The sequence below is a fragment of the Fukomys damarensis genome, unplaced genomic scaffold, assembly GCF_012274545.1.
Source record: "Fukomys damarensis isolate Sample0158 unplaced genomic scaffold, DMR_v1.0_HiC HiC_scaffold_35, whole genome shotgun sequence".
In the NCBI taxonomy this organism is placed as follows: domain Eukaryota; kingdom Metazoa; phylum Chordata; class Mammalia; order Rodentia; family Bathyergidae; genus Fukomys; species Fukomys damarensis.
In genome coordinates, this window is record NW_022900947.1 from 29,419,980 (window position 1) to 29,492,068 (window position 72,089).

The 72,089-nt window shown below is 40.4% G+C and overlaps 1 long non-coding RNA gene across 1 annotated transcript; it reads right to left on the bottom strand.

The window, feature by feature from the left end:
* Positions 1–13,299: 13,299 nt before the first annotated feature.
* LOC104862873 lies at positions 13,300–29,259 on the bottom strand. The gene is made up of 4 exons (XR_780439.1): positions 29,056–29,259; positions 17,586–17,716; positions 16,197–16,272; positions 13,300–13,718 (listed from the first exon to the last, which is right to left on the bottom strand). It is a non-coding gene; the product is annotated as an uncharacterized LOC104862873 (long non-coding RNA).
* Positions 29,260–72,089: the final 42,830 nt, after the last annotated feature.

Here is a 72,089-nt window from a genome sequence, read left to right on the forward strand (position 1 = left end):
AAAATGCCCACCATATCAACACTGGCGATGAAGAATTTTTTCTTCGATTTCATCCATCTATGTAATTTTCCACTGATTCTAACCAGACACATGCACGGTGTGGCAGAAAGAAAATAATCTTGGGAAATACATGAAAATGTTTTAAAAATTAGTGTTTCAAGGGGTGGAATGGGAGGTGGGGGAAATGGTAAAAGTTACAGTTTTGTCCCTGGAGGGTTTTAAATACCTCAGTGTGTCAGTGGCCTCTGAAAGGCTCCTGCTTCTGCTCTTTAGCCTGGAGGAACCCACTACCAAGTCAGTCTCCCTCAGTACAAATACTACTGACAATGTAAGAATATAAAACCTTCAAATGTTAAAACAGTATTTTCATATTATCAAATAAACAGACCACATTTTCTAAGTACCTTTTCTAAGCAAGGCATTGTGGAAAGCTGACAGACACGGAGAGGGAAGAGACATAAAAAGAAGCTCTTCCCCAAGGAGTTTACACTCTGAAGTGTGGACTGAGCCATGGAGGAGCCACCCAGACAATTTGGGAACCTGAATATCTTAATGCCTGGAAAAACAAGACAGATCATAGACAAATGACTCATCATAGGAAATAGTGTCGTGACAAATTAAAATTGACCCCTCCTACTTTGTTATATTCTATTCACAGAATAATTTACTCTGTTAATGTAAAACAAAATATTGAATATAAGTTGCTTGAAAGGAAGTCACTGAGTAATAGCATACTAGAACAAGGGCATAACTAAAATAGCACCTCGCACAGCAATCTTGTAAAAGTCTATGGCTCTCCCTAGGTCCCTCTGAGTGGATGAAGAGAGCTGCGGGGTCCAGCCAGCCCCACGCTGTGACTGCTGTCCAAATTCCATCCTAATAGTATGCCTGTGGCTTATTTGTAGATTGTGGTCTCATGTAAGCTCAGCTAAAGCAAAATATTTGTTCTGTTGAGGAAAAAAAGAATAAGGAAGGAAGGAAAGGAGGAAGAAAGGAAGGAAAGGTGTGCCCATTAATGTAACTTCTTATTTGGGAAACAAATGATTATGCTGCATTTGCACATAAAGGAAGGAAAAAAGGAAAGAGGGAATGCCGTGAATCTAAATCAACTCTCCTGTTAAGTATGAGAAGTTAAGCAGTTAAGCCAAGGCTACATCTTTTGCACATCTCCTGACCAGTACATTTACAGGTGTGTCATGCTGATGCATTAACACCACCGGCACACACTGTGGTTTTCCCATCCAATAACCACCCCTGCTCCTTCTATCCCTTTCTTTCATCAGAGCCTGTATTAATTATATATGGACCATCCATGTGCAACAGAGAAAACCAGGTCCTCTTCAGACCCAGCAGTGAATCTTAATCCACTAAAATTATGATGTAGTGGATAGTGAATATCTATCATGGGTATGACTGCCCATCATCTTTTTTTGTGGGGGGGCACTGGGGATTGAACTTGGGTCCTCGTGCTTATGAAGCAGGGAGCAGAACCACTGAGCTAAATTCCTGGCCCGCCCATCATCTTTCGAGTAGCCTTTTTAAACTGAGGGAAGATTAGGATATGCTGAAGTTTGGTATTATAAATTCTGCCCTGCTAAAGGATAAGCCAGAATGTCAATTTATAGACTTTTTTTGACTACTTTTTTCCCCTATAGTATTTTAAAACAAATAATATGCATCTTGCCATTTTATCAATAAATACCTCACCATGCCATTTTAAAACACAATAATATCCAATGTAACATATGAATCCATATATGAATTTTCCTGATTGTCTCAACATATACATCTTTTTATAGTTGGCTGGGTTGACCCACAAAGGTTCAGCTTTTTGCATCTGATTGTTATATTTCTTGAGTCTCTGTTAGTCTAATGAATCTTCTCCTTTCTTTTTTCTTGCCACTGTCTTGTCAGAAATACCAGATTATTTGCTCAATAAAGTGTAACATATCTTGGATTTAGAGGGATTTCCCTTTTGTTTGACCAGTTCTTCTACCCTTGATATTTTCTTAAACTGGCAGTTGGGTCTGGGGACATGGTGAGTTTCATTTCCATATCACAGATCTGCAGGAATGCTTTCTGAGAGACAGTAGGTTGTTACGTTTCATCACATCTTGAGATACCCGTGGCAGGTTCTCTTTTTGGTGAGGCTGAGACTCATTCGTGGGTCATAGCCTCTCTCTTTTAAAGAAACTCCTTTCCTGTTTTATCAGCAGGAATTGGCTTCTGAGGACATCACCGAAGCAAGCTGATTGGTGTATATGGTGATGCTCTTGAGACAGGATGGACAGTTTGCTAGGAAACTTTTGTGAAGTCTTTTCTCACCCTTACAGTGGGAAATGGAGGGCTCTCTTTCCTCTGCATTTCAGATTTTGCTGCATGATGATATAACACTTGAGTCGCTACAGCCATCCTGCAACCAAGAGGGACACTACAAAGATAGGAGCCAAAGTAGGCGAGGGCAGAGGCAAAGACAGAAAGAACCACGGGCACTCATGATATCACTGAGCATCCCACTTAGTCGGTCAGGACCCGCTCTTACGCTACACCTCTTCTCTCCCATAATCCATAGCTACATTTCATTGGCTTTGATTTGTTTTCCATGGCATGGCACTCATAGATGAAGCTATATAATAAGGTTTACAGGTCACTCTGCCATAGGACTTTGGTGGGAGCTCATATTGTATAATGAAGATAAAGAAAGGAAAATGCAAAATATGAGGCAATATACAGAACACAGAATTTGTGTAGCATCCTAAATAAAAAAAATTGATGAGGAACTTGGTCTTGCTTTTGTGAACCTAAGATTTTTTTAAGCCAGAGAGTTATGCTTGAAATGGCTCTGTGAAGTAGCTAATCAAAATCTGCAACATTATCTTCAAATACTTGAATGCAACTGTTAACAAGAAACTTGGCAAAAGTAGAGAATAAAAAAATTTAAATCATTTGAAAAGCTATTAAAAATATAATAAGTGAAATTGTATTTGCAAGCTCAGCAGATCATTTTTCTCTTGTTAGCAATTTAATGCTGAAATTTCTTGTATTCATGTAAACGGATTTCTCATCGAATGGAGTTTTCTCATATCAAATATTTCAAAATGATGCAAAGTTCTAATTTAGAGATGCACTGTTAAAGTAAGAACTCTACAGTGAGCATCCCGTAGTGGATGCTACTAAGTGTTGATATCAACTACAGATGGGTAGGTGTATGTATGTGTGTATGTGTGTATGTATGTATTTATGTTTTTTGCTGGTGAATTTTTTTTTCTTTTTTTTTTGGTACCAGGGATCGAATTTGGGATCTTGTGCTTGTGAAGCAGGTGGCAGAACCACTGACCTAAATACCCAGCCCTGTTTATGTTTTTTGAGGCAGGGTCTTGCTACGTAATTCAGGCTGGCCCTGAACTCATTATGTAGCCCAGGATGGCCTTGAATCCTCCTGCTTCAGCCTCCTAATTGCTGGCATTACAGGCATGTGTCACCACACCCACCTAGACATATCTAATATATACAGGGACAAATGTTAAAGCCACCACCTGGAGCTGTGTCTGCCTTGGGTCCCTCTCTAGATCTTGGACACCATGCCACGGTTTGGGGGGCACTTAGAACATGCACATTCTACCACCCTCTCCAGAGAGGGTAGAATTTGAGGGCAGAACACCTACCTCCTTGACTGTACTTGGCCTACCATGCTGGAGCTCTGGAAACTGTCCCCACTCACACCACCCAGTGAGAGGCCCTGCCGAAGCTGCTTGTAGCAGTGGGGAAACCTGCCCGAAGACGACAGCTGGCAGGTTGAGGCCGAAGTGATCAACATCTCATAGCACAGTGCAACTCACAGCATGGCAGACTCTAGCCATCTCTTGATGCCATCCTGAGATGGGTCTTCTTGTACTGGCAGCAGAAAGTGTCCTAGACAATGCAACTGTGACTGTTAACCATGCTGTATCAACTTGGCTGGAGTAGGAAACACCAGAGGTTACTAAGTCACACTTCTGGTCATGTCTGGGTGGATCTTGGAGGAGTGCCTTTGGGTAATATATAAGATCCTCGGCCCCTTCCCCTCTGTCATTCATCCCCAGCTCTGCTTCCCAGTCACCACCGCGTGAACAGCTTTCCTGGTAACTTCCTTCTGCCTTGATGTTTCTACCGTGGAGCCAGCCTACCAGGGCCTGAACTTCCTGAAACCATGAGCAGAATTAAACCTCTCCTCCTTTAAGTTGCGGGTGTCAGATATTGTGTCCCAGTGTGAAAAGCTAACATGCAATGTTACAATGCCCCAGTTGTATTTCACTTGTAAAATAGATATGCCATTCCTAACTCATAGGACACTTAAATTTCAGGTGACAACCACAATGAAGATCGTATCCTCTACAAAAAAGGACAGCCAGTGTGGTGGTGCACACCTGTGATCCTGGCACTGTGGAGGCTGAGGCATGAGGATCTCTGCAAGTTCCAGGCCAGCCAGATCTACATAGTGAGACCCTGTCTCAAACAAACAAACAAACAAACAAATAGGAATTCTACTATAACATATATGTCTGGTGCTTGTGTTACCTCCCCTTAGCCCACCTTTAACTGAAGTTGGAGCTGTAGGCATGGTAACTCATGAGTTAAGTCTTACGAACTGCTAGTAACCTGTGGTAAGAACATTCTATTGAAACATCTTCTCCCAGGTGGGTACAGATTAGAGAGTGTGAGATAGCTGACTTCCCCAGAGACGGCCCTCACTCTGTGCAGGGAGGAAGCCAGCAGACTCTGCAGCATTTATAGTTTCTAAAAGACGACATGGGGAGGATTTTCTCTATGCTGTTCCAATGCCCTGGCTGGTGCAGCTTCACTGTGGCAGTGACTTTGACCTTAGTTATGCAGCCCCGTTTTCTTTTCTATCTACCGCTCTCATCCTCCATACTCACTATCTTCTATTTCCAGGGACAACTTCTCCAATAAACCACCTGAACCTGATGCCTTATCCCAGGCTCTGATTTTAGAAGAATCGACGCTAATAAAAAAAATTTTTTTAAATCTAATATTCAAATTGTGTTTATGTAATAGAATTTTGTCTAATAATGCATTGATTTTATGAGTCTGTCAAAAAATACGATTTTTATATGTGCAGATACTTCTTACAGATCAGGCAGACAGTGTTATCTGGATGGGTTAACATTAACACTGGAGTCCCACTGGGGCTCTGATGACAGTCACAAACCCTGTGTGAAGCCTCATTGCCACCACATGGGCCTGACTGCCTTCCTAAAAATAGTAGGCAAATTAACTAACTGTTTGCAGCTTGAAATCTATTTTTTAAGAGAAAATAGTGCATTTTCCAATAGAAAGTATTCCAAATGGCAAAGCAAATGCAAAGAATCGTCCTCGTGTATTCTGCTTTGCCAGGCAAGAGGTGAGATGATAAAGGAACGGACTTCAGAAGCTCTGCCTTGGAGGTAGCTGTGCCCTGATGCACATCAGGAGCAAAACCAAGACAGAGAAGAAGCAATGTGAGAAGGCGAGTAAATGATTCTCATACCCAGAAGCTACAGGTGGGAAATATGCCTAGAAATAACTGCAGGTGATCAGATAAGGTTTCCCTCCAAACTTATTTCCACAAGAACTTTAGACCATGACCTTGCTTTGCATATGCAATTCCTTAAATTAATATGAGGTCATATGACTTTAGGATGAGCTCTACATCCAAACGAGAGTTAGAGACAGAGACACACAGAGAGGAAGGAAGATGGTGATGCAGGCAGAGGTCAGAGCGACAGCTACAAACCAGGGAGCATAAGGAGTCCCAGGAGCCTCTAGAAGTGAGGCTAGGGGAAGGATTGATCTGTAGGGCTTTTGGAAGGTGCAAAGCTCAACCAACCCCTAGAATTCAGATTTTTAGCCTCCTGAAATACAAAAGAATAAATTTCTATTGTTTTAAGGTACTCAGTTTGTGGCAATTTGTTATGGCAGCCCAGGAAACAAATATCATAACTAACAAATATGAGATATTTTCAAATATAAAAGCCCCCAATTCTCTGTTTCTGTAATGTTAACCGGCTGGAGCAGAAGAGACTCTCACTTTACTTTCCACTGTAAGGATGTGAAGTACTGGGTTATAATGTTATGCCATATCTAAAGTCAGGGCTAAACTCCATCAGAATCCTTCTAGAAATTGGGATGGTGGAGATTTATTAAGGGCTGATAGTGTGACCAGAAGTGATGATTCATTAACCCTTTACAACAACCCCTTGTCCATGCAGGTCCTGCTATTATCCCCACTTGACAGATGAGAACCTAAGCCAAAGGCAGAAGGCTGAGTGGCCAAATCAAAGTTTGACCAGAGCCCATGCTGTACTCATAGTGTGCCTCATAAACACGGGGATGCCATGCAAAATTATTTTCTTTTACAAACGTCTGGTTTTTCTGAATTAGCTGAAATATAGTGTTAACAAATTCAGACGTGGAGAAATCCTAAGTAACAGATCAACATAGCAGTAGGAGAATCACAGAAAACAGCCCCTAAGAATATTACTCAGCATAGGTATAGCATGTCCTTATTTTCATAATCTTTCCTCTCTCTCCCTTCTCCCTCCCCCCTCTCAACATACAATGCTAGAGCTACTGGATACTACAACAAAAACTCAATTAATAAAAAAGATATTGACCCAAATTCACAACATATATGAAAAGGAAATCAGAATGGGTCAAAGATTTATAGATTTAAATGTAAAATATAAAACAACACAACTTTCGGCAGGAAGAGTATACAGGAAGGGGATTTATCATTCCTTTGCAATGCAAAACGCTCTATGGGATAACAGAAATACCTCAGCCACTCTCTCCACTCCTCACACTCACACAGTGCCTGGAACCTTTCTCGGCTGAGTCTGATGGACAACTTGTTCCCAGTTCAAGTCCTGGAACGTATGGAGCTCTAAAACTTCATTACCTAGGCACATACAGTGCACAGCTGACTCCTTTCTTGACAGTCATGTATACTGTGTCACAACATTGTGGTTTCTGCCCTCTACTCAATGTTGCTGTTGTAATGAACCAAGAAGCAGCCATAATGATATGGAAAGAGTGGGCATGGCTGTGTTTCAGTAACACTTAATTGGCAAAAACAAGTTAGGAGCCAGATTTGAGCTGAGGCCCATAGTTTGCCTGCTCCTGCTGTCCTTTGGGAGCTGGGTGCTGCCTGGCACTCTCAAATCCCACTCCCCTTGGATCAGATGCCCCAACCCAATCATACTGAAGTTCTTATGCTTTTCACATCTTTATTCCTCTGTACCTGTGCATAGGCTATGCCTTTTGCTTATATTCCTCGTTTTATTCCTTCTTACTATACCATCAACTTAGCAAACTTCTGTGGGTAGCGTGCCATTCTGTATGAACCACTGGTGACATTTCTCCCATTGTATTGTCCTTATTCGTGAGTTAACCTATAATTAACCATAACTGTGATCACATATTTCAGGATCACAATACCTGAACGAATATACTTGCTCACTGAATACTTGTAGCCAGTACTCTTTCTGCCACGTCATTTGTATTGCACTATTGCACGGGTATAGTGCATGTTTCTCTTTACATATTTTCTCTGGCCAAAGTAAAGGCTTAATGTCCAAAACAGAGTAAGACTTTATAGAACACATAAGCACTCTCTTCTTTAGCCTAGTCTACTTCCTTATCCTCACTTCTTCTTTTTTATAGATTTGGTGTTTTGTGTATTTTGTAATTTTTTTCGTAGATAATTTCTTAAAATCTACTTCAAATCTTTGCATAAAAATGCAGGATTTGTTTGCACATTTATTCTTCCACAAATAAGCTCCCTGGATCACTTCTTGTACTTTTTCAAAGTAGAAACATTCTGCATTTTTTGCCTACATGGTGTACTCAATGTATTCATAACATTAGCTGAAGAATTACTGTGAAATGAAATGAGTAATAATAATGGCCAGTAGACAGATCAACTCAGTGAAATGTTTGTTTTATTGAACTTTGTACCACAGGGACTGGAGGAAAACTTGAATCTAAAGAAAAATAAATAAATGAGGGGAGCCATGGTCTTTGTGAACTTGCTCTCAAAATGAACAGTAAATATAGTTCTGTCATGGGGCTGAAGCATCACTACAAAGTAACTGCCATATAACTGTAGTATTTATTAAAGGATAAAAGCATCTGTTCATTTGGGGTATAACTACCTATCATTACATCCAACACTAAGAACAGCAATTGTGTAGAACTAGACCAATAAAAGATCTTTGAAGGAAAGTTATTTCGTCTCCGATATGGTTGAAGATTGTCCAGCACCTGGTGATAATAAAAAGCCACCCATCTCCCAGCTGGCTTTGTTACAGTTTCAACTGCACCACAAACCATGCTTATTTTCTCTCCACTACACACACACTGCACACATATCCTTCTACCCCTATAGGAGCACCTTTGCCAGAACTTACAAGGGGGATTGAAATTTCATATTTAGGAGTTTCAAATTGAAGGCTCAGTACAGTAGTAACCACTCTGTGTTTTCCTTTAGGCCTTGCTAAATAATTGCCTCCTTATACCGAGCTAACCATCTCTGGGTATCAGGTCTGCGACCCTTGCGTACAAGAGCTGTAAACTCAGGCTGACTTTGTGGGTATTGGAAATTTTCCAATACTACAGTTCTACTTTAGACTTGGATTCATGATTCCTGTTCAGGTTGGATTCATTTCCAAATTAGAAGAGCAGCGAAATCTCTAAATCAGAACAGATCAGCATGCTTAAATCACTTCTTAAATGAGTTATGGAAAATGAAACTTGGTGAATATGATTTGCTTTATGAAAACAGAAATTAAAATCTTATTTCCAGGAGTAGATGTGATGGGAGCTACCCGGGTCAACTTGCTTTTGAAAGGACAGCAAGTAAACTTTGTGTTTTATTTTGAAAAGCAATTGAACTTTGGTTAAATGGAGACCAAAGAAGAGTGTTGAATGTGTTGAATTTGCTTAGACAAAAATCCCCCTTCTTAAAAAATTGTACCAACCCATTTTTTGGACCTAGTAAATACAGAGGTCCTGGGGCATAATTAATATTAAGAACTGCATAGCCCTCTAGTGTGCTCATTTTAACACCTGTGGAATACAATAAATGTATAGTATACATTATAGTATATAAATGTACAGAATACTATAAATGTAAAGAAATTCAGTTTGTTCCCAAGGATCTGTTATGATTAAAATGCATATATCAAAATGATCCACCTTAGGACAGATTTTGGTTATTTCCTATCTATTGACTTTTGTTTTAAAAAATAAATAAAAAGAAAGAAAACCTGGCCAGACACAATGGCACTTGCCTACAATTCCAGCACCTAAAGAGGATGAGGTAGGAGGAGCACAAGCTCGAGTCCCCCATGGACCACTTGGTAAGACTCTGTTTCAAAATAAAGAGTAATAAAAGTGGGAGTGGGGATGGGGAGGTAGCTCAGTGAAACAGTGCCCCTGAATTTGACTCTTCAATACTGAGGGAAAATCTGGATCATCTTTTTCCTAGTTATCACTTCTTTATTTCTCATAAGTGCTTGGGTAAGCTTGGTTCCACATAATTGAATCAGATAGTGGAAGCAATTGAAGTCATTTTAGATAATGTTTGCATCTAAAGAAACCATACTGAAACCTGCAGGAACACATCATGTTGGTCATCTAGGCTTTGCACAAATTGAACTTGAATGAAATTCTCAAACTTTCAAGTTTTAAAGGACAGAGTTGAGGATTCCAAGTGCTTCCTATCTCCAGGGGGACCATAGAAATGAGGCTACAATAAACATCTCTTAATAGCATTAGGGGCACCCTCATCCTGACCCATGAATCTCTTCCCTGTTCTCTCTTCTCTGGCAGATAACAAGATGAGGCATGTACAATACGGGCTTCCTCTCCTCTTGGCAGATCCTGAATGAAGCAAAGGGGAGCAGTTACAAAACAGAAAATTGACTATGATGGAACACTCTTCGGTGCTACATCTGATATGATTAACAATTTATTTTGGCAACACCCAGGATGGATTTCATATGGTTTTCTTGAATTCAACAGGATTACTGCCAGCACAATCAGGAACATGAAGAAATAGTCTAGGCAAAGGAAGGGGGAAAATGCCATCTTGCAAAGTGTTTCGTAGCGTTGACTCTGTGATCTGGAAACCAGCCATTGCTCAATCTCTCTGTTTCCAACTGCCCTTCCACCATTGTCTCACTAGGCTTGGGTTGATGGATGGGTTTATAATGAGCAGGGTAGATTGCCTCAAGGAAAAAGCGTTGTAAGAAGCGGGAGGAAACGTGGCAGCCAAATATTTTGCAATATACAAGCATTCTTGAAGTATGGATGTTCTAATCCAGTTGCAGCTTTAAGAGGCACAGTTGCTACATATTGTGGACTTCACAGCTAACGTCTCGGGTAGTAGAGATTTACTTTCAAGATGAAAGACAGCTTGATCTCTTCAAGAGGAATCCTTCTTTGCCAAATTTGATGTTTCCATCTGTGCCAAGGAACTTCTACTGGCTTCCTTCTCCTTATCTGTCCTTAGGAGGAGTTTGAAAGGAGCACCTGAGCATGCATTCCTGAACTCCTGCTTCTGCTTCTCTTTCCTTTGGGAATGGGTGCACCTGCAGGGAGCATAGGTCATCATTAATCTCATAAGTGGAAGAAACCTTCAACGTAGACCTGACTTTAAGTGCATATGTCAAACCCACTGGATAGACATATAAGGCATGGTCTTAGATATTAGAAAGTACTAGGAAGCTATTTTTAGTTGTTAGTTATGTACCTCTTTTTCTCTATTTTCTATTTTCTTTCTTTCTTCCTTTTTTTTTTTGAGATGGGATCTTGCTTTATTATCCGGGCTGATCTCAAACTTCTAGCTGAAGTGATCCTTCTCCTCAGCCTTCCAAGTTGCTGGACTAAAGGTATGTGCCACTGTGCCTAGCAGTCATGTTCTTATATTAACATTATCAGTAATAAAGCTAATGTTCATTCTCTGCTCAAACTATTATTTTATTCCTAAATTAGTTCAGAACATAAATAAGAAAAAAAGGTGTTACCCCCCCCCACACACACACAAGTCCCAACATTTAGCCTGTGGTAGGTCTTCACATATGGGAATATGTTTTTGCATTGTTTTCTGTTTATAGTTTGACATTTCCTTCACTTTACACTGAATGAAAGGAAATATGTGAGCATTCAGCATTGGATTTATATAGACAAATGGCCCCTGGAGTCAGTAATACTGTGGTGTAGAAAATAACTGGCTTTTATGACTACCTGCATTCCTTAGGTAGTCTTCATTCACACAAAGGTACAAAACTACTCCACATTTCTCTTTACATATTCTCAGGGTACAGATTCTCAGGACGGTACTGGGATGTGTAAAAGCTTCCATATTTGTATAACAGATAGATGGATTGAAATTGGCAGTAAGACTCTGTTTTGATCCTTAATTGAGAGGTCAGCCAAGAAGGGCATGGCAGCTATTAAATTAAATATTAAAGTGGGACAGGTAGGGAAGGAAGCCAAGAAGGAAAGAATGGCTCCCACCCACCTTGATTTGCAGCTAGGAAGTTTGTAAATCAGTATTTAAAACAAGAAAACATTTGAGATTTTCTAATATCAATGAGGTACCAGTAAATAATGATATTTGGCCTTGACCATAACATATAATCGATAAAGGCCTTAAAATCAATTTTTCCAAAGCTTTTCATCCACATCACATTTGGGCCTTGCTTTGCAAAGTAGATGCTACAAGACCCAATAGCCACTTGCTCAAACTTCTCCAGCTGTAGTGTGAAAATTGGATTCAACTCTATGTTTTCTGATTCCAAGTACATTTATCTTTTTATTCTATTACTGCCACTTCCAAACCTATATACTTTAGAATGCACTGAAACTTTGATATATTTAAAAGAAGTAGGTAAAACAGCTGGGCTTGGCATAATTGAGTTTTCTGATTGAACCTATCTTGGACAACACAGTGGATTTCGCTTCAGTGATTTAAAAAAGTTACCGATATTCCTTTGGCTCTATAATGCATAATGATAAAGAAAAATGACACAAATGTATATCACAGTAATGGTGATACAGTGTTATTCAAAAGATACTCTGAGTGGCTTCATAGTTCTTTGCCTTAAAATTTGGAAATTATACAGCTCATAAACGTTACTATGTTGTGTGTGAATAACTGAAGCCTGATATCATTTAAGTTCATTTCATTGATGTTTAAAGAGGAAGAGGATATATAACTCTGATAAATGAAATCCTAGTACTCTTGAGTGCAGAAGATTCATTTGCTGAAGAGAAGAATTTTCTAATTTTTAATGTAAGAACGAGGTTTAGGGAGAGGCTGGATGGGAAGAAACCTGGAAAACAACTTGGAATAAAGGAAAAGGAGGCACAGATTTATATACCAGAATGTCAACAGGAACCATACCTGATTAACCCCATACCTGTCCTTTGTTGCTCCTGGCCCTCTTCCCTCATCCTCAAAATGCCCTGGACCCTCCTCTGATCTCTCCTTATGCCCATCATTTTTTCTAAACCATCCACGCTCTCTTTGCTCTCCACCAATCATGCATCCTGAAAGACTAAGTCTACCTTATTCTCTAACGTCAGGCACCATCTCCACAGGGGTGCTCCACAGGGAAAGGATTTTCTCATAATAAGGAGTAATAGCTCTAGGAATGCACAAAATGATCATGCCCTTTCACTAGCAAATTTTTTCTTCAGGTTCACCATTATTCCATGAGGTAGGCAAAGAAGACAGTGCCCTAATTTTATGAACAAGGAAACTGAAGCTCCAGATTTAAGCTAATAAATGGCAGATCCAGATCCATCTACCACATCTTTAGGATCTTTCCTTCGTAACAGCAATTCATAAGCCTCTGTACCAACAGCTCTTAAATGTCCAGGGGAATAAGTCTATATTGATGATAAAGTAAGTTCTCTTCATTATATAGCAATTTTTTAAAAACTCATAAAATTATATTAAGTCTATTGACGCTAACACTGCAGTCAAATGTAATAAAGTAACTACATAAATGCTTTGCTTAAAAGGACAGGCCCCTAATTAAGAGATTGTTAAAAAGGATGGAGCATATGAATACATCTATTACACAGGATTTACTAGAACTTATTGTACTCACAGGCGTAAAATGAGACCAGCTGTTGCCTGGAATGTGGAAAGACTAATGAGTAGAAACTGATATAGTGATTCTTGTTTAAAAAATAAAATAAAATAAAAACAAAGGTGACTGCATATTACTTTAGTCTCTCCCTACCTTGTGTAGCATTCAGTCAATAGTTCATAGCATATTCTGGTTCCCAGGTTCTGCATTTGTGGGCAAGCTGTCCTTGAATATCCATTTCATGCTTGAATATGAAGAGCAAAATGCTCTGCAGTTTTCACCTTTTTCAACTCTATAAATGATGTCTCTGAGGAAAGTCTTTTCTATTGATGGCCATAAATTCAAGTGACTTGATATCTAAAAGCCCACTGCTTTTCCTATATTCTTCAGAGGTAGGGGTTATGACCCACAGAGCATTCTTCTTCTGTTCATTCTGCTTTTTTGGTGCCTCCAATTTTGACTTGATAGTTGACTAATTGCCAATGGTCATGGGCTCCTGAGCATCTGCTTCATTAGATGAGCTTTTGATAACAGTGGGCCAGGAAGTATTCTGGTGAGATTTCATATCTTATCTTCCTATGACAGTAGGATGTTGGATCAAAAAGATACAGAACATGTTTATGGTGGGGCTGAGTTTCAGAGTCATAAAGGTTGAGTATTACAATCCATGCAGCAAAACAAGGCTCCAATTTAAGACACAATTAGCAGACAGACTAATGAGGAGCAGGAAAGGGAAGAGAGTGGAGGTGGAAGGACAGAAGGGTATAAGTATCCTTGGTTAATATCTGGTTAGTCCCTGTCCTCTATCATTCCTGTTCCTTTCCCCACACATCCAAGAGAGGGAGGAAGAGAAGATGCACATAATCAAGGCACAATATATGCATGAAAGTAAATGTCATCATAAAACCCATTAATTTCTATAGTTCATTTATTTAATTTCCCCAGGGAGTCACCTCAGCACCCAGGAATCGTGTGTACTCTATGGTCCTCTCCAATTTGCTCTCTGGGGAAAGAGCATTTTCCCTCCAGTTACCTCCTAATCCTGTATGGGTGTGGAAAGTGGACTTGCTGACTAGTGTCATGCTTGGGTTCAACACAGGAAAGAGAATGCCATTACAAGTATTGCAATCAGAAAGGGGAAATTAAGGGCATTCCAAATTTTTGGAAGGATAAAGGAGAAATCAAGGGATGGCTGCCAGACTTTTGGTTTCAAGGTCAATCATTGCAGCTGCAGCTGGAGGTCAGAACACTTTCTGACTGGTGACCAGAAAATGGAAGGCGTGTCTGGCTGGTGCTATTTGATTTTGTTGACACTTGTATGTCCACAGGACAGCTGTAGGAAAAGTCTCACCTCTCTTCTGCTTTTCAAATATCATGGAAGTGCACTTCACTAGCAGAATTTAACACTTACCAGATCCTGACTGCCTTGCAGACCCTTGGAGGGAATATAAATGAGGGAAGGAATAGATTCCTAACGACACCAGGTAGTATCTGGCATGGGGCTTTGGTTACTGTTTAGTGGCCTTCACCTTACTTGCCACAGGACAGGATAAGATTTGTCTTAGTTACTTTTCTCATTATTGAGACAAAATACCTGACACTCAAAGGTAAAGAAGGAAAGGTTTATTTTAGCTTAGAGTTTGTAAAGGTTTCAGTCCATAGTCAGCTGACTCCATGGCAAGGTGGCATGGCAGAGGAGCACTACAGAGGAGATAAAGTTCATGTCATAGCAGGCAGAAGGCAGCAAGCAGCAAGAATCCAGCTTTTCCCTTTTATTCTATTCAGGCTACCAGCCTTTCAAGTGGTGTCAACTAGAACTAGTCTAGTTCTAATCAGTAGAAAAATTTAGTACCACACACCCTTATTTTCAAGATTATATGCCATAGATCCCGCTAGCTCTGAAAAGCCCCACTTATTAGTGCATGAGGCTTTAGGAGGCTGTCTAGATATAAGACATGACAAAGTTCTTTTGTAAATGGTGGCCCCAGCTGGAATCCACTGCCCCAAATTCCAGTAAAGCTGATATCTCTTGAGAAAAGACCCCAAATTTTAAAAATCTCTCCAAGTCCTAATTGGGCTCTTATATGGCTGCCTATCACATAGATTGACTGGTTCTCTGAAATGTTCAATACTATGCAGGGAAAAAAAAGACTGTTAATATCAGACTAGGGTTTGAGTTTTATCTCCACTTCTCTCTAGCAGTTCATTCAATATTTCTGAGCTTCAATTTCTTATTCAAACTGTGAAGAAAGTGGCCATAATACCATTATTAGAATTCAGGATCATGATGGGCTGCAAACTGTAAAGCTTGTGGTGGAGATAGGGGGTGCTGTTGATAAGTATCAACTGCATCCCTGACCAGGAGTGGCTGTCAGCCTAAGGGAGTCACCTCATCCATGGACATGCCCCTTGTTTAGGGCAGTCTGTGCTTAATGATTGTGGACAAGGTGAGGGATACAAAAATCCCATTCCCATTGACTTAGTCAGGGCAACTTTAAAGGGTCCCCCAGCTCTAGAGCTCCCCATAGGATTAGATGAAGATTCTAGTGGTGCCTCATCACAGCTAAGTGCCCCCCCATCTCATGTCCTACTTGCATTCCTTACCTTTAACAGATGTTAATCCTGAAGGAACCTCCCCTACCCGCCCCCCCGCAATCTTTTCTACACACAGATCTCTGTGAGCCTGTTTCTTGGAAAACTCAAAGATCAACACTGGTTTAGCAAAGCAAAAAAATTATTAAAGGATGATAAGTAGCTCATACAATCTTCCAGGATGGCCAGAAAACCAGACAGGAAAATGTGCTCTAAGAAAGAAAGTCCCAGATCACTCCATAAGATGGCTTCCTGTGAAATTTGTAGAGGAAAGGTGGAACTATAAAATGAGGCAATTTTGCAAATGTAAGGAGAATCAAAGATGCTAGATCCACCAGAAAAGAATGGCAAATGCCCCAGGAAGCATCAATGTGATGCTTCAGAATGTATGGTAATGGGTCTTTGCAAGTAGTATAATTGGATTTTATTAGAGCTCTTTGTAGAGTTACCATCTTAACTCACAGTCAATTTCCCAGGTTAGCAGAAGAAATGTTTTTGGTTGGTCGGTCTTGTACTGATGTTGGAAGCACTTTTCAACCTGAAAGTCCAGACCAAGAACAAGTGCACAGTAAATAATCAACAAAAAAATCCTAAATACTCAGTTCTCCTAGAGTTCAGACCTAGCCCTTTTCTTTCTGTAAAAGTGCAATTCTTAGTTGGCCTCTCTCAATTGCATGACTTTCTATAATGATGAATCCAATGTATATTTATAGAACTACTCATAACCTTGCCACTGAGTTCCACATTTCTATATCCAAACACCTCCACTTCTGATACCTAAATAGAACCAAAATAGAATTTTTGACCGTGCCCCTGCACCTATCTCCCCTGCCACTTTTTCATTTCAGTAAACCACACTGCTGTTAGTCTTCTGGAACACCATACACTCTACCTGTGGTTTATTTGCTATACCCAAAAAGATGTTCTGAGTCCATTCACTTTTCTCTATCTGCATTACCACGTGCTGAGTCACCTGCCAGTACGACCTCACACTTGTCCCACTACAGCAGCTTCCTGCATGAACTCCCAGCTTCCACCTTCCCATTTAATCTGTTCTTTGCTGAGAGGACCAGGTACCCCATCTTTTATCCTAAGTGAACTTAGAATAATGCTGAAATTTCCTAACATTCTATGATGATGGTTCATAAATCCAGTGTACCATTTCTGACTTGGATGCCCTCCCCTTCTTCCACAGAGTACTCTCCCGGCAGATTATAGTACTCTAATCACATCCAGCCCTTTAGGCATAGGGCCTTTAATTGTATGGCCTTCTTCATGGTCAGACGGTACTGCCTCCAGATTCTGTATGGCTCGCTTCTTATTCCAACCAAGCCTCAACCCAAACGATGTTAGTGGCACAATGCAGCTCTGTACATCCATATTTTATGTGGGCCTTTTGGTGATAGCCACCAGCATCATGTGAGCATTTAAATTTAACTTTAAATGATTCAAATTAAATTGAATTAAAATTTCAGATCCTTAGAAGCACTGATCACATTTAAAGTGCTGGCGAGCCACCTGTGCCTAATGGTTACTACAGTGAACGGTGCAGACACAGATCCATCATTGTGGAAAGTTCTATTTGGTGGTGTTGGTCAAGAGCTGAATGCTGCATATCCTATTTGTCTTTTCTCTTCCATACTTTATTCCCAGCTGTTCTCTTTTTTACATTTAAAACTTTATGGCACCTCCAGTATCTGCTGTCCCCTGGAGATTCAGAGAAGCAAGCTATCCAGGGTAGCACAGCAATGCATACAGATGCTCCTGGACTTAGGATAGGGTTACACTGGATAATCATATCATAAGTTAAAATATCATTAAGTAAAAAATGAATTTATACAACTAACTTACCAAACATCACACTTTAGCTATGCAGTTCACCATAAAGTCTTGGTAAGTTTGCCCTGGTGATCATCCGGCTGACAGGGAGCTGGGTGAGTGCCACTGCCCAGGGTTGTCAGGAAGTATCACTCAGCATATTGCTAGACCAGGACAAGATCAAAATCCAAAAATTGAAGAAGTTTGTTTGTTGAATATGTATTGCTTTTGCACCATCCTAAAGTAAAAGATCTTAAACTACCATGAGTTAGGCATCATCTGTCCTATATTTGCATAATTCTCAGGACCCTATCCTGGTCCAGACCAAATAACTAAAATAGAATGGAGAAGCCAGGAATGGGACCACTGGAGCCCCAAACTCCGTCTTCTTGAGACCCAGCCAGTCCTGTCCCCAAGCCCTAGAGGGAAGGATTGCCTTGCCATGCTTGTGGACGTGAGAAGGAATTCCCCTGGATCTCAGAGAATCCAGAGCATCAGTGAGGTCTGTGGCAAGCCTGAGTCAGCAAAGAAGACCTTGAGCCTGTCCAAACCAGGAGAAGACATGCCACAGTGCCCCAGCTGCATACTTCAGTAGTGAACTCCTGCATACAGTTGAGCTAAGAGCAGCCCAACCACCCCAGAAATGCCAGCTGGCTCACACAGGCCTCCCAAGAAGCCTCCCTCTCCTCAATAACCCAAAGTCCTTGAGCCTTCACAGGCCCGGAACCCATCTTGGAGAGGAACAGGAAGAATGGTGTAAACTGGAAAAGCTGACTCACCCCAAGGAGACAACTTACTGGAACAGCCTGAGTTTACTAGGTTGGACTAAATTTCAGTCCTTCCAGCACTTCCCATTAGTCACAGTGTGGCTGTTAGGGGACATTTAAGGACCATGGATCAGTTATAAAAAGTTAAGAAAGTACATTTTCTTTGCACATCAGAACCCAGTGTGACTAATCCCGATACTGCATTCTATATGCCCTGAATTGTACAGAGCCCTTGACAAAGCAAAATGTGGACCAAAGACATCTTTGTCGTGTGATGAGTGAGTTCTTCTAAGACCTCCTCAACTAAGGACAAGAAGAAGTTGTTAAGTTCTGGAGTCATGTTCCTTTGTCACTGTCCTCTGAATCCCTTCCTGAATTGAATCCCTATGACACGAAGCCCAGTAGCCCCTGGTTTTCCAGTCCACCCTCTGATGCACACTGCTTCTGACAACCCTGACAAATGCATTGCAACACCCGACATCTGTGTGGTGCCTTTCACCAATGGGGATAGGGTTTTCTTCTCCCAAATAGAAGAGAAAAATTACATTGTCTGCATGTGTTGGAGGTACAGATGTAAACAACCTTAGTCACACACACAAACACACACACACACACACACACACACTCACAGAAAGAGAGAGAGAGAGGAGATGTGTAGGAAGAATAGCTTAAAGAATACAGTCAGCAGAAAGAGCTATTGTTTAAGATCAAGTTTGCTGGCTCAGAAAAACTAGAGAAGTCAACTATTTCAGATCAGTTACTTTCCCAGCTGAAATTCCACTGGCTTTGTCTCCAAGTCTAACTCATTAGATTATAAAGACTAAATTAATTGGATAGTAGTTTTAATTGTGTGTGTGTGTGTGTGTGTGTGTGAGTGAGTGTGTGTGTGAGAGACAGAGTATTCCACTTTGTACAGGGTTAAATAGCATTCCCCCTTTCTCATTTACCAGGAACCTCAGAGTATGATCTTATTTGCAAACAGGGTTGCTATAATTTGAACATGGTTTGTCCCCTCTGAAACTCATATTGAAATTTGATTGCTATTTTGGTTATGGTGAAAGGTGAGGCATTTAGAGGGTGATTAGGTTGTTGAGAGAGATTAATGCTTTTCTCCAGTGAGTGAGTTCTCTCATGAGACTGGATCAGTTACCATGAGAGCAGTTGTAATAAAGTGAGTCTTTCCCTTGTGTTTCATCTCTTCTGTGGGTGCTCACTTACCTCTCTCAATTTCTGTGAATATTATGAAGCCCTCACCAAAGTTACCATCATGTTCTTAGACTTTCTTAACTCAGAAATGTGAACCAAATAAATTTGCTTTTATAAATTTCCCAGTCTCAGCTATTTTATTATAGCAACAGACAAGGTTCTTTACAGATGCAGTTAGTCAAAGCAATATGGATTAGTACTCCTTAAATATAGTATCCTTATAAGAACAGAACACACACACACACACACACACACACACACACACACACCCTGCATGTGATAACAGAGGTAGAGAATGGAATGATACCCCTGCAAACCAAGAAATATCAATAACTGCTCAAAGCTTAGGAAGAGGTAAGGAATATATCTCAGCTCCTTTACCCATGGCTGAGACAAAATGCCTGACACTCAAAGTTAAAGGAGGAAAGGTTTATTTGGGTTATAGTTTGTAGAAGTTTCAGTTTATAGTTGGCTGGCTCTAAGGCAGGGTGGCATGGCAGAGGGGCATCACAGAAAAGAAACTGTTCATGGCAGGAAGAAGGCAGAAGGTAGCAAGCAGTAAGTGACAATGGACAACCCTCTTTCTGTCCCTTATATCTTATCCAGGTTACCCACCCTAAGATGGGTAGCACTCACAGCCAGGATGGAGCAGTCTTAACCCTAGCAAAATGCTATGAATCAATCCCACAATCACATCCTTGATCCCAGTACTACACACCCTAAATCCAGCCACCTCCAAAAATCCCCACCTATGACTGCATGAGGCTTTGAGGAGATATACAGATACAAACCATAACAGAAAGACTTCCTTAGGGTCTGTGAGAGCATAATTTCAGACTTCTGAGTATCAAAAATGTGAGACAATATATTTTGTTGTTTGGAGGCAGTTTGTGGAACTGTGTTATAGCAGTTCTAGGGATCTAATACATGCTCAAAATACATTGGAATGATATAATATTTAAATACTCTGAGATTAAGTGAAAACAACAGTAATCACACCCTCTAGCATTTAAAGGGCCCAAGTATGAAACATGGAATAACTGTTACTAAAAATCCCCAGCCTGTCCCTACCCACCATTCTCTAGCCACCCTAAGCCCTGTGCAATTTTTAACCCAAGGACCTCTGTTATCCAAGAATCACTGTTTTCTCTCCTTAGTTCTTCTTTCACCTCTCCTGTCAAAGAAGAGCACAACACTCAAAACACAGTCTTTGACTGAGTTCAAACTACCCTATCCTCCTGCCCCTACACAAATGTAATTCTATTTCCCTGTCAGCTCTTCTCAGGCTAACTTGATGCCAAGCTTCTTCTTTTCTTTAGAGATTGAGACTGGGCTATGAGCTCATCAGGGAAGCGAGGAGGAAACTGAACACTACCTGTCACCATCTTCACAGTATGTACACACAACAAAACTTAATGTGTTTTCAGTATTTCTTGAATGAATATAGCTACCACATCTTTTCAGTGATTTATTACTTACCCATAGACCATCACAGTTTGTTTTGCTCTATCTGTAATTCCAGGAAGGGAAGCATTTGGAGAAAGACAGGGAACTAGGATTAAGTATTTAAGAGGCATTTTTTCCTCTTCCTCTCCTCTCAGGTTATGATGCTATCTGAAATAATACTAATTATTAGCAGTGATAAGCAAATCTGTCAAGTACCACAATGTTTTCTGAAGAAAAAACTGCATCACAGATACCTTGCAATTAAGGAAATACTTAACTGAACTAAATTGAAAAATATGAAGTAATAGAACAGTGTCCCTCCTGAGTGGTTAAAAAAGGAAGATAAAAATGTGGACATGAAAAGGGAATTCCTAATGTTTCTTTTTAATAACATGATTCATACTATGTTTTTAAAAGATGTTTTTAACTGTCTGCGCCTTTTTGTATTTTTTAAAGTTTTTGAAAGGTTGTGAAGACTCAGGGCTAGGTTTTGGGGAGACATAGTAATTACAGACATAAGAATAGCTGCACAATTTCACATGGAAAATGTCTCAACTGTGGTCATCGTGACGTGGGTTTGGTGATGTGCCACCTCATTCCACAAGACAAAATTAAGAGAAAATAATTTAGTCATACAGATGTACAAATGAATTCCCAAGAAAACATAAAACACATGGTCTAGGGGATAACTTTGAAGATGTCACATTTATCATATGCCAAATATTGCTTATAGCATGCTGTGTTACTGCCTTCACTTGAAAGGAAAGACATGGAATTAAGTTTTTTCAGTCAGTGCGTTTCTGATTTTACATTTTTCCAATTTTTCAGCTTCCTTGATTACTCATGTGGAAAATACTCTAAAGAGAGATTTGCGAGTTGTTTACTATGATGAACAAGCTTTCATATACCTCCATAATCCTTGCCTCCTAGAATTCACACCCTTGTTAATTCCCTCCACTTGAGTGAGTTAGGACTTGTGATTTGCCTTAACCAATAGAATATGGAAAAATTGTCAGAATATCACTCCCCTGACTCCACGGTGTTATGTAAGACTGGATCTTGGTAGAAGATTGACTTTAAAGTCTTGCTCTCACTAATGGTTTTGAGGAATCGAACTTCCCTGAGCTCTACAGTTGCAAAGAAACAAATCATTACACACTAAAGGAGCTTGAAAGCACACCTTCCCCTAGCTGGACATTATAGGTTAAGAACTAAGCCTTGGGTGACATTTTCCTTGCAGCCTTGAAGGACCAATCTAAGCTTAGGGGATGCATGACTCATAAGAACAGTGAGATAGTAAATGTGTATTGTCTTCAATCATTAGATTTATGGTAATTTGTTATTTAGCAATAATAAAAACTGGAACACACATACCTAAGCTAACTTCTGTTTCTGACCCAGAATTCTTGCACTGGGTTTTTTGTTTAAAAGTATGAAAACTATAAGTCTTTGGTGTTGTTCATGAACATGTCTTTTATGACCACATACATGAGGATATTCCTTTCCTTGTGGTAGATCTCACCTGTGCCACAGCATCAAGGAAGAGCTATTCATAGCAACAGTGCTTTCTGTTCTGCCCATAGATTAAGATAGCTTGTGATTTTTAGCAGGAAGTGATTCTCAAACTCCTCCTTAAAATAGAGCTTGGTCTAAAACCTTTGCTCAAAAATCCAATCTGTTTGCTGATAGGACTATAAATTGACTGAAACTTCCTGGAGGGCATTGTGGCAGTGCATACCTAAACTTTAATCAGTTGCATGCTGTTTGACCTAGAAATTCTCTTTCTAGAAACTTATCTCAAGGAGATAGACAACTTTTCAGTGAAGTACAGCAAAGATGTGCACTACAGCATGCTTCATAAGAACAAAAAAGTCTGATATTGAAAACAACCTAAGTGGATTAAATAGACAGTAGTTTAAATAACTTAGAGGCCATCCATACAATGGAAAGTCATGGAGCCATTTAAAATTATGTTGTGAATATATACTTTTTAGTCATAGGACTGTATAAACAAAAATAAAAATGAATATACAAGAGAATGTGCAATATGTCTCCACATATGTGTGCATGTAAAATAGAAATACATATCTAAAAGAAAGCTGGATATATACTAAACTGTTGACAGCATTTTAGTAGCAATATTATGGGTGATTTTTGGTCTATTAATTTTCCAGATATATCTCCTAGTGTTTTTACAGTGCTGCACATAATTTGTGCAACTTTACAAATTCATAAATTTGGGTCTTATGTGTTTTTTTTAAACGGCTCTGCCTATTTCTAAATCCTGATTGCTATGTGATCTGGGTCTTGCTAATGGTCCAGGGACCTTATCTACCTTACTGCTTGACAGTGACAGTGTCATCTTGTCTGCTTCCTCCCACTTTCATCCCTCCGAGAGTTTGCCACATGTGTGGGTTTTCAATTGTTGTCCCCTCTCTGTCCAAACTGACTCAACTAACTCATACTTCAAGAGCCACACCAACTTAAAAAGACATATTTTGGCCACAGCAATGTGTTCATATCATCCTCAAATTCTATACAACAGATCAAACCATAATCACCCAACTCTAAATCTGAATGTTGATGACAGAGGTAAGATCTAATGCTCGTGGAAGAGAAGCCCATGATTTAGGAAAAGAAAACTATGCTCTTTAATATACTTTTGTCTTCTTCTAGATTCTTCCCACAATTACCTTAAGAGTGAAAGATGCAGTATGGGAGAGAGGGGTAGAGATCTCCAGAAAAGGAAGTGTGGAATAAAAGAGTCTGGAATTTGCAACGATCCAGTGCACATTACGAGCCATTCCTGGGTAGCAAGTGGGGATGTGTTCAATCCCCATCAGTGAAGAAAGCATGAGGAAGTGTTCAAGAGGCCAGAGATGACACAGAGAGGGATTAAAGTAAAAGGAAGAGAGGAAAGGACAAGAAATGGAGACACTTTAAATCTATACCCATTGAGGAGTCAGCAAATAGGGATGCTTTTAAGCTTAGAAAGGGAGCAGGAAACCCTAGAGGAGAAGTTGTCTTGTGCTTTCTTTTCTCTCAGCCTTTGGTCACAAGTAGGCCCATTTTGTAGGAGGTCAAATGGACAACCTGTGTTCTTGTTCAAATGGCACATAGACCTGAATTCCAGAGGAGCTGGGGTAAGAGAGGGTGCAGATGAGACCTGGATGACAAATGAATAGGGGTCCATTTCTAGATGAGGACCTGGATGGGTAAGCAAAAAAAGGAAGGATCAGGGAGGCGGTAATAATTGCATTATTTAATAGTGAGATCTTTCCCTTTATTGCACGTAAGGGAAATGGGCACCTCTTTCAGCCTCTTTGCCAGGCCCTAAAGAAAATGGAAATTGATGAGCAATCAAGAGTCATGAAAAGGAAGGCTGAAGGCATAACAAGTTTGAGGTCAAGGCTCAGGGACATTGTACCATAGTCTGAGCATTAGAGAGAAGTTTTCCCAAAGGTTTTCTCCTGGTCTTACTGGCAGAGAGATTCCTTGTTATTCCAGTATTTGGGGGCTCAGAGGCTCAGCCACTGTTTGCTTCTGCCTCTGTGAGTCTTTCCATGGCTGCTCATACTACTATAACAGACACTTTGTTTGTGTTATGAATTCAAATTCCTGAAACAGAGGATCTGATTGGTCCACTTACCACCAATGGGCAAAGCTTGCACATTAGACAAATTCATGGGCCACTAGTTGGCCTCTAGCAGTGACGATGAAACTCTCAAGAGCTTTCAATGGTAACAAACAGCCCTCTGTGGCTCATCACTGCCGTCCTATATGTTACCTTTGGTTGATATGCTTTCCCTTGTCCAATTAGCAGGATCATGTGGCATAAGCCATGATCACTCTCATTCTCAAAGAACCGCACTGGACTGCTAGCCCTAGCAAGGAGCTGTGAGCATGGGTGAAATTCGGAATGTAGCAGTTGTCAGAAAATGTGAAGTCAGAGCTGAAACTTTACCCTACTTGCAAGTTAACATGTTAGTCTGCCACAGTTTTCTGCATGAGGAAAGAGACATGAGACTCTAGCCAGAGATGAAGTATAGCTTATAATTTACAGCAACCAGAGCATCAGCATTTGTTAGCGCTCTGACCTAACCTGCAGGTTAATGAGAAGAGGGCCAGGCAACTTCTTTTCCCACAAGGAGTTTTGTTGCAGATAGGAAGCTGAACTCAGGGAATCTGAGATTTTTTATAATGGCAGTAAACATTCTGCCCTTTGCTCTGGAGGGAGTACCTCTCTCTCCCAAAACTGTTTACTGTACAAACATTCTTGAAAAGACACTGTAGAACAAAGGTGGTCACAAGATATACCGAAACTAGAGACCCATGGAGAATTGTCCCTCATCAAGTTTCTTTGCCAGTACACACCAAATGATGCTGTGTTTGTTTTGGAAGAGGTTGCTTTGAGTCCAGAACTCAGAGTAAAGGCAGTGGATGAGGTCAATTTTTTTTGTTTTAAATTATGAATTAGTCAAAGTTAATCTTTGACTTTCATTGTTCTCTCCAGAGTTTCTTCAAGTGATTCTGCCTTGTCTGCTGCCTAAGTCAGGCCTCACACTCCCATCCTTCTTTCCTTACCCCGCAAAGCTCACCTGCTCTGGGTCCCATTCTCTTATGACCGACTCCATCATAATCTCTCAACAACCTTAGTTTTGTTTCTTCATCAAACACATACATCCACATCGCATTCTAAGCATTTGACTAATACTAACTCATTTTATATTTATAACAACTTTATACTGTGGGTACTATCATTGCCCCCATTCTTCAGATGAAGAACTTGTTTCAAGAACGGTTATGTACTTTTATGGAAATAGAGGAGTAGTCAGTTATAGCTAACACTTCAAATGATTCTAGAAATGTTTCAAGAACTTGCAGGAAATGATTCTCGCTGCTATAGTGGTACTCTAATAACAGGAATTTCAAAACAATAGAAAATTCCCTATTGGAGAAAGTGATCACTTAGCATTCCCTTCAACCACTACCAGATTCTCATATGTGGTCCAGGTATAGGGAGGGTCCAGAATTATCTGGTTCAGCTGGTTTCTAACTGCAGTGTAGATTCATTCTGAGTAATTGGTTATTTTCACACAGGCAAGACTATGTCTAGTTCACCACTGTATCTTCAGTCTCTAGCTGGTACTGTTACTCATGAGGCCCAGAAGAATATCAGTGGCTGAGTGGATGGATGGATGGATCGATGGGGGCCAAGGAGCTTTAGGGGTCACTCCAGCAGGAAAGTGCAGGATTAGAAGCAACAAATTTAACTTTATTTTAAGTTAAAGGATGAATCTGTGCCTCCATATGAAAAGGGAGGAAGCTGACCTAGACACAATCCAACAGAAGAAAATACAATCAAATGTTTTTTTTGTTTTGTTTTGTTTTTTAATTTGGCTGTGAAAAAGAACAGGGGATTGGAGAGAGGAAAGAGGATGAAGACAAACCAAACGTTCCCTGGCCAACCAAAATAAATTGAACACAAAGTAAAGGAAAAGGTGGAAAATTATCAGAGGGCCAGAAGTGTTAGAGGCTTCAGTTCCAGGAAGTGACCAGAGAAGAAAGTTGTTAGAAGGTGGAAGAAAAATATCTATAATGATAATGGCTGCCACATGTGGATCTTCTCCTCTCAGCTTCACTAATTTGTTGCAGTACAACTCTGTGAATTATATTCCATTATTAACACACCACATTTTCCAAATGATAAGTAACAGATCAACTTGTTCAGAGTCACACAGCTTGGAAGAAGCAAAGCTTGTTCAGAGTCCACACTATTCCAGGTACCATTTATCATCTCTTCTACAGGAAAGACAACCATAGGGCAACATCCACGACAAATAAATTAACAGTCTGTTTGTTATTTAAGTGTTTTCTTGTGCAAATGACCACTTACTCCTACTCCTTGTAACCATATTACTTCCCTTCTCAAGCTCCTCCCTGTAGAAATTCTGGAGTACAGTTTACGGATGGTTGAGGGCAGACCACAGGGACTAGTAGAGACCCTTATGAATAGAAAACAAGTGAATCATCCAAAAAACGACATTCTTAAGGAGCTTCTAGTTTTACAACACTAACAATCTATTACATGCAACTTTTAAAAAAGCTACAAAAATAGTTGGGGAACAGTTAAGAAATTACTACGATTATACTGGATAGTAGATGATATAATGATGTTAATTTTCTCAGGTCTGATATAGCAGCCACATATGGTCACATAGGAAACATTTTCTATTTTTAGGAGATACATACTGAAGTATTTAGGGCTAAAGTGATATGAGTTCTGAAAAGAACATTCAAGTGGTTCAAAAAGAAAAATGGATAAAAAGATTGATTGATTCATAAACCAAATCTGGGAAAATGTTAACAGTTGTTAAATTTGGGGAAGGCTTGACAGATGTGCACTGAAATACTTTTTCAGGCTTTCCTGTATGTAGTTTTCATGATGATAAGACTGGGAAGACATTGATTGCTTACAGATTGGCCAAAGAGGACTGGGAACTTGTCCAAGGCGAAGGCCTTCAGGGATGAGTTCAAAAGCCTTGTCTTGACCACACGGACTTGAATGCAAATACTTTCTCAATAAAACAGAAATACAAAACTGAACCAAAGACCAGATGGGAGATTTGGCAGTCATTTTAATAAAGATAGCACCGGCAGCTGTGGAGGCAATTAAATTGCCTAGCCCCATCGATAACAGTCTAGACTGGAGATGTTGGCACTTGTGTGGTCTCATGATTTTTCTGGAAACAGTTGGGGCCAATCTACCAGGGTTGAAACCCTCATCCATAGCTCATAAGTCATTTGACCTTGAGGACTTCACCTCTCTGACACACAGTTTCCCTTACCCATACTCAATTCATCGAATTGTTGTAGGCAGAAATAAATAGAACAATGTATACAAAAGACTCCACACAAGGTATGGTCCACTGTGAGCATTTGGCAAATGTTGCTCTCATTATTATAAGAGAGAAGATAATAAGGTAAAAGGAAACACTTGTTTGCCACCAACTATAGTAGCAAAAGAATCCCAACCCACATCTCCCACAGCTTTGTTTACAATTACATGTGGGTTTGTGTTATTTAATTTCTATCTTTTAAGTGAAATTGTGTGGCCCCAGGACAGCAGGGATGCTAATGAAGTTAAATAGTGGAGGAGATTACACAGCAGCAAGGAAAATAAACAGTAAGGTCTCTGCTTTAGTATTTACCTCCCATGATACCTCATCTTTGCCTGGGTCTCTAGCAGCAGGCACCTATCCAGAAGCTTTAAATAATGCCATTAGCACTGCCACTTAAACACAGCCTCTCTGGGCTACTCAGGGTCCCCATGCTACTTGGTATATTTTGGGGGCCTCACGTCATTTTGGAATTAAAATGAGAAAGTAAATTATTCAAGCACATTTTTTTCCCTGAACAAACCTCTATACAACCTTGCCTCATCACTACTTAAAAAAAAAAAAAATAGATATCGCTGCCAAGAATATTATTTGTAGCAATTCAGTGCTATCTTCATTATGGGTTGGAGGGTTGGTGACAGTGGAACACTCACAGCTCCCCCACCCCACCCCCCTCGTGAGCTGGTTTTAAACTATCTGGGGATGAGAAATAGGAGGTGGAGTGTGGCGTGGCCTCATCTTGAAGGAGGAAGTAAGGGCTGCATTTTCTGGAAACGGGGAAATACCTCAAAAGCATTCTGGCATCAAAATCAAGATCATGTGTACACTCTGTAGGCATGAAGGTGATCCAAAGACTCATCAAACAAAATAAAGAAGATTTCTTGAGACAATTCTGCCCAAACTTCTTTACAATTAGAGTGTGCACTGTTTGTCTAAATCTTTGTTCCCCAGTCTCTGTTTACAGGTTTGACTGCTGGTTGGAGTTTTAACCGAGAGGTGTGGAATAATCTCCCAGGTGTGAGGAGCCTTACAGTTTACCAAGAGCTTCCCAATCCATTATCTCAGTCTCCAAATTCTCCCCAGATTCCCACCAGGTCAGTGATGTAACCAGCTCTCCTCACACACCCACAAGTGTTCCACATCACAGATAAGGACCCTGAGCCCCACAGAAGTGACATAACATACCTGATATTCCACATCTAATATGACAGAGTGAGAGCTTGAATAGGAGTCTTTGGAAAGCACAGCTTCTCTCTGAGAGCAGAGAAAATGCTTCTCATCCATTTTCCTATGTGGAGAGGGCTTCGGGCTTTCTGTCGATGCTGAAGATCTATCTGTGCAATAATGGGAAGTCAGGGTGTCTGGCAAGCACACGTTTCCCTACTCCACTGACCTCGAGATGACCCTACTCTCCTCTCTACTATCTGTTAATTCCTTGTGTCTGGGTTCCAGGGAAGTGTGGACAGAATGAATGAAAGAGGTGAGATAATGGATACATCTCTTACAAAGCTAATGGGTAGTAGGCACTTGCAAAAGGTTTCTTTGAATTTAAAAACAATATTTATTGACTAGCCCTGGCAGCAGATTTGGTCAGGAAAGAGGTCAAGGGTTGATCTGAATTAGGTCTGAAGGTTGGCTGGAATTCAATTACCCATGACCCTCTGGTATCTCCTGCCAGCCATGATTAATGGAGGGTGGCTAAGGAAGGCTGGATCAGTAGCACTGCAGTCAACCTTTCTGAGAATAAAGACATGGGAATTATCAAAGGAGCAGTCTCAGGCCAGGTGAGGTTTCTTAGGTGGGAAATATCCTTGTGATTTAGCCCAATAACAGCAGGAGAGATTTAGAAACAAAGGAACATGTACGATGAATGTAGCCAGGAGAGTCATTGCTCCTATTTTTTTTTTCCTCACAATCACACTGATCTAGTACCCTTGTCTGACATGAATAAACGATCATCTAGGGCCCTGGGTGGTTTGCATCTAGATCTATAAAAGCCTGGACCATGGATATTTGGGGGCATCTTGTAGCAGGAAATGCCAATTGAAAAACAAGAGAACTGTACTAATTACAAGATTTCATCCAATCAATACCACTTTCCATTTTCTCACTACAGATTTTCATTCCCAGCCTTACCTTGAAGTTTACTCAGGCTCCTTCCAGGGCAGCATGTAGACTTTGAACCCAACTACAAGATTCTTTTCATATAAAACATTTTTTGGAGCTCATCTCCCAGAAAGTATTTTGAAAATATGATGATAATAATATTTACTTCTTGTTGCTGTTGTTATTATCTACAAACATTTTAGAATTTTTTTTCAATATTTTCCAGTTCTTTTACCTTTCTCTAGGAATAGTATATCTTCCTTTAATAGGTAAGGGAAGCTCAAGCAGACAAAACAATATATTTCCTTTTTATTATGATACTAACTCTGCACCTTAATTTCGTCAAATTCTTTTTGGAGAGCTGAGCCTCTGGCCTATCCCAACTTGCAAGGCTGGCTCATGGAGACAAGTCAAGGAAACACGGACCCTACCCGCCCTTGACCAATGCTTAATTAAGTTAGCTGAAATCCAGTCGGGTATTCTGAGAATCATTCAATTTGTGTTTCAATAATTTACCTGCTTCTATGCAGTGGTCTACTTACCCTTTAATAAAAAATAATATACATGCAATTTGACATATGGATCTTCCAGCTCACAAAATGAGCTCAAATTTGAAAGAGATCCAGACAATAGCAACATTTATTATTTTTAGAACATTACCTAGTGATTTGGATTCATTTGCTTGGAGTGCTTTTCCCTATAGCTCCCTTGGGAGACATGGGGGAAAGATGATAAAAACACAAGTATCCTTGGTGAGGAGTTCACATGTTCAGAACTGTAACGTGGCAAATCCTTGTGAAAAAGTCTAATGAGTACGTGTCCCCTGCCAAATAGGCCCAGCACCCAAAGCACATAAAGAAATCATTGAAAGACACTGGACTCACTCCAAAAGACTGTGGCTAATGTTTTACCTAATCTCTCTCTGGTCTCTCCTGCCTACCACATGCCCCACCCGTAAGATATTCACTTCAGAGCTTCCTTGCAGCTGCATGTGGGCTATTTGTACCCTCTAACACCCCCACCCAAGGATGGGAACTATTATAAAGCCAAGAGTATAAAAGGGAAAGCATTAAGAGTAAGAAGTTGGGGGCTGCTGGTGGAGATTAGCATGTGTCATCTTCTGAAAGGGTTAATGTCCTTGGGATAGAACTGGAGGCTGACCAATGACAGGTCCAGGGCCACCGCCACTCCCTCGTAGGCCTCAGAGGTGACTGGCTGGGTCAGATCACCTGGTGCTCTGCAACTTGGGGTGGGTGTGTATGTGAGCTGCGAACAAAAGTATTTTTTTTAACTTATTTTATTTTCAATTCTTTTTATCTTGGCTTTATCTCAGGCGCTACAGACTCCAGAACTTTAGAGGCTAAGGCTAGGGTAGGGTGGGGTTTAGTGATTTCTTTTCCTTCCTTCTTTCCTTCCTTCCTTCCTTCCTTCCTTCCTTCCTTCCTTCCTTCCTTCCTTTCTTTCTCCCCCCCCCAAAGGAAAAGAACAGGGAACTCTCCCTGAACATGTCTATTCTGCTCAAACACGGTCGGAGTCATTATAAAAATATTGAGCAATAATGGTTGGTTCTCACTCTGTCTTTGGAACTGGCATTTGCAAAGGTAGCAATGAAGGATCAGAGAGCAGGAAGGAATTCTGTTGCTAGCTGGGGAGGAATTTGGACCCACAAGATATTCCTGTTGTTAATTATTGATGATTTCACCTGGCCTAAAGTAGGCTGGAACTTCAAGATAGTGTGGCTGGGGCGGGCTACAAAGGTGGTCGTCTGTTGGTGTAAAGTAGAGCTTACGGTGCTTCATATATTTTAGAACACAGAGATCATCAGTCAGAGAAAGATCCACAACTCTTAGAATCTCAGCTAAATTCCACACCTGGAGTTTAATTTTGGAACAATAGAGATGCATTATATTGTAAGATAACACAGTATGTGTAAATTCAAACTTGTCAAACCAAATATAGAGAAATAGTATTTTACAGAAGGATTTATTACCAGGGCCTTTAAGTAAAATCTCAACTACATTTAAACTAGGAATTGGTCAGTATGTTAACCTTTTAGGATCAAGTAAGTGAAGTCTACCTGGTATATATCTTTTATACTTTTTTAATTTTCAGCACTGGGAAGTGAACCCAAATCTCACTGAGCTACATCCCCAGTTCTTTTTAAAAAAGTTTTGAGACAAAGTCTTGCTAAGTCATTGAATTATCCAGGAGGGGTTCAAATTTGAGCTCTGCCTGCCTCAGCCTCCCAGAGTGCTGGGATTACAGAACAAGCCTCCACACCCAGCCACATCATTCATAATACGGCCAATGCAGGCATCAGAGTCACACATGCCTGGGCTGGCTCTCAGCTCTACACCCAAAGGGATATGACTGTGGTCAATTATTTCACCCCTCTGAGCTATGGTTTTTCCTACCTGTAAAGTGAGGGCAGTGATACACCTACTTCCTGAGCCTCACGTGAGCTGCTGCATATAACATGTTAGGAAGTTTGCCACTCAGTAGGTGCTTTGTAGCTCTTAGCTCCTTGTACATTCTCCTTCCTACCTACCATTAAGACCACGTAGAGCAGCCTTCAGGGAACAACAACAAAAAAAATTCAGCCCTTTTTTGTAGCTTTATATCAATTAAGATATAAATAACATCAAACAAAGCCCAGACGGCTTAGGACAGTTTCTGCTTTTCTCATATTTATTTATTTATTAAACAAGTACTTTCATCAAACTTACTATGTGACAGGCTCCTTCTAAACACTTGACAAACACTGATTCATCTAATCTTTCACAACACCTGTATGAAATGCAGACTCTTTATTCCCATTTGCAGGAAGCAGAAACTCAGAGAAAGTTGTCCAGGAACACAGAGAGAGAAGGAAGCATCCAGCCAGGACCTGTACCCGGGCAGTTCAGTCCATTCCCTCCTCAGGTCTTGCGGTCATGTTGTTTATTTGGGATGGCCTCCTGAGACCAAAGCAAGCAGGGGGAAAATACCAAGCCAGGTCTGCACCATCTAGAAAATAAGAACAGGGCCAGAAGTACAGAAGTTGCAAAAGTCTCTCCTGATAAGCTTTCAGAGCCTGAAACTCAGACCAGAGAGACCCGCTGAGGTTGACTGAACAAGCCAGCTCGTCGTTTTTCAGTCCCCTGGCACACGGCCCATCTCTCCACTCCCACTGCCTAGAAGGGCGCAGCCTCAGCTCTGGTTTCTTCATTCTTCCTCACCCCCTTAGCTCTGGCAGTGTGAGTTTGCTGACTGTAGCAGCCTGAGTGGGTGGAAGGGTGCCTGGAGGGAGTGAGGCATTAAAGCAGTAAAGAAAAAAAAAAGAAAGAAAGAAAGAAAAAGAAACAACTTGTTTTAAAATTTCAGAAACTCTATTTTTTTTTTAATTATAAAAGACATACCTGTTTATGGCAGACTTTGCAAAGTGGCTGACTCAACACCATGTCCAAGAGTCCTCTCTTCCCCTTTCCAGCTAGTGACAGTCATGTAATACAAATCTGCCCAATTAGGCTGAAGTCTACCATGGAGCTCTGGTCCTTGTTTTATTCTTTTTAAAAATTATTATTATTTTTTTAGACAGGATCTCACTGTGTAGCCCAGATGTAGCATAGTCACACTCGAACTCACAGCAATCCTCCTGTCTTTGTTTTAGTCCTTCCTGCCCTTTCTTCTCTTTCTGAATGCATATGTTATATCTGGTGGGAGGGGGGAGGTCACAGTAAGGCCAGAAGGAAAAGTCGAGAAAAATTTCAGATGTTGGTACTGAGTCACTATAGCTTGGATTTTTTTTTATCTGCAGCCAAAGTCAAGCTTATGCATACAATGTTCACTGCAGAAAAATTATCACATACAGGAAAAAAAAGATAGAGGCAAATATCACCTTTTGCTGTCATCAAGAAATAGCCAAAATTGCTACTGCAGCAAGTATTATTTTAATTCTTATTCTTTTCATTGTTTTACAAAAATATGGACTAGAAATACTGTTTTGTAACTGAATCTTTACTTACCAATAGGCTGTGACTATTTCTCCATCATTTTCATCTACTTGTCATTGTATGGACTTTCCCAAGGTCTTTAAATTCTGTATTATCAGATGCTTGTTATTTCCAATTGTAACTACCATAGACAATGAGGGTAAACATGTTTGTAAATGCATCCTTGATGATTTCCTTATTTTCTGCTGTGATTTGCTGAATCAGAAAGAATGCATATATTTCAGGCTTTGCATATGCACAAGTAAGATGTCCTTCAGAAAGATTTTATCAAATTTTATACTTTCACTTGTGTTCCTGATCTTCATATCATCATTCACACCAGAAATTGTCACTTTTGAAAAAAAATCAGTCAAATCAATAGATTAATTTAAAATTTTAATAACTGAGTTTGGTACTTCTTATGACATCATTTGCCATTGTTACTTCTATTCATAGCTTATTATGTGCCCAATATTGGACATGCTAATTTACTTACATTATCTTGTTTTTCTTTTTCTGTAGTACTGAGTATTGAAAACAGGGCTTTCACACTGAACTGTATCCTCAGCCTTCTTTTTTATTTTGAGGCTGAGTCTCACTAAATTGTTAAATTTCCCACAGCAGGTTCAAACAGGCAATCCTCCTGCCTCAGTCTTCCAAAGTGCTGGGATTATAGATGTGTACTACCAGGCCCAGCATGTTATTTCTTTTAATCCTCACAAACCATAATCTGTTGTTTTATGAGTAAAGCACAGCTCCCACAGGGCAAGTAAGTGGCTTAAGATCATATAACAAGTAAGTGATCAAACTGGACTTCATAACTAGATCTGCCTGATCTCAAAGAAGATACCATAATAAACACAGTCATTTTCATAAGAGGTGTTATATAAATTCTCCAAGACTTTGTAGAATCGGTCAGGAGCTAGTGACAAAGAGCACTCTCCAAGAGATAACTGAGAAGAATTCATGGAAGAGACTATTGACAGAAGTGTGGGAAAGGCAAAGGGACAGTCAGGGCCAGTGATCCCCCAAGAGATTATCATCGGCTGGAAGCCATGATCTTCCTGGGTCTGAGGGGGGACTTGTTTTGGAATCTGGTGAGATGTGTAGCAAGGGAAAAGGCTGCTAAGTGACCGTAGATAGAGTCAAAGTCACTGCCAAACTGCACAGCAGCTTAACACACTAACAGACCCAACTGTGATCTCCTAATGGTACTTTCCATTGGCCAATCCAACCAGAAGCCAGAAGGAAGCCTGTTAATCTCTGGGATGCCCAAGAAGGAAAAGAGGGGTGATGAATAGACTTACAGGGGCACAGCCTGCATGCTATTACCTTTAGAAGAGTAGACCTTTTTAATATTACAACTAACAATTGATTTTGCTTCAAAGCCCATAGGCAAGGCTGCTATAGCATGAAATGCAGCTGTGTAAATAAGGGAGCCCAGTACAGTTTGGTACATGGTAAGTACTTAACGAAAATGAGATATTACTGTTTTCACACCTAGAATTAGCAAAGAATATGGATCATGCTAGGAGAATCTACTGCTTATTCTTTTTCCAATGGCAACTATCATCCCTCTGCTACAGGACATAGAACAACAACAAAACACACTCGCGCATGCGAGTGCACACGCACACACACACACACACACACACACACACACACACCCCCCAAAGAAAAATAAAGAGTAAAAAACTTCACTTCTTCTTGGGCACAGAGCTAGGCACATCTTATAGCCTTCCTTGCTTTGGGTGGTGGCCATATGACAGATTTCCAGCTGATGGAATATGAGAAGTAATGAGCACTACTCACAGGCCTGACCTCTAAAACCTTTCATATCCAAAAAGCAAAACAGAAAACCCAAACATAAAATAAAAGTTATGTATACACCCATAAACCTAGTATTTGAAAGGCTGAGGTAGACAGATTGTGGGTTTGAGGTCAGCCTAAGATACACAGCAAGAACCTATATCCACCCCTCCTCCCCCAACAGCAGTAAGAACTCTTCCCACATGCTGGATGTTATTCTTTGGTTAGCTCAGTGTCAAGCAACAGGGTATTCTCAGAATCCCTGTTTTGAGAAAAATAGAGCCAGGTATGGTGGCACACACCTGTAATCCTAGCATTCAGGAGGCTGAAGCAGGAGGATTGCCACAAGTTTGAGGTCAGCCTGTGCTATATAGTGAGCTTAGGGCCAGCCTGAACTACAAAGGTAGACCCTGCTTTGAAAAAACAAAATAAAACAATACAGACAGAGAGAGAGAGAGAGAGAGAGAGAGAGAGAACCTTCATTCTGTGTTTGAGCAGAGTCTCGTCCCCTCCCACCTGCTGCATAATTGCCTTGGCTGTTTATGGAGTTGTCACATAAAAGTTGATGGTGTTAACCTGCCTGTATATTAGAGCTTTGGAATAACTGATAGTGACTCCCTCCCCTCATCAACATAAAGAACAAATATACAAGTGTAGGACACAAACAAGGATCCAGACCAAGACTGATGGAAACAAATACATGCATAATGAGGTTTCTCAAGAACTAGCCCTCTCCTTCTATGGCCATCTACTTTTCCCTGATGAAAAACTGCTATTGGTTTACATTAATTATATTCTACCAAGAATCTCTACTAAAAATTTCTTAGAAAGGGAGAGAATGAAGCACCTGGCACTTCATGGCATCAGCTTGATCAGATCTGGTGCCTACCTTCACCCATGCTTAAGGCCCAGACTGTGAAGTCTCACTCCATAGTCCCCACCCAGTCCCACCCTTTATAGCAATGAACCACGGGCAAGCAATGGAACTTCTCGAAGTTAATGTGTATTAAGAACTGAAAACCATGTTGGCACACAGCCAACACTCAAACATGACTATCTCCATCTCCCCGTTTCCTTCTCTCAAATGGAGGTTGGTGAAGAGCGATTTGGAGAAACTGGGGAGATAGGAAGCACAAGGGCATGGCCTGGGCTGGCCACATCTCATTCCCTCCTTTTCTGAGCTTGATACACAACCCTAAGTCCTCAGTCCTCGGTGACAATCTCCCAGCCCACTGATGGCTCCCAAGCTACTCTCACTCCTCAGTGAGAGGAGTTTGGGGGTTTAGTCCCAAACTTTGGGGGTTTAGTCCCTGGACACCTTGGAAACCAAACTCCAAGGATCCCTTACTCCTTAAGTGTTTACCTTAAATATAACCTCCACCATGTATATACTATAAATTATCTCTGTATGTATTACTTACGATACCTAATGCTATGTAAATGTTGTTATACAAAGTTTTTAAGGAAATAATGACAAAGAAAACATCTATACATGTTCACAACAATATGCACTTAAAAAATTTCAATCTCTGGTTGTTTGGCTCTGGGGATATGGAACCTGCCGATGCAGAGTGCCAACTATGGGCCACTCAGAACAGAAACTGGACTCTGGGTGCAGCCTGCCTGGTATGAAACTTGCATCCTCACTACAGAACTTCTAGGACAGCAATGGTGAACCTTTTTGAGCTTTATAATACAAACTGCCCTCTGCGGCATGCGTGCCATAGGTTCACCACCACTGCTCTAGGACAATACCTGGCCTAAAGGATGGCTAGAAATGTTGGCTCTTGTTACTATTACTCCATTGGTGCCTGTCAGCATGGACAGACATCCTAACAAGTCACCCTCCTTGTGCAGATGCCAACACCCCACCCACCCTGAGAACTGTTTGCCTAAGCCCCTCATCCATGCCCTGTTTGACTAAATGCCACTAATTCAGAAAAAAAAATGTTTTTAATGACTCATGGCTCTCACAAATAGACTGAAAGAGACTGTGAATCTTAGAATTACTAGGGCGCTGTCTTCTGCTGTAGTTTCGTAAAGAGGATGGATGGGTGGATGGATGGATGGAAGGACTGGCGGATGATTTGATTATATCAGGTTTCAACAGTATTGCAGGGCAAGGCTACCCATAACAATTTTCCTATCAGTTAAATGGGGAATCCCCATTTATCCCACAATGACAGAAAAAAAAAAGTAATGGCCATAAAACATTAAATATATAATTTAAGAGACTCTATAAAAGGCATATAACAGGTAGGACATATATTCAGTGATATATTTCATCAACTTTTGTTCCATGAGACTTATCCCCATACATTAAAATTCTGATATAATATGGTTAGCATATTCAAAAGGTACTATTACTATACATCTGCTGGAATTATCATGAAGTTTTCCATCCTAGAGTCTGTGTCATGTCAGAGCATGGGCTAGGAGGAACATTCTAGAAAAATAGACTGAGAGATAGAATCAGTGATTTTTCAGACCCACACTGTGTGTTAGGTTCTTAATGAGTATCTCTGTATTTAATCTTTACTAAATTTATGTTTTGCACATAGCTTTCTGTTCCTGTGATAAATGCGTGCCTTAGGAATCACAACGACCTGGATATTGAGCTGGACTTTGCTACTTTCCAGTTGCATGATTTTAGAGAAGTTACATAGCCTCTATGGTTAGGAATAAATGAACTAACTCATGAAAAACACCTGGTACATAATTGGTACCTTAACATAAGCATTTTTTCCCTCTTATTTCTATCAGTGGTTCTCAACTTTGGTTGGACATTGGAAACACATAGGAAGCTTAGAAAACACAGTCTTGACTGAGTCCTTCCTCCAGAGATTTGGATTTAATTGGTCCAGGGTGCAGCCTGGCCATGGGGTGGGGGATTTCTAAAAGCTCCCTTGGTGAATCTAAAGTACAGCCAAGGCTGAAAACCACTTGTCTTAATTGAATCATCCAGCATCACATAGGGAGTTAGTGAGTGATGCAACAACAGTATTGCTAATCACACTGGACAGAGTTATCAGAACAGGGGGTTCCGGGAATGCTGCCACCCCTTCTGCTTTTAAGGGAAAGGGCACTGAGAAGTGTGAGTTTCACTGTCAGCCCAAGGTCCTCCAGGCTGCAGAGCACAAATTAATTCAGACAAGGGAAAGGCCAGACTGACGATTTTCTCTTGATAAGGGGTAACATTGTGAGGAGGCCAATGCTGTAGCATGGAGTCAGTGAGTTAAAGAGCCTGTGAATGTCAGGCTTCAAGTTAAACACAGGTTCCAGGAACTAAGATGATGGTCAGAGTCCTGCTGTTGTGAGGCAGAGCTACTATTCAGCTGTGTGATGCTTAAGGCGGATCCTTAAGTTCACTAAGCTACAGTTTTCCCATCCATTAGGGACACACTCCCTTTTAAGGAGAGCTTCTGAAAGCTTGCTCTCAGGGAAAGAAAAGGCCATATGTATCTACATCCGTAACTGTTTATACAGTTGGCCCCTTAACCATGGTTTATTTTCTATGGCTTCCCTTACTCATGGTCAGCTGTAGCTTAAACACATTAAATGAAAAATTCCAGAATTAGAGAGTTTGTAAATTTTAAATTGTGCTTCCGTGTAGTGTGATGAAATATTGCGTTTTCTTGCTCCATTCCATCTGGGACATGAATCTTCCCTGTATCTAGTGTATTCATGTAGTATACACTTCCTCCCCATTAGTCTCTTACAAGTCATTTCTGTTTTCAAATAGACCAGCACAGTCTTTGTAGTAAACTAACCCTTTTTGAGGGAGAGAGAAAAACAATGACATAACTTTTTTGGTGGGGGGGGGAGGGAACTACTGGGACTTGAACCCAGAGCCTTCACTGGGCTACATATACTAAGCCTTTTTTTAAAAAAAATGGCGGGGTTTTTTTGTTTTTTTTTAATTTTCAGATTTGTCTCATAAGTTGCTAAGTTGCCCAGGTTGGGCTCAGTGTTGTGGTCCTTTTGCCTCGACCTCCCAGAGTTCTGGGATTACCAACAAGCAGCACTATGCCTGGCTTCCCATAACTTTTATTACAGTATATTTTGTTATAATCATTGTATTTTGAGCTTTAATCGTTAGTCAGTCTCTCTCTTTTTTTTTTTTTTTTTTTTTTTTTTTTTTTTTTATTTTTGGTACCGGGGATTGAACTCGGGTCCTTGCGCTTGCAAGACAGGCCACCGAACCCCTGAGCTAAATCCCCAGCCCTAATCATTAATCTCTTAAAGTATCCCTTGTTTATTATCTAAACTTTAGCATAGGGCTGTGTGTGTGTGTGTGTGTGTGTGTGTGCGTGCGCACATGTGTATGTGTAGAGGCAAAAACACTGTATATTAGCTTTTGGTATGGTCCATAGTTTCAAACATCCCCTGAGGATGAGGACATGCCTGTAAATAGAATTTTAGGAAGTTTATAGACCATGTTAAATTTTTCTTCATTAAATAAGGCCTAGATCCCTTCTAACTTTACAGAATTACTTTACCCTAATCCAAACACAGTATTGTTTAAAGATTGTGCTGTAGTGATGAGCTCTACAGAGAGGTTGCTAAATGGAGGGAGCCTTCTGAAAGGCCCAGGAGATGAGCAGGAAATAATGGTGCTGAATCTCCGAAGGAAGTAAATCATTTCAAGGACCTTGAGTGTAGGCAGCCCACCAAACTATCTTTTAAAAATTCTACTTGTGAAAAATAGCCAGGCCAAATGATTGCAATCCTAATTCAAAGATCTCTTATGGAATTAGTGCTATTACTGTGATTTTCAATCTGCTGCAGAAAATCCACAGTTCACGGTGTCCCCAGCCATGGAGCTGTGTGGACCTGCAGCGTAGGGAGGGGAACTGTACGCTGAAATCCACTTCTCCAGGAGGCCCTGTGGCACCTGATCCCAGGCAAGTCGCTCCACCTCTCAGGGCACCTGTAAAGTGCAGATAACAGCGCTAACCTCACAGGGCTGGTATGAGGAATAGCTAATGAAATGTGATAGTGACACACCCAATTTAAATGCAAACGGCTGTAAAACAACAAAAAGCATATTTAAACGTTTCCACTGCTGGGAGGCATGTGTGTGAGACAATGGGGCTTTGAGAGAAGAGCATTTCTTTTCCTCTGTAGTGTACACTTTGGTTAATCAATGAGTGTTTATTATTCTATGTACCAACACTCTGCTAGGCTCTGGGAAATATAGAATGGCCTTGGTTCTTATGATATTTGCAGTTGGCTATTCTAGGAAAGATGTGTGAAAGCCACAGCTCTCCCTCTTTTTCTCTTTTCTGTAATACCTGCCAAACTAAGATGCTAAACTGCAAAAGATAGTGCTAAGAGCTATGGGAATTGCCAGGGCTTATGAGACACAGCACTACCCTGGAAAAACCTAAAATCTCATCTTACAGAGAAGACATATGGAAAAGGTTAAATAGTCCACGGCCGTGTAAGATTCAACGTCAAGTGAATATTCAGTTTCTCTTTTACTCGTGTTTCTTTTCCATTTGAGGATCTCTCTTTCCTATGCTCTCCTTGCCCTCTAAGAATCTCTCCCAAGTTCATCCATGTTGTCCTAAATGGCAGACTTGCATTTTTCTCCTTATTTTTCTGTCAACAGTAGACTGTACATTTGATGGTTTCTCATAAAATTATACTACCTAGTGACATCATAGCTATCTTAGTATGTATAAGTACAATCTATGATGTTCTCATAGGCATTAAATCAACTAACAATGCATTTCTCAGAATTTAGCACGTTGTTAAGTGACACATGAATGCACATATACGTATACATTTTCTTCACCCATTCTCGAGTTATTTCCAAGCCAATATAATGGCACAATAAATGGCACAATAAATATAGCAATGCAGGTGTCTCTTTGAGATACCGATGTGTTTTCTTTTAAATAAACACCCAGAAGTGGAGTTGCTGGATTGGGTGGTAGTTCTGTCTTTAACTTTTTGAGGGACCTTCATACTGTGTTCCATGCTAGCTGTACCAACTTACATTCCCACCAATATGGAATGAAGGGTTCCCTCTACACCACATCCTTGTCAAAATGCATTACCTTCTGTCTTTTTGAAAACGGAATTCTAACAAGTAAGAGCAAACATCTCATTGTGTACTATCTGTATCCTTTTTGTCTGGCTTCTTTGGTGCTATATAATGTTTTTCAACCATTTTTGCATACATCAGTATTGCCTTTCTTTTCATTGCTGAGTGGTATTACCCTGCACAGATATGTTGCAATTCATTTATCCATTCAAATATTGATGGGCATTGGGTTTGCTTCTCAACTGAGTGTTATATTAAGTCATTATAAACATTCAAAAGTCATTATAAACGTTCTCATTCAAGTCTTTTCATGATCATAGGTCTCATCTCTCTTGGGTAACACAAGAAGAATTCATAAATCATAGTAAGGTATGCTTAGTTTTATAAGAAACTTACAGAACTTTTGCCAAAGTGATTGTATATTTCAGACTCAAACCAATAATGCATGATGCTTCCAATTGCTCCACATCTTCACCAACACTTGATATTATGTTTTATTCCTGTAACTACTTTAATTAGTGTAAAACGATTTCTTATTGAAGTTTTAATTTGTATGTCAATGATAACTAATTGCTTTGAGCATGCTCATGTATTTCTGACAGTTTGTACTGTATGTATTTCTATGAAGTATCTGTTCAAGTATTTTACTCAATTTTTAAGGTTTTTTAAAATTAAATTGTTAAAATTCTGTACATATTTCAGGTACAAATCTTTTGTTAAATGTACCTAGGATAGTTTTTCCCAGTCAGTGATTTGTGTTTTACTTTTCTTATTGGTATTATTTTTTCTTTTTGGTTTTTTGAGACAGGTTCTTACCATGTAGTTGAGACTGACCTGGAACTCACTGTGTAGCCCAGGCTGGTCTCGAACTCACAGCAATCCTCCTGCCTCAGCCTCCCAAGTACTGGAATTACAGGTGTGCGCCACCATGCCTGGCCTCCTTAATGAATGGAAGTATATATATATACATATATATATCTTCCCATGGTCAAACTTACACACAGTTAACCATCAGAGTGCCTCTACTGCCCCAAGAAAACTTTGTCTATTACAAGATGTTCTCTATATTTTATGGTCATCTAGAATCATTTTTTTAATAGACTGTCTTCTTCCAATTAAATTATATTGACATTTTTTAAAAAAACAATTAAGTATATGTGTGGGGTCTATTTCTGGACTATGTTGGGTTCTTATGATCCACTTATCAACTCTTATATAAGTGTAACACTTTCATAATTATTGTAAGTTGAAGGTAAGTCTTTGCATCTGTTATCTACTGCTGCATAACAAATACCCCAACTCCAGCCATGCAACACAAAACAAACATTTATCATTTTAATACTATTTTTGAAGGCTGGGAACCTGAGAGCCACCAAGCTGAGTGGTTACATCTCAAGGTCTCCCTGAGTTTGCAACTGAGCTATTGGCTGAGGCTGCAGCTATGTGAAAGCTGGGCTAGAGCTCAGCAGAGGCCTCTGCTCCCTGCTGACTGCTAGTCAGGGGTTATGGTTCCTTATCACATGGCTCTCTTGATAATACTACTTATTATCAAGACAGAGGATCTGGCTTTCCCCAGAACAAGTGTTTAAAGAGGAAAATATGGGAGAAAGAGAAAGTGTACATGGGATGAAGGCCATATGCTATTAAATTTAATCTAGGAAGTTATGCATCATCACTTCTGCCACTTTTTTTTATTTTTTTTTTGCCACACCTTCCAATCCTGGTACCTGTTGGGAGGAGCCACACATGGATATAAACCTGATGGAGTGGACATCCTGGGGGTCCACACACATCAGATGATATAGTAAAAGTCATCAGACTCAGTTTTTCTTTTTCAATATAGCTTGGCTAACCTAGATCATTTTGGGGGAGCCGGTCTGAGACAGGGTCTCACTATGTAGTTGAGACTGACCTGGAACTCACTATGTAGCCCAGGCTGGTCTTGAACTCACAGAAATCCTCCTACCTCAGCCTCCCAAGTGCTGGGATTACAGGCGTGCACCACCATGACCGGCTAGATCATTTCATTTTGATATAAATTTTAGATTCAGCTTGTCGATTTCTTAAAAAAAAAAAATCCTGCTGGAATTTTCATTGGTAAAAGTTTGAGACTATAATCAATTTGGGACAAACTGATAGCTTATCCATAAGTGGACATGGTATTTCTCTCTAGTTAGAGCTTTCATTTCTTTCAGGAGTATTCTTTTTTAGTGTAGAGGTACTACCCATCTTTCATTAATTTTTCTCTAAGAAGTTTATGTTTTCTGGACTTATTTTAATGGTATTTTAAAAATATTTTCCAAAGTTTTGTTTTTAATATAGAGAAATAAAATGGATTTTTTGAATAATGGATTTAAGCTGGCATAGTGGCCCTCACCTGTAATCCCAGTACTAGGAAGTAATGAATGTAATCATTTTGTATTGCAAACATGTACTAAAAAAAAAAAGCAGCAACTATAGATCTCTGGCATGTAAGAAGGATGATACCAGATACCTGGGAGAATACTTAAGCACTATAATGTGAGTTTTGTGTCCCGGGCTAAGAGCTATGATTTGCCCACGCTTCTCACCATGTACTTTATATGTATTTTACCTTTACAACCATTCAGTAAAGTAAAATTGGTGACCTATGTATTACTCAATATTCTGAACTTTCAAGGTAAATTATGAATACTACTAAATGTGACATAATAAATAGCACCTTAAAGTGGTAAAAGTTGTTTTTATATATATCATTACATTCCCATAGACACTAAAAAGTTAAGAATTTTACCCATTTTCACAAATATGAAACTTGAGACTATTAGAGGCAAAGAAAATGCTTCCCAGAGCCAAACCAGGGCTCTGGAATCTTCCTCTTTAACTACAACAGATCCAGCTGAGGCCCAAATCTGTTTCCTTGGGTTTAAATTGCCTAAAATTAGAGAATTTCCAAGAGTCAGAAAAGACCTTTAAAATCACAGTGCAACCTCTATAAAGCTTAGAGCCTACACACACATACAAGCTAGTATGAAACACACACTTTGTTGTTGTTGTTTTACTTTTAAGACAGAATCTTGCTATGTGGTTCAGGTTGGCCTTGAACTCACTATGTATCCCAGGCTCGCCTCAAATTCACAGTGATCCTCCTATCTCAGCCTCCTGAGCACTGGGATTGCAGGCATGCGCCACGATGCCCAGAAAAATACATACTTTATAAAACTATTTCTGATCTGAGAATAATAACATGCTGTGGAAATATGAGCCAGTGCATGGGAAAGACCTCTGAAATTCTTAAGTTCCAAAGTAAACTACTTTTCTTTAGCTGCACTTTCTTTACTTTTTAGGAGCACACTCCTTGTTTCTTCTAATCACTGTTCTTTGCCTGAAATGATCCCTCTATTGATCTTGATTTTGATTTACTACTGTAGCAAAATACAACATAAAATTTAGTATTGTAATCATTTTTAAACATACAGTTTAGTGGCACAGGTACATTCATATTGTTGTGCATTCACCACCACTATTCATTTCCAGAACATTTTCTTCTTTTCCAACTGAAACTATGCGCCGTTAAACACTAGCTTCCCATTCCCCTGGCAACAGCCATTCTACTCCATGTCTGTATGAATTTGAACACCTGATATAAGTGGAAAAAAAATATGTGTCTGTTTTTGACTAGCTCACTTCATTGAACTGTCTTCCAGGTTCACAGTACGTGTTAGAATTTTCTTCTTCCTTTTCAAGGCTGAAAATTTTTCTGTTGTGTGTGTGTGTGTGTGTGCATGTGTCACATCTGACTTCTCCATTCATCTGCTGATAAACTCATGAGTTGCTTCTGCCTTTTGGCTACTGAGAACAACGCTGCCATGACCGTGTGGGTACAGATATGTGAGTATGTGTTGCAGTCCTTACCCTCAATGTAGTTGCAGATATATATACATTCAAGAAGTAGAACTGCTGGGACAGATGGCAATTCTGCATTTAACTTTTGAGGAATTACCATGGTGCCTTCCACAGAGGTGGCACCACTTTACGTGCCCTCTGGCAGTGCTCACGCACTCCCATTTCTTCAAACTCTTGCTGAGGCTTATTATTTTTCGTTGTTTTAAAACAGTAGCTGTCCAAATGGGCATCTCGTATTGATTTGTAAATGCCCACTGTTATGAGTTAAATTTTGTGGTCACAAAAAAAGGTATGATGCAGGTAAGTCCTAGCCTAAGTGGAAAGAGGCAATATTTTTCTGTGGTTTCAAGGCACCTAGTTTATAGGGTTTTGCTACAGTAGCCCTAAGAAATGGATTCATTCACCTTGGCTCTGAGGTCTACCTATCGTATCCCCTCTGCACCCCAGTGACCTTTCCTGGTGGTTCTCAGAAGTCTCCTTCTTAAGCTGCTCTATTCTTCCCTCCTGTCTTCTCCCCTATCTTGTGCTCAACAATCTCGTTCCATAAATATACGATGCTGGCCTATTGCGTGCACCATGTGCTATCCTCGGAGCTGGTGATGGTACCATCTTTAAAGACTTTTTTTACTCTCAACAATCACATGGTGTTTCGGCTTCTTATTATATCACCTAAATTGTCAATAAATTTTGAGAGCATCTCATATTTCTGCCATATCTCTATCCTCCTTTCAAGACTCTAAAAGCCTAGCTTTAGAACTTTCTCACATAAAATGGCACTTTGAATTTCACAGCCCCACTTCATCACATGGAAATTACAGAGTGTTACAATTATGGAAATAGGATTTATTATAACTCACATCTTTTCCTCAAATATGATGTGCTACAATATTGTGCATTCTTTCATTAGTATTTAAATGAACTAGGATTTGAATGTTTTGTAAAGTAAATATTAGTAATTTTTAGTTCTTTTTTCAGCTCTCTTGCTAGCTGCTAACAGAACATCAGGTGGTCCCTTGCTTCCAGATTAAATCTGTATGACGGAAAACTTACTGGCCAATTATCTTTCTCTTTCTTAGGTGAAGCAAAAGTAAAGAAACTGAGCATAGGGGACAGGGAATTGAGGATCAGGTATGCAAAAATCCTTAAGGATGTAAAGTCAAGACTTGGATTTCTTAAAATATCCTCTCTGGACAGTGATTCCCACAGTGTGGTTGCTAAGGCTGATTCCCAGCACCTCCCCAAACCTGTTATAGAATCTCTTGAGAAGAAGCCCAAGAATCTGCATCTTAAATGAGTCCCTTACACACAAATAAAAGATTGTTTTGCAGACTACAGTCTGAGAACCACTGGTGTAGGGATCTTGAGTAGATTAATTCATATTGTGTGTACATATATGAAGGCTTTCTTTTTTTAATTTTTGCTTTGTTATGCATTTGTTTGTTTGTTTGTTTGTTTGTTTGTTTGAGACAGGGTCTCACTATGTAGTTCAGACTGGGCTTGAATTCACTATATAACCCAGGCTGGTCTTGAACTTATAGTGAGCCTCCTGCCTCAGCCTCCCAAGTGCTGGGATTATAAGCATGTGCCAACACACCCAGCAAGGTTTTCTATCTTAATCATCAAAGCATAACAGTGATCCTAATTCTTTCGATGCTTTACAATACAGCTTGATTTCACAGTTAACATGGTGCAGATCCAATGAAGAAGATATAAGACATTTTTTTCAGTTTTATCAGTAGATGTTTGCATTAGCTAATGCTTACATTCCTACTGGGGAGTTGGTACCTGTATATTACACATCTCAATCCCTTTCCTCAATTCTTTTCCCCATTCTCCCTCCATCTCTTGATCTCCTTCACATTTGAGCAAAATCTATCTCCCTACTTCCTATTATCTATTTTTTATTTTGCTCTTTATATTTTGAGTTTCTCTCTTTAATAGTGCTGGAAAATTGGCTATCTGCATGCAGAAGATTAAAACTAGAACTATATATCTCTCCATGTTGTAGTAAATTAAAATCAAAATGGATCAAAGATCTAAATGTTAAAACAGAAACACTTAGTCTGCAGGAAGATCATGTAAGATGTTTATAGTTGTCAAAAGGAAGCCTGAGCCAAGTGAAGCCATCCACCCCTGAGTAAATGGAATCTCATAAGTGCTGAAAGATTTGCCCAGGGTCACACATGTGGAGCCGGAAAGCAGGGCCCTGACGCCTGCCCAGGTCCCTTTCTCCTGAAGACACCCTCCTGTAGGGTACATTGGGCCGTGGGGCCCCTGCTATTGACTGCAGCAATGACTGATGGAATCGAGTTGTCCACAGGGACATTGCTTCTCCATTTGTGAGCCTGTTCCCAGCTCTTAAGGACAGACACTTTTACTTTCCCTGTCAAATAGCACACAGCTCTTATTTCCAGGACTCTAATGCAAGTCCCAAGAGGTAACTACGCAGGAAAGTGCAGATTACTCCCAGGCTAGGGCTCCTGCTCAGCTGTCTTCTGGGCTACTCTGACCCTATTAAGGTTGCTGGATCCTTTGAAGGCACACTGACTTTTTCAAAACTGACTTCCTGAACTTAGAAATAATTATTTTCATATGTTTAACATGGAAAAAAATGTAGGTAGTGACGACAATGAACAAACGCAGGTTGAAAAACAAATTTTTTTCACTGCCAAGAAGAATTCTTTCAGGATCCTTTCATATTTTCCATGCATTTCTACAGCAAAAGAGCTTAAGGCCAGCAAACAAAGACAGAAGAAATAACACTTAAAATATGCTAAAATATAACTTGGATCCCACACTTGTTAATATGTAAAAACTGCAAAAGTTCTTTGTTTTCTTCTTAGGTCTCCTAGAATTTGCATTATGCTCCTATAAGTGTAAGTTTGTGTGTGTGTGTGTGTGTGTGTGCGCGTGTGTGTGTACATGTGTAAGGTGTTTGGGCTCCAAGATAAATATTTAATGACTGCCTACACAGATCTTATAGCTTTTTATGTTCATCTCATTTAGAATTGCTAGATAATTTAAGGCAAATGATTCATTCAGATCTTATTTGCCCCAACTGACTTCCTATACGTAAACCCAAACCTGCTCCTTCTCCCTCGTAACTGAGATACTGGCAGAGCTGGAGTCCCTTTACCTACATATATTCAAACAGGATGTTAGTTTTTATCTGGAAAGCTATTCATAGCTTAACTTTTAGTTACACTTGCTAGAGTTGGTCCTCTTCTGACTCACCTGCTTTGAGAACTTTCAGGACATGAGCAATAAGGTCTATTTTTCTAAACTTTTTCTCTATAGTGGTGAGCATGACTGAAATCCACTCTTCTGTTTAATAACTTTACAATGTATATTTTTGGTTTCTGTGATTTTCTTATCACTTCCTACTCTTCAAGGAGTGCACACATCTGTGTGCCTGTGCATGCACATTTGCAAGTACTGAATTCATGATACTTCAGTTGAAGTAGGGGTTCAATTCCCAGGATTAAGTCACTGAGCTTTTCGGCCCTCCTAGGCAGAGTCTGTACAGAAGTTGCCAAGAGGAGTTCCCAATGAGTCAGGCAGGTAGCAAACAGGAGAAGGCCACCAAGTGGGAAAGCCCCAGATAGTAAGGACTTGGGGTCTAAGAGCAACACGGAACTTTCCGTGATGAGGGAAATAGTGTATGGCTCTGCTGCCCTGTGTAGTAGATAATTCTCAAATGCTTGAGTTGTGGCTACTGTACCTGTGGACTGTGTGTGTGTGTGTGTTGTATTTGTTTGTTTGTGTGAGACAGAGTCTCACTATGTAGTTCAAGGGTACCCTCCTGCCTCAGCCTCCCAAGTGCTGGGATTACAGGCTTGCGCCACCACATCCTTCATGAATTTTTACCTTAATTGTAATTTAAAGAGCTTAATGTGCTTGTGGTGTCTCTCGGGGCAGCACAGCATATTCACTGGCTCCAGGTGATCAATGCCCACATGCATGCATGCTCAGAAGTGTCAGGTCTGCTGACTTCCCTAGTTTTTTATGGAAATTCCTAAACACTTATCAGAACAGTCCAAGTAAACACATCTGTTTGGCCACTTGGCATCTAGTTGTCCCTCTAGGTGCCCTCCATTTCCTCTGGTGGTGTGTTCTCCTCTTACCAGGATGACCTTTTCACTACTCACCTTCATCAGCCGTTTGCAACTAAGTCCCTCTTCTTCCAGCCCATGAAGTTAAAACATTATCACTTCTGACCTCCCAGACATTCACTTCTGATCTCCGAAGGTGACCTCTTCACCTACAAAGCCCACCCTCACTTGCAAGAAGAATAGAGTCTCTTCTCTCATTTTAACTGAGCCCTTCATAGCTTTGCCTAGAAGACCCCTTCACTGCTACTCTTCCAATTGTCTGTATAAAATCTCTTTAGAAATTCTAGAGTCTTCAAAATTGTCACTTTTGCCTTGGTTTAAATTCTCAGAGGGTAGATAGAGTTCTTGCAGTTGGTTCTATTTTATAAAGTAAAATAGGACTTTCTTACTTTTACAGTAAGAAATACATTTCATTTTGCAACTTAATATATTCATGCTGTACACATGTACTTTTAGGGAAGTTTCACAAACCCCGTCCCTTTTTCTTCTGGTACTGGGGATTGAATTCAAGGCCTTCACACTGAGCAACATCTGCTGCCCTTTTTTATTTTGAGACTGATCTTGCTAAGTTGATAAAATGCCCAGGCTGTGCTGGAACTTGTGAGCCTCTGCTATCCTTACTCTGTCATGCATTCTAATGTTTTCTATGTATCTTTTCCTGTTTCTTTTTACATTCATCTCAGAGCTACCAATGGGTCCCTGTGTATGATTTGAGCATTGCTACAGATAGTCCAGCCCGTGTTTAATATCCAGGAAACATTAATTGACTGACCTGATTACTCATGGTCGTTCCCTCTAACAATCCTCACCCTCCGCCTGCCAATCCCTCAGTCCACAGGCTCCAAGAAGAGGAGTAAATCAGAGACCAGCACAAATGGGATTCTTCTCTAATACTCTGGGGGTCTTTGTAGTCCCTACTTAAAGAACCTCATTAGACACAGATTACTCTTCTTGGGAAGTGATTTACATTTTTTATAAAAGATCAAAGACTATTTTCCTTGGGCCATATATTACTTCCCGTGATTCATCAAAATTCTTTTCATGGCTAAAGGTCACTTTTTATTTCTGCGTGGCATCTACGTGTGTTTTGCTGAAAAGGGTGTGGCTATCATAACAGAGATCAGGCCTGAGTTAAAAAACTCAGGAAAAGTCTGCAAGAGGGAGGTGATGGGAAGAACACGCTGAAAGTGACACAGATACCCTGGGACTTCCCGGAAAGAACCCAGTGCACCTGGCTCTGCCCAAGACAGGAAAAGGTGCAAATAAACAACCTGAGCAGGCATACGGGACTTTGCAGTTGGTAGAATTATAACACTTGATATACGTTACTTCAGGGGGAAAAAAGCTCTTAAATCCGATGTGAATGGGGACATGATACGTGTTTCATGGTACACACTGCACTGACCTATCGGAGAGTTCGCAGAGTAAGGAGTCTATGCCTCTTCTTTTAGATTCTGTGTTTCTTGGTTTTTTTCTTTTCCCTAATATAATGGTTACAGTTTATATACAGGATCGATTACTCTTTGTGTCTGTCATTGTTTCCGCATCTATACAACACAGAGCATCATAGTATCATGCTCATATTCTGGTGACTGAATTGGGTTGTAGGTGGAAAGCGTTGGGCACCCACACCTCCTACGTGGTAAGTACGGTGTTAGTACTTGGTCAATATATTGTCTAAGCAAAGATGGAAATACAATAACTCTTCTGTCTTCCAACCTCAGGGAAGGAAGAAATAGAAATACACTTTTAAAATGAGGTTGAAGAAGTCACCTGCCTTGCTGTTCTGTTTGCTCTGGGCTGATATCTAGAGGGACAATGTGTCAATGCCACCCAGCCCTTGTGAAAAACAACCAGCTTCCAATAAAGGAAGAGCAAGGAATAATATCTCAGCCCCTAGATGGGAACAGAACAGTGAACTGTGTGAGAAACATTAGCCAGAGCTGTTGGTGATACCTCAAGGCCAGACAGGGCTAGGAGACCACCCAGTGTCAAGCCCAGAAAGAAAAACCCAGTAAGCTACAAACCCCAACCCCTGGGAGTCCCAGTATACCAGACACAATTTTGGGAAGAACAATTAAAAGCCACACGGGCAAAAATTGTTTTTAAAAAAATCCTCTGGATAAAGCCTACACAAATGAATGATTATGTGTACAAAAGTCAATTGAAAGGGGTAAAATTAAAAACAAGGAGAGGGTCCCATATAAGTGTGGTCCCAGTTAATTGCCTAGAGAGCTAAGAAATGCTTCTCATTGTGAGTTGTGCTTTTTAAAAAATTAAAATTAGAGTGGAAGGGGGGATATGGACCTATCGAAAAACATTCCACATTGCTTTGTCCTTATATGGGCATATAATATACACACACGCATACATATAACCACACAATATGTGCACACTCATTACATTTGGTGTCGACGTATGTATGTTTATATGTATTGTTCAAAGCACTACCTCTTTTATATAGTCCTTTGTTTTATGCACTTTGCAGTGCTGGGGATCAAACTCAGGGCCTGGCTTGTGCTAGGCAAGTGCTCTACCACTGAGTTACATCCCCAGCCATTAAGTTCTTCATCAGGTGACCCTGAGAGCTGAAAAGATCACCTAGCCCCAACTGGCTGTAAGCATTAGACTAGACAATAAACCATACCCTAGAAAATATAGAAATGATGTACAGTTCCGGGCCTAGAGTGTAGTCTCAAGCCAACTGGTTCAAATAATTGTAAAAGAAGGCCTGGGACTGAAATGGGCCTCTGAGTTTGGTTCCTGGACATGGTGGGTCACAGGGGGCCACTTTGATGTCAACAGCAGCTTTGTGTGAGAGCAGGGAGAAATTGCAGCTGTTGACCAGATGCAGCCACAGGGTCCCCGGGCTTCATTCTGCCAATTGTCCCTCAGGTGCCACCTCCCCCGGCTGTGGCAGAAGTGTGGCACTTGGGTTGATGGCCACAGGTCAGTTTTGTACCCAGCAGCAGTTATGGAGGGAAGTGAAGTTTCTTCTTAAGCCCATTACTGGTTTTGCTTTTTGTTTTCCTTTTTCCTCTCCATTTCCTCCAGAGTCCCTTCGAATCTCAAATTGTTTGCTTCCTCCCAATTTCTTTCCTGTGAGTGTCTGTTTTCAGTTTTGAACCCTACCCCACCCTTTCTCAGCATCTTTTGGCCCATTTTTAATGTGCCACTTTCCCCTTCCTCCCCCGTCAGTGCCTGCACCTTCCCCCGACCCTGTTCATTCTCCTCCCAACCTAGCTTCTGCAGAGTTGCAGAACTGCAAAGTCTGGCAAAGGCAAGTGGCAAAAGCCAACAACTGCTTTGATGCTGAGGGGGGAAATGAGTTTCCAGCCATGGCATGTGACCATTCAGAAGGGATGTCTGAGTCCATTTTTTATTGGTAGGAATGAATAACACAAGAGGTAATTTTTAAAGAGTGAAGTTTATTCAGCTCATGGTTCTGAAGGCTGGGAGGTCTGAGATGCAGCCTTCTTGCTGGCAGGGATTCCACAGTCCCAGGGCAGTGCAGGGTATCACATGGTGAGACAAATTGGCTTTGATAACAGATAACCCCTTAACCCATCAATGCATGAGTGGCTTAATCCATTAATCAGGGCTGTCCTGCTGATCTAATCACCTCTGAAAGGTTTCACTCAGGCCTACCTTTTTAATACCACACATTGAGGATTATATTTCAACATGCGTTGTGTAGGAATATTGGAAATGTTGACGACGTTCTCTGCAATCCATACTGATGGTGTCAGACACTGAACTGCCCATGGTCCCTTTCCATCGAGTCCTGCTAACATGGTGTCATTCTGACCCTTGCTTCTGTCATCACAGCTCCATGTCTGACACTCCTTTGAGGATTCCCATGATTCTACCTGAATAATCCAGGAAATCTTTCCTATGTCAAGATTCTTAATTCACTCACTTCTGCCAAATCCTCTTTGCCACATAATGTAATCTATTCACAGGTTCTGGACATTCAAAAGCAGCCTTATTTTGAGGATATGGATATACCAGGAGGCCCATGAAAACCATTTCCATATCTTTTAAAACCAAACAAAAAAGTAAACTTTTAGGTAGAAGAAAATAGCTTCATACAGAATATTAGGATTTTGTCTTTATACACAGGAAGATGTGATTTTGAATATTATGAAGAAAGGGGCCCCCAAAGTAAAAAGTACTGAGGTTCCAATGAATCCCACAGGTGTGTTCCTACAACGTGGCCAAGACAGAATTTGTAAGATTGTTGCAGTGCACTTACACACTTCAGAATCACAAGACCCAGGCTCTAGCTCTGGCACAGTGATTAATCATTTATCTCAAGATGATCTGATCAAGTAAATAAGAGAATTATTGGCATCCTCTAGGACACTGCAGTGGCTGGCTTTGCACCAGACAGAATTAGATTCACATTCTGCATTGTTCGCTTTACTACCTGAGTGACCGTGAAAGTTAATTAAACTTTGTAAGCATCAGTTCCCTCATATAGGATAATATTTCCTATCTCAAAGGACTATTGTGAAGAAGAAATGATCTTAATCTCAGTGCCAGGCAAACAGTAAGCACTTACTAAGTCGCTCCTAGTCTTGTTACAATTGTTATCATCTTTATCATTTATAGTTATTATTATAATTATTAAATAATAATCATAGTGTTTAATTCATATAGTTCAAGATACAATCTGTTTTGAGCAATTTTTAATTTGAAAAATCAAAAATCAATGAGGATAAAGCCTAAAGGTTCTACATTTAGAAGTTGGACTACTTGTCTTTAACAATAATCTGAGCCCAAAAAGCTGTATCGAATAGACTCAGCCCTCTTCATTCTTTGATGAACAGTGCTGGTATAATTCTGCCAGAACAATTGGCAACTTAGTATGGCAAACAAGAACTAGAGCCATTTTTTTCTTTCAAGATGCTAATTCTAGAGTTACGCTGTTTAATATGGGAGACATTACCCAGGCATAGTGACTTAAATTCATTAAAATTAAAAAATTTAAATGTGAATTATCTGTCATGTTAGCTACATTTCAGGTACTAAAGAGCTGCATGTGTCTAGTGGCTCCCATACTAAATGGACAGATATGGAGCATTTTTGTCATCATAGAAAGTTCTGTCAGACCGGCTAATTTAGTCTGCAGTATCTGTTGCCCTAAGCAACCCACGTAAATAAATTCAATTGTGACTTACTATGATTTAACATACCATAGAGCAATCAACAAGTACACTGTTTGATGGATAATAGGTGGGAAAAACATCATGAATCTTTACCTCTCCTTTTTTTTTTGTTTTTGTTTGTGTTTTTGTTTTTTGAGACATGGTCTCACTGTGTAGGTGAGTCTGACCTGGAACTCACTATGTAGCCCAGGCTGGTCTCGAACTCACAGCTATCCTCCTGCCTCAGCCTCCCAAGTGCTGGGATTGCAGGTGTGCATCACCATGCCCAGCTTCTTCACCTCTTCTTTGGTATCAGTTAGCTGTTTTAATTCTTTGTTGTGAGTTTTTTTAAGGGCATTCATGTTTTCAAGCTTGGATGAATTCTGTGGAAATGCCTATCCAACAAACAGTTACCTCTCTTAGGTAACTGAAGAAAATGAAAACAAAAACAGAAAGCAAATATGCCAAGCAAAATTTTTACTGAAAAAATTAGATTACTTGCGCTTTTATTAGTCATGGCTTTCAAAATTTTTTTATTGCAATTCATAGAGAGAAATATTTTTGGTTTTTTATTTTTTATTTTTATTAATACATGCTTGTAGTACATAATGATTACATTCTTTGTGAGGAATTGATACATGTACATACCATCTTCCCCTCCATCCCCTTTAAATTTTTTTTGCCAGAATCAAATTCATTTATTTATAAGTCCTCATCAAATCAATTATCACAATCATAGATTAACAGACTAACCTGCCAAAATGTGCACACAGAAAGAAAATTATACTAAATCAAGCTGAACTAATATCTAAAAATACATTGCCATGATAGATTACAATAATTTTTTTCTCTTTTTTCCTACTGTCTTTCCTCTATTTATATATTGGGTTTCTCAGATAAGAGAAAGCCATGTGATATTTAAGTTTATATGCCTGATTTACTTCACAATATTATGGTCTCAAAGTGCATCCATTTTCCTACAAATGACTCATTTATTGGAAGAAATATATTTTATATTGTAACCTCATACAAGTACCCCAAAAACAAATGGGAGAAAAGTTTCCCAAAATAATACCAGTCTCACTGCATGCAGTATATTCTAATATTTTCTACCTCCCTCTCTCCCTTTTCCTCTCCTTTCTTCTCTTTTTCTTTTCCCTTCTTGAAATGCTGGTTGTCCAAGACACCAGTTTTCTGACTCACGAGCGGATGACTTATAGTTTGAGCAATGATACTCTAGACCTGGGCTTGCAAACTCAAATGGTTGAAGTGCTTGGGCAGGTGAGTGGAGAGGGCTGTGTGGACTGTGGGAGGATAAATAGCTTATGGCCCTTGAAAAGGAGGGACAGCTTCTCAGCTCCAACCTCTTAACCATAGAGGAATGCAGTTAGATATTTTGGTGAAACTTCCCCATTTAAAAGTGTAGCAAATCATTTTTAAAGTTTTTGGGCTAGGTTGTGATTCAGTGAAGGGCCTCGTATATGTTTGGTCTTGGGTTAGAACCCAACACACCAAAATAAATAAATAAATAAATAACTTTCCAGCTGAAGTATGCAAATCTTTCCTATGGTATTAGTCTGATTGAGTTAATTTTGGGGCCAGGGATTTAGCTCAGTGGTTTGGTGGCCTGCCTTGCAAGCACAAGGACCTGAGTTCAACCCCCCACAAAAAGAGTTAATTTTGTAGTTCCAGGAGTAGAACTGAAAGCAGGTTCTTTTTCATCTAAATGATACTCTAGGAACCTCCCCAAATGGTATAGCAAAATCTTTCTGGCTTCTCATGGCCCAACAAGGAAGAAAGGAAGGCTCCTCAGCCGAAAGAGGGACTCGACTTGAACACCTCTCCTGGAATGGGGTTGTTGGGTGGCCACTGTCTGCCAGGAGGAGTCAGTTGCTCCCACAGCAGAGTTCTCAGGAATGGGTAGATCTTTGTCAAAGTGAGAAGGGGAAGCTCCACAAGCAGGTCCTGGCTCAAGGCTGCCTCTCACTAATGGCTACTGGACCCATTCTTTTTGAAGATTCTCATGCCTACCTGAACTGGCTGGATATCTAGGAGTTGGGTACCAAGAAGCAAAAGTCTACCAATGGTTATGAAGTATTTATAACAAAACGCATTTTGATTTCAATCGTAAATCCTACTGCTGTATAATTAAAAGCTTTTGCCAGCTTTAAATCCAAGGCCTGTGGGTTTTACCTAAATCATGTAAAATTGTCCATATTAAAACATTTTTAAAATAAACTCTTTATTTGGAATAAGTTTTAAGTTTATGGAATTTATTAAAAAGTCACAACATGAAGGGTTCTTGCATATTTTTCACCTAGTTTTCCCAGTGTTAGCATGTTCCATAAATATGGTACATTTGGGAAAATGAAGAAATTCCTATTAGTATTAACTGAACTGCTTCATATTGTTCTTTTTCAATATTCTTCTTTCCGTATTCTTTTTTGTTCCAGGGTGCAATCTGATTTTTTATTGCATTTAGTTTAACTTTTTTCACCTATACAAAATGTTAATTTTATATAGTTTCACCTAATACTATAGAAATCAAATCAGCATTAAAGAAGAAAAGTCTTATTGCAGTGCAACCATTAGGTCCACCTCCAGAAAGCCATCATCAACACACATCAAGTATTGGTTACAGATGTGAATTTCTTCCCTACTCCGGACATGGCCACAAGATCCTGAGTGTTCACTGGCTGCCATGATGTGTGGCATAAAGTAAATGCCCACTACACATGGACTAAATACCAACTGCTTGTTCATAAATTAATTATGAGTTATCAAACTTGAAATAATTGTCTAGAAACCTGAAGAGAGGTAAGAGTCACTTCCTGCCCAGAAACTGCTATCTGATTAATTTCATTGTGCTAGAACTGATGCCTTCTTGAACTACCAATGTTTGTGGTAGTTTCCTAGGGCTGCCAGAGCCACATACCATGTACTGCTGGCTTAAACAACAAAAATTTATTTTCCCACAGTTCTAGAGGCTAGAAGTCTGTGATCAAGTCGTCAGCAGGGCTGGTTTCTCCAGAGGGCTCTCTCTTTGGCTTGTAGATGTCTGTCTTCTCCCTGTGTCCTCACATGGTCTTTCCTTAGTATGTTTCTGTGTTCTTACTTCCTCTTAGTATAGGGACGAAAGCCAGATTGCGTTAGGGCCCAACGTAATGGGTTCACTTACACTCAGTTACCTCTGTGAAGTCCCTATCTCCCAACACAGTCATGCTCACGTTAGAGATGCAACACATGAAGTTTTGGGGCATAAAAATCAGCTCATAACAATGCCAAACATTTTTAAGAGTAAGAAAAGGAAAAGAAAAAAAATAATAAATAGATCAGAGGAACTTGCTAAATTCAAGTATCAGTGGTCCCCAGAGGTCCAGTAGTTTATTCTCTTCCCTGGCTCTTTCGACTGCTTTCTTGCATGGCTGGACCTATGTTAGCCACTGTCATACAGTGCTATCTCATTCTAAGGAAATCTTGAGAAAGCCTTCTACCAGCTTGGTACAAGACTAAGAAGTCTCTAGAAGGTACTCTCCACATGTACCTGTTTGAGTCACTACAGAAAAAGAAATATTCTCCTTAACAATTTGAAAAGCAGGAACACAGGATCTGTGGTCATGTTGCTGTCAGGGACTGTGGCAGCGGGTGAAGCTTTTGTACCAGAAAAACTGTGCTCCTAAGAACACGGGAGGATGCAAAGCACTCTATTCTAATTTATTTTTGTATGTGTGCACACTCCTACACACACCAGATACCTTTTTTTTTAAAGCTTATCTGCAAGGCTACAATCTTTGTTTGGAGACTTTAAAGAATGAAAACAATCGCAGTGTTCAGACGTTGCCTGACAGGCAGGGGGCTGAAAGAAAAAATGAATAATGAAGGGCCAGGAGCAGTAGGGGCAGGAATTTGAAGTATAAGCCGTCAGAGCAAGTACTTTGATAAATAAAACAAAGGCTGCAGGGGAAAAGCAATTAATGGGGAAGAGGCCAAGACAAAAATGATCCCAGGGAAAGCTGCTGGAAGACAGGAGGAAAGGAGAACAGACTGAAGGGTGGGGGGCAGCAGGGCTTGGCCCAGTGTGCCGGCCAGCCCGCCTTAGTCCAGAATTATCAAGCACCTGAAACAACAAGGTCAAGAATGTGACCTGAGCAATTGATGAAATATTTGTTTAGGAAACCACATACTGAAAGGAGGCCTAAAGAGTTAAATTGGGGAGCGTCCCTTTTCTGGTGGTAGAGTTGAACTATAATGAGAATTCAAGCCAAGTTTATGGAGCTGAGGAAATTCTCTTTACAAATGCATGGAGGAAAACTGATAGGAGTCTGAGGGTGGGGAGAAGGCGGGTTCTGTTCAATTTCTTGGTGTGGGGAGCTGCAGAGGGCAGGGGAGGCAAGCAGGGGACGGGCAGGGCCTCAGCCCCACCCACCAGGGCATCCGGATTCCAGGCCTCCAGCACAAAGGCCCTCCTCCCTTGTCTACCTTCCTGTTCCCTGGGATTGTGTGGCCCAACCCTTTGATCAAACTAGGGCATTATGTCTACAGACAACTGCTTTAAATATCAAGGTCTCAGGGCGGGCTCTCTGTCCCCTAAGGGATTATGCCTGGCCCTCTTAGGATTTCTGCTCTCCCCCTGAAATGACCAGATCTCTCACAGAGCTTTCTGATATGGTCCCAGCTTTAGAAAATGCCATCAGGAGGTGGGCATGGTGGATGCCCCCTCAACATAAATCCCAATTTACTGTTTCTCGTGGTGGTGGCTGAAATGATGTCTTGTAAATTCCCACTGACAAACCATGGCCCAGCAGAGTTTAGGATTGGTTCTGCAGCTTCTGCGCTGAGTTGTTCAGTCATTTCATCTCTATGGGACTGAGTTGTCCCTTAAAAAAACTTTTTATTTTTTTAAATTTAAATTTGTCAAGCTCTGATGCTGGATTTTAAAATCCCTCGCTGCTATATATTCTTTGGAAGGAATGCTCTGCTTACCCCCACAATGATATAAGTATTATGCATCCCATCAACTTCAGGAAATAGCTGAACTGAAAGAGGGAAATGAAGAGCCCTTTGAAAGCAGTTTCCCATGGTAACACCATTCTCCATAACTCACCAATGGAACAAGGAGTCAGGGGTCTAAGAAGGCCAGACTGTAATGCCCCTGAGTAATGATTTTCAAATTTTACTTAGAAAAAATATAATGGCAACTCTATTGTAGAAGGATTCATTTCTCTTGCCTCTTGCAACAGGTAACTTTTCTTCCTAGTCAGAGGGAATTCCCATTTATCACTGTGATAGCAAGAAAAGTAAAGCAGGTGGAAGGCAAGAGAAACGGATCGACTTGATCGACTTGACATCTATTGAGAATTGCATAAGATTTGCAATAAAATTTTATTTATTTAACACATTTGGATCTACATCTGAGTGTAACCTTGCTAAGTAATGATTGCATTAACCACACCTGGAAAGGTGTTGCAAGTACCTTTCAGTTGTTTAATCATTATTATTGATAACACATTGCCATGTCTTCTATTGCTGGACTCAGTGAGATTATGCTGAATGAGGCTTATGTATCAAAACTTAAATAATGCAGGAATTTATGCTCAGTGTCTTTTCTTCTAGACTGTATCAGAGAAGTTTTGGAATATCAGGATCCCAGAGTTTATTTGTTTCCTAATCTTAGTTTTTAGATTTTAAAGTGTTCCAAGACCATGGCAAATATGTCAGTCAGCTTTTTTATCACTGTAACAAATATGGGAGACAACCAACTTATAAAAGGAAAAGATTTATTTTGGCTCAAAGTTCAAGAAGCTCCCACCTCAGAACTGCTGGCCTGGTTACTTTGGGTCTGTGGTGAGGCAGTGGATCATGGCAGGAGCACATGCTGGAACACAACTGCTGACCTCATGACCAGGAAGTGAAAAAAGAAAGGGAGGAAAAAACTGGGGTCCCACAATCCCCCTTGAGATCTTGCCAGAATGACTAAAGGACCCCCCACAAAGCTCTACTTCCACTATCTCCCAGTAGCAGCAAGCCAAGATCCAAGTCCTAACAATATGAGCCTTTGGAGGATACCTCAGTCACAGTCACTCACCACTACTATTGCTGTAGTATTTGAGTTGAGATAAAGGATGGATGCTTTGCAGTTTCTAAGGAAATCTGTCCTGTCAGAGATCTATCCCTGATTCTGCCCCAACACAGGCCTTACTTTGGTCTTCTGATTGCATCCAGAATCAAGACTCCATTCATTCTTCTAAGTCATTGTTCTGTGAGACTGGTGTCCAAGTCTCTGTCCACTTCCAGGTTCACACACTTTTTTGAGTTTATCTTATTGTGCTAACCATTTCCTTTTGGGGTTCTCAGGGGACACTAAACTGAAGTGCTTGAATTTCAAGTGCTTTGAATCCATGTTTCCACCAAAAGCAGCTTCTGTGATTCTCTGAGCATATGTGTCCCTCCAAACTTCACACTGGAACCTAAGACCCAATGCAACAGTGCTAAGAGGTTAGGCCTTTGGGAAGCAGTTAGACCCCGAAGGCTCTGCTGTCATGGGTGGGATCAGTACATTATGAAAGGATTAACGGGAACTAGCTAGACCCTTTTGCCTTTCTGTCCCTTCTTCCTGTGAGGACACAGCACTTTTCCCCAACTCCAGAACCCAACATTCAGCCCTAGAGGGCCCCACCCACACTTGACCTCCACTTCCTCTTTTCACCCACCCTCTTTTATCCAGACAAGCAACTTCACTCAGCTTCCTCTGAAAATGCTGAACATACTCTGCCACATTTGAGTTCCTTCTCTGGAAGTCCCTTCAGTTTTCTTCACTTAATATTGACCATTTCTTCTATGGCAATTGTTCCCTTCACTCAATTTCTTCAACTCCATGGGTGGTTCTTTTTCCATTACAACTGGCGCTTGCAGAATTGTATGTTTCCTACCCTGTCTATGCCCTGTGACCATAACTGGACCGGGAGCACCTCAAGAGAGTGGTAGAAGGTTTGTGTGCATCTTTGAGACCCATCAGCCTAATGGCATAAATGGCAAGAAGAAGGAACATGAACAATTACTGATTGCCCACAGTGTGTCAGGGAATCGTACATAATTTTTCCTTTTAATATCTCATTTCATACTCTAAACCAGCAAGTGACAAGTTATAAGGCACATGAGCCAAATCCAGAATGGCTGGTCTTATAAATGAAACATCAAAACACTACCACACCTGCTCATTTACATATTTCTACGGCTGCTTTTGTGTTACAATGGCAGAATTTAGTATTTGCAATAGAGGCCATGTGGCCAGTAAAGATTAAAATATTTACTATCTCACTTTTAAAGAGTTGGCTAATCTCTGGCCAAAGCAACCATAGAAAGTGAATTTATTTTTTTTAATCATCTGATTTCACAGGTAAGGAAAGAGAAGCCCAAAGAGTCTGAGTAAATTGTTCAAGGTTACACAGCTAATAAGGGACCATGCAAAAATCTGAAACCAAGTCTAGGTGATTCCAGAATCCACAGGCTTTTAATTTGACTACAGGCTATAGTCAGTGATTACTAATGCGTGTTGATAATGAGAGTGTCATCTCCTAACCCTTGGCTTTTAGTAATTTTTGTAGAATATAACCCAGTTAATTGAGTTTTTTGAATTAATTGAGATTTTTCAGGCACACATGAAATCCCTTGGAGTGACCACCTTGCCATTATTTGAGAAGACATTTTCTGTAATTTCCCATCATCAAAGTTATCACATGCTACTATAATTTCCTCTAGAAGGTCCTGACTACCTCTAGAACTGGGGCCATATCTGGTTTTCTCTTGTGTCCTAAGCCTATGGCACAGCCCTGACATATCAGAGCCCCTAGCCTTATCTGTGTTGCAGAATGCTAATTACAAGAATGACTAACTTTGACAGAGAAGTTATTTTCACAACTACCATATTTCAATAGAAATTATTAGGGAAAGTTTCCCATAGTAGAGTCATAGACCAGTTGGACTTAAACACCATTACCATCACCTGCAAGGAGTGCTATTTGGGGTAAGCTACCTGATCTACACAACATAACTATTTCCATCTACAAAATAGGAACTGTGTGGTTATTTTGATGAAATGAAATAAGAAAGGTCCAGTGCGAGTTGGGAGTGATGGTACACACTTGTAATCCCAGCATTCAGGAGGCTGAGGCAGAAGGATTGCTATGAGCTCAAGGCCAGACTGGGCTATATGGGCAGTTCTGGACTACATAGCAAGACTCTGTCTCAAAAGAAAGAAAGCGGGGGGAAGGAAGAAGAAGAAAGAAGAAAGAAGAAGAAGAAGGAGAAGGAGAAGGAGAAGGAGAAGGAGAAGAAGAAAAAGAAAAGAAAAGCAAAGAGTCATAAAATCATACAAAGTGAGAAAGGGAGCAAAAATAAACAAGCAAAGAAAGAAGATGAAGATAAAAGAGACAGTGATGAAGAAAGCAAGAACATCCCTCTTATGCCTCATCTCTGCAAAAAAGTCTTCAGAAAACACTTTTACCCATAACCAAAGGAATCTGTGTTCTCAAGTACATATCTTGCCTTATAGATGGAAATGAAGGGAAGGAAACTTTGATGAATATATCCCAGAAGACAGGCTCCACTGTCAGTACAGAGTGGAGAATAAAGTGCACCAAGCAGCACGCTTGGTCGTAGTCATTATTGCACATAACAGCCCGCCATGCCCAGATCACCCCTCTCTGAGTTTTGCATCCCTGGGGGAAGTAATTAAACTGTGGCCACCATCGCACCACCCGTGCATCGGTCCTACCTGGAGTAGCTATTAAAGTGATGATCGTGCCCCATTTGCAGGCTTCACTTCACAGACAAGACTGAGAGCTCACGAAATGCTGTAAAATTGGTCTAAGCCTTCGCGGGAGGGAGCGGGAGCTGTGCCGCTGATGGCAGGCACCAATCACCGGGCTACAAGCTCCAGTCTTTCCTGCTGACTTTCAGAAATGCAATGCAGAAAGAGGCCCTCTGGATTCCTGGACTCCTAGAAAAGCCCTCATTAAATTTTGTGATTCCCACTGATTTCCCATTCCTCTTGCTCTTTGTTTAAGTTCAGTTGTAGAAGTTCACACTCTATCTAAAATGTTGTTTAAATGACCCCCCCAAAAAAAGGGCTGTGAGAATAATTTCTCAGACTCTTCATTTCTTTTTCCTATAGGTTTTCTCTTTATTAATTTAGTTCCCTTCTTCTTGAAATTATTATTATTATTTTGGGGATTGAATGTAGGGGCTTCACACTGAGCTCCACACTCAGCCCTTTTTACTTTTAGACAGGTTCTCACTAAGTTTCTAAGTTGCCCGAGCTAGGTTTGAATTTGCAGTTCTCCTGCCTCAGCCTCCCAGAATGTTGAGGTCACAGGTGTGCATTGCCACACCAGCTGAAATGATTCTAAGTGATGTAAAAATGGAAGTCTGGGTTTTACTCATTTTTGCAAAATTTAATTCTTGGAGAAAGTTCATTCATTCTCTAAGATAGATTGTGATTATTTTGGAGATTTGCCAACCTGGCAGCCCCTTTGCTGATGCGATGTGTCTGTAGGGCAACCTCCTCTGAGAGTCCCACAGAACAGGAAGAGTGCAGTGCCTGCCTTCATTCATGCTTTTCCTAGGAAATTGTCCACCCAGTCTCTTGGAATAAGTCAGTGTTTGTACCCTGAGGCCTTCCTTCACTACACATCCCAGATTGTCTTAGTACTGGCGCATCAGCCAAAAGCAACTGAAAGTAGGAAACACAGAAGAAAGACTGGTGACCTATGAGGTCCTCTGGCATGAGAACCCTGATCAGTAGAGGTGATCTCTTCTGGATATTGACTGGTCCAACCATGCCCCCTCCCTGTCACAGGTTAAAAACAACAACAAAAGACACTAGGGCACAAAGCCATAGAGACAGAATTAATGCAGTCCACGACAGGAGCAGCAGTGTCCCCAGGAGCCAATAGCAGCTGACTCAAAGAACACAAGACCCACTGGAATCAAGCGTGATGGCTATTATAATATCGTATTCCTTATATAATTGTTGGCTGAAATCTTTGAGCAACTTCAAGATGCCTCCCTGTTCCCCAGAGTATTTTTCTTAGTAGGTTGTGTGGGTGTTTGGTGGAGGTGGGGAGGGTGTGCCGTTTATAGACTATGAATCTGAAACAATTTCTATGGAAGTGCGTGATACTCATTCTAGTCAACTTAGAACCTTCACACTAGCTGCATCCCCAGGTTTTTCCAAGTTTTTATTTATTTTAAGACGGGATCTCATTAAATTGCTCAGTTGCCCAAACAAGTCTCAAATTCATAATCTTCTTGCCTCAGCCTCCCAGAGGGCTGGGTTATAAACACGTACCACCATGCCCAGCTCTGGTCAATTTCTTTTACAAGTAATAGATGAGTTAATAGAATTTGAATGAACCACTTTAATTTCTGATCAGTCTGAAGAATAAGTACCAAATTGGCAGAAACTTTAAAGGGAGAGCCAGGCAGAAAAGTCCTGTGTCTAAATCTCAGTAGTGACCAGTATGAAACAAGAGACACAACATGATTCCTGTACAGCATGCCCTTGGCATCTGAGGAGGAAAATGGTATTATGTGCTGAATTGTGTCCCCCAAAATTTGTACATTGATTAAGTTAAAATGGGGCCATTGTAGTTTGCCCTAACAATTTGTGACCTTAAAAGAAGAGAAAATTTGTACCCACAAAGGCACACCAGGAAGCACACGTACAACCGAAAGAGTAGGTGAAGTTACAGCAGGAAAAAACTACTTGCAAGCCTAGGAAAGAGGCCTCAGGAGAAGCCGAGCCCACTGACACATTTGTCTTGGACTTTGAGCCTACAGAATTGTGAGAAAGAAATTTCTGCGGTATATCACCTAATCTGTTATATTTATTACAGCAGCCCCAGAAAACTAATACAGGCAACATATGCGAGGACTTACCCTATGTGGAGCTGGGAGCATCCCAGATCCAACTGTAGTGTCCTGGGGTCTGTGTGATTGATGCAAGTTAGATAGAGCATGGTAGTAAAAGAATATTTGCATTTTAGGGTCTACTGTGTGCGAGCGTTGAGACAGACACTACATGATCCTCACCACAAGCTGCTTGGCTTCCCCTCCTTTTAGATGAAGAAACTAAGGCTTACCAAGTAAAGAGTTAGGCTGCAGTTTGCCAGAGAATGGTCAGGTGCTATGGCCCTGGGGCACACACCGACCATTTTTCCAGGAGTGTGGGCCAAAGTTAGACTCCAGACCACAGGCGCTGAGGTCTGGGCTGTGCTCCAGAGGCCAGAATATGTGAAGAGCACCTAGTGAAGTAAAGTGAAGTGGTGCCGTCCCTGAACTGCGGGGCACGGCAGGGTTCTGGAGTCTGCCAGCTGGAAGACCTTGGGTTAATCACCTCATGTCACTAAGGCATCATTCCTTTACCTGTGAACTATAACACCTCTTGAGACCTCATAGGATCTTTGCTAAAAGTAGATAAATTAATGGATTGTAGGTAGTTATCATAGGATGTATTAGTCAAGGTTCTCCAGAAAGACAGAACCAATAAGTTGCATGTACATGGGCATGTTTACACATGCACACACACAAATAAATTAATAAATATATAAATCTATGTGTAGATAGATGTGAGAGAGAGGCAAACTTATTTTAAGTCATCAGTGGCCATGATTGTGGCAAGTCTGGTGGACGCCGCAGGTAAGAGTTGCAGGTAAAGTGCAAAGGCCTTCTGCGGCAGAAACCCTCTCTCCCGGGGGGTGGGGGGCCCAGCCTTTTGTTCTGTGTATGCCTCAGCTGATTGGATGAAATCCACCCACATTACAGACATCAGCTTGCTTTACCCAAGCCCACTGATGTAAATGTACATTTCATGCAAAATGTGGTTTGACCACATACCTAGGCACAGTGGCCTGGCCAAGTTAGCACATAAAATTATCACACAGAGTTTGGTACTTAGTGAGTGTACACTATAATTACTTTTATTATTCTTAAAAAAATAAGAAAAGAGCATCTCTTCTCTTAGGGTCAGATACAATTGGCACGCTCAGGGTTAAAGGGAGAGATACGTGGAAGGTCTAAAGGGAAAGAGACAGAACTGACCACACTGTTATTAAAACCAAACCATTATTTGAAATCTCTTCTTTCTCAGAAAGTGAAAAGGAACAATGGCTGGATAAGTAGTAGCTGTTTCTATTCTTTCTGGGAAAGAGATTATCAATATTATAATTACAAGATTCATCTGAAAAAGAATGTAACTGCCGTTTCTATTGAAAACTGAGCCACTTTTTCTCAGATGACTAAGATGTGGTCAAACCTTCACCTCCACCCTGCTGCTCTAATGGATTGGTTGAGGCTAAAATTTCTCATTCGTGGCCCTCAGTTACCCTCACTGGAACGCCATAAAAGGTTTTAGAATTTCTGAATTATATCAAACAAGAGTTATCTTCTGAAGGAGATGCTAAAGGGCCCAAAGGTCAAAAATCAGACAAAATTAGCAGGACTCAGAGCCTCCAACTTCTCTAAATATTTGTTTTCCAACTAAGATCTCATCCATTATAAGAATGAGTTGTGTGTATTCTATGGGTTTAAGAAAACAAGAAGCAAGATTTTTAAAAATTATTGCTCACCTGGTCGCCATTAGGTGCATAGTTTTCCTCTACCAGACCCTATAGCATAATGTTCTTTTTGTTTATTTTTTTTTGAAGAGTAGGAAAATTTATTGGAGAGTAGGAGTGGGGAATAGGAATGGGGAAGGGGCATAGTGAATAAGAATGGAGAATAAGGATGGCTCCTGAGAGATAGGCAGGGTCCCAAATGGGTTGCTCTTTATTAACAAAATTTCTACCTATTTATGGGGTACAGAATTATAATTTGACACTTGCATACAACAACATGTAAAGGTCAATCAGGGTAATTTCCATTTCTGTTTCCTCAAATATTATCAGTGCTACATGTTGGGAACCTTCAGTTATTTTTAAATGGATAATTGATTGTTGTAGCCCATAGTTTCCTATTATGCTATGAAATTTTAGAAGTTATTCTCCCATCTAACTATACTTTGATGCCTACTATTCATCCACTGTAGTTTGGGTCTTGAATGTCCCAGAAAGTCTGAGGACTTTTGGTTGACAGCTGATGAGCTTTTTGAAGGTGATTGGCTGGTGAGGGATCTAATTGGTGGATTAAGCCATCAAAAGATTCAGAATTTGATGGCATTAAGAGCTGATGGAAACTTAGGACGTGGGACCAATTGGATGAAGCAGGTCGCCGAGGTGTGGCTTAGGAGACTATCATCTAGTTCCCAGTCCCTCTCTTCTGGCTTTTTCTCTTTCTCTCATTGCTGGTTGCCCTGAGGTGAGCAGCTTCCTCTGCCACACACTGCTGCCATAATGTTCTGCCTCCCCTCACTCACACAGGGATGGAGCTAGCTGGTCACAGCCTGAACCTCTGCAACCCCGAGCCAAAGTAAACCCTTCTTCCTTTAAGTTGTTTTTCTCAAGTATTTTGTCACAGTGACAATCAGCTGAACAGCAGCATCCCCCTTTCCTTCTCCCTCCAGCCCTTCTTGTTCTCTAGCATTTATGTATTCTACTCTCTACTTCTATAAGATCAACTTTTTTGCTTGCACAGATGAGTGGCAGCATGCGCCGTTTCTCCCCTCTGTGCCTGGCTTACTTCTCTTGACAAAAAATAAGTCTGACAGATTTGACACCACATCTAGTCTGATGCCACTGCATTCCTTTTGGGTGCTCATTTAGTTCGTGCTGGAGGATCTCTGAGACAGCGCCCTCTCTATTTGGTGAGACAAATAATACTATTGCAACTTTAGGGAGAATTTCCTTTCCTATATTGAGGCCAGGGCCGTCTCTGCTAGTCCAAAACTATTGTCACCTATTCTTACCTGGAGAGCAGAAGGGGAATCAGGCTGCAAGGGGGGGGGGCAGGGAGGCAAAAATAAGATTGCTAATAGAATAATTTCAAGCTGTGTTTCCAAAATTTAGTTATTTGACATTTTGTAATTTATATTCAACTATATTCATATTTTCTTAACAGTGTTATGGAGGTATAATCATCATACAATAAACGTGTTTGAAGTGTACAATTTGATGAGTTTTAGCATGCACATATACCCATGAAACCATCACCCGCCATAATCAGGATACTAAACATAGCTGCTTCCAGAAGTTTTTTATCTCCTATCCCCAACATCCCTCTACTGGCAGCTACTGACGTGATTTCTATCTACAGATTAGTTTGCAATCTTAAATGTTTTATAAATGGAATCATTCAGTATTTTCTTTTTCTCTTTTCTGTACCCTGGTTTTATTGACTCAATTATTTTAAAATACGTACATCCATGTTGTAATGTGTATCATAACACGTTTCTTTTTAGGACTGAGAAGTTTGCCTTTGGCATACCACATGAATTTATCATAATTTGTTTATCCATTCACCTTGAGAGGCATCGGAATTGGTTTCCATATCTGGCTGTTGTACACAAAGCTAGATGAACGTATGCACCAATCTTTGTGTGGACAATGCTTTCATTCTCTTCTGATTCTGGTAACAGGATGGCCAAATCATAGGGTATGTGCATATTTAACTTTTTAACAAATTGCCAAACTGTTTTGCAAGTTGATTTCTACAAGTTGAGTTCTAGTTTCTCTGTGTACTTACCAAGACTTAGTAAGGTTCTTTTTCATTTAGACCAGTCTAATACATAATGTAGCAGTATCTCTTTATAGTTTCAATTTGCATTTTCCTAATAACTAATGATATTGAGCATTTTTTCACAAGCTTAATTACCATCCACAGATTTTTTTTTCTTAGTGACATAACTGTTTAAATCTTTTGCCCAATTTTAATTGAGTTGGTTCTCCTATTATTGAATTTTTGAGAGTTCTTTATATGTTCTGGACACAAATCACTTATCAAATATGAGATTTTCAAAAATTTTCTCTGAGAGAAGAAATAACTTATCTTTTCATTTCCTTGACCATGTCTTTCTAAAAGCAGAAATTTTTTTTTTTTTTTTTTTGTACCAGGGAGCAAAGTCTGGACCTTGTGGAATCTTTGTCTAACTTGGGTCACAAAGATTTTCTCCTGTATTTTCTTCTATAAGCTTCATAATTTGTCAATTTACACTTAGGTCTACAGTCCATTCCGAGTTAATTTTTGTGTCAGGGATGAGATCTAGATCTATGCTTTATTTTGTTCCTTTCTTTTTGTTTATAAACAGCAAAGTTTTCCAGCACCATTTGTTGAAAGAAAGATATAATTTCCAGGCATTGTTTCCTGTAATCTTTTCAGTTCCCCTGCCTTTGGTGGTTTCCTCCTATGCATGCACTGATTAGGCACCTCCGGATGTAGCCAGAGTTCTCCGGAATGCTCCCTGTGCGTCTCTCATCTCTCTGACTCTACCCCATGAACTCTACCATCTTGGTTTCCTCAGACTCCCAGATCCATCCCTGTGACTGAGGAAAACTGCCACTGAGCTCTGCCCAAGTTCACCGTCCCTGTGCATGGCCTGACAACTCTCTCCATGTTGTATGTCATGGGGCTCTCCTCAATTGTCTCTTATCCATCGGGGAACCTTAGGGGCTGGGGTACAGTTTGGTGGTAGAGACCTACTTAGTATGTGGGAGGCTCTGAGTTCAACACCTTGCGTGGTGAGGAAGGGCATAGAAGGGATCATGAATGCATGTCCTCCATTGCCTTGTGTCCAAATCTTATATTTTCCCTTAGCTGCTCAGGCAGGAGCATAAATTTGTCCCTGCTATTTCACCTTGATTGGAAGTATAATTTATTCTCTATTATAACTTTATTTAACTAAATATTTCCCTTTTAAAAGTCTAACTGCTCCTTTATTTAGCCTAAGCATTTATAATAATGGTATCATAAAGTGGAGACATTTTTGTTATTGCCTTTATTGTAATGCATATTAAAGTAAACACCACAGTTAACACTTTTGAATGCACATCTGTATACTACTCCAAATTATCATAGACCCATATGGTATACAAGCCACAGACTGGGCAAGACAAGCTAAAATATTTATCTCAATTTCCTTACCTTACTCACCTCCCTCTCCTCATTAATACCACGAGCACGAAAATTCTCTAGATCAGTGATCCATTCTGTACTCCTTACCATTTTTAGACTTTAGGAAAAAAGAAACCTCTGTATGTGACAATTATACACACAGCTATAGAAAAACCAACCTCTGGAGTTTCCAGAGCTATGAGAACATGTGTTCAAGGCTCCTCCCAGGATTGCTCAGAGCTGGGACCTACCTGACTAGGTACCCTGGAGTGAGAAATGTGTGGGTCCTCTGCACCTGCTTCCCCTCTGTTCTGCTGGTGGGTGTGTAACCCAGGCCTGCACAGTGCTCAACAGGCTGGTGGAGACCACTGGCAGCCAGTGTACTCGGGGATTTGAGAACAAGGAAGGAAATCACCAAACGCTCTGCGAGAGTCAAACCAAACACTATTGCTCTTTGGGCTTTCAGTTAATAACAGAACAAATTCTGTCCTTATCACTTAAAAATCTTTTTCTTATGTCCATATTTGTGTTACAGAAAGGAAGTTGGAGATTGAAAAAGCAAATTTTGATATTCTAAGTATATGCCCATATAAAGAGGACCAGTGCTTAATAATAATGGAGAGACTTTTCCTGGCTGTTATTGCCAGACCCCAAGAAATGTTTGCTCCTTCTTTTTTTTTTTTTTGAGACAGGGTCTCACTATGTAGTTGCGACTGACCTGGAACTCACTATGTAGCCCAGACTGGTCTTGAACTCACAGCAATCCTGCTGCCTCAGCCTCCTGAATGCTGGGATTACAGGTGTGCACCACCATGCCTGGCCAAGGTTTGCTCCTTCTGAAGGAATTCAAACTCCTTTCTTTCTTTTTCTTTAGGTACTGGGGATACTCCGGTCCTTGCACTTGTGAGGCAGGCGGCGGAACCACTAAGCTAAATCCCTGACCCTCAAACTGCTTTAAAACCGGCCCTTAGGAGAAGACAGTGCTTCTTTGTTAACCTTTGATTTTATTACTAGATACTAGATGATACTGGAGGACACAAGTAAAAATGGACTGTTGGGCTTGGAGCTAAAAAAAGGCTGTATCACAAGGATA